Below are 72,089 nucleotides of genomic sequence, written 5' to 3' on the forward strand. Positions count from 1 at the left end.
TTTGCTTTAATGACACAAACCCAAGATACATGAATTATATTTGGAAATATAGTGCAGAATGTTCACCAGAGGACTCTGAAGGTCTTTCCAAAACTGTTGGATCACCTTTTTTTTTTATGTGACATTCACATTCATACACTTAATGGTTTGGTGTGCCACTAATCAGAAATACCTAAAAAATTAAAAGTTATTTTAACATTCCACATCACTACTCACTCGGCTGTGTGCTAATATTTAATTGTTGAGCAATTATCTCTAATTTCTTTACCTTGGAAAAGGAGGTGTGATTTGGATCTCCTCACAGCAATTTAATCCATTTTTTTTCTTCCTCTTGTTATCTCTTAGGATTTAATGGGTATTAAAAATAGCTACAGAAACTGTCTGCCATCAGAAGCTGCCGACAGAGCTGTAAGGATTCACCTGATCTCATGACCACTGCAGTCTTTTCAGCGTGTATATTACTGTTGGTATTCTTACTATGGACAGTGTGTGAGATTGTGGTGGGGGCAACTCAGGAGGAGCAATGTGTGTACTTAGACCGTGCACAGCATCTTGACACTGTGGGTCTTTTTAAAGATGGAGATGTGATTATTGGAGCACTCATCAATTTTTACATGCTGCCACCAACCCTTGACCTGAGCTTCACCGAAGAGCCATATCTGCAGCCCTGCTATGAGTGAGTTGCTGCCTGACAGTATACCTTTTTAAAAAGTTATCTGATAGGTCAGATAACTAGAATAGTGATGACTACATTTTTGACCAATGTGATTTTTGGCTTTTTATTATTTCTTTTTATAGGCAATACTGGCTTTTTTTTTTTCAGTGCATAAAAATCATATATTTTTTTTTTTTGGTTGAGAATATTGTACAAGTTGTACAGTCTGCTGATTTAGCTGTTCTGTCACAATGTCAGAGATCAAAAGTTTAAATGATCTCCTTCCCAGTTTTTGTTATGAAAGCAATTAATGTAGTTATGCAATAGTTTAAATGTGAGCCAAAGTGAAATAATTTTGGACCTTTAAAGTGTACATCAGCTAACATGAATGAAATAATGTTTTCCTGCTTTACTTCATCTGCTACATTATGTAATCATGCTATATCTGATTTGTTATGAAATTTATTAGAAAGTTAATAATTGTTATTGAGATCCTTTATATATTATCCTGTTTGACTGAAATGCAAAACAGTATCCTTATAAATAATGTTCTCTTGGTAAAAGTTTCAGGAACAAAAAACTGAGCAGTATATTGTTTAGTGAAATGTGTATAAAATGTTTATGAAAGGTATTTAACTTAATGTTAAATTAAACAGATCCTTTTAATGTATCCGTAAAGATGTATCCTTAATGACTGCGCCCCAAAAAGCATTAATGATATAGCTTAGTAATCATATATTTTTTTAGCCACATGTGAATATAATAGGGCATAATGTAAATTTACTGGTACAATTGACTTGTTTAAAGACAAAAATCCTAGGGACAAGGACTCTGTCTGGTGCACAGAGAGCTTACGGCTTATGTAAACATGCGCACATAGTGTACTGTTATTAGTTAAATTTATTTTCTTTCCTATTTCTTTTTATTAATATTTATTCCCTATATATAGTTTTATTACAATAGATTTTCTTTTTAAGGTCAGTGGCGGTCGTACAAGGCTTTTAACTGCATATCGTAGTGTGTATGACTGTGTATGTGAAAAATAAATTTTGAATTTGAAATTTACTGTAATTCCACCTGCACAGGCTCTGTCATATGCTCTGTAAAGACTTAGAGATCAGTTTGATCTTGTGCTGATGATTTTTACTTTCTAAAAATCTTAAGCAAATATAGAAGAAAGCATAATTAGTTTTGTATGTATAAAGTAATCTATACGCAAAGAGCCTAACAAACTTTTTTTAAAATCCAACATAATCAGTTACTCTTTATATATGGATAGATAGATAGATGGGTAGACAGACAGACGGATAGATAGATAGATAGATAGATAGATAGATAGATAAACACTATCAAGGACCTGTTTTGTGTATTTTTTTACATTGTGTTTAACATTCAGTATTGCATACATTTTTGACTTGTGCATCATATACAGTACCATATAAAGTTTGAACACATTTTTACATTATTTAATAGTTTTTTACTGTTAAGTGAATTTGCAAAACTCATCAAGCACCATGATGAAACTGGTTCTCATGAAGACCTTTCACGGTAAAAAAAGAATCAAGTAAACTATTATCTCTCTCTCCTTGTCCCAGATTTCAGGAGAGTCCTGTGCAGTGGGCTCAGGCTGTTGTCTTTGCTGTGGATGAGATTAACAGAAACCCTTCTTTGCTGCCAGGGGTTCGACTGGGCTACCGTATCATGGACAGCTGCTCACGCTATCCTCATAGCCTGAGATCCGTCATGTCTTTGATTAGTGGAGGGAACGGTACCTGTAAAACCACCCAACCTACCAAAATTATCATTGGAGAAGCAACTTCCACACAGAGTATGATTCTTTCCAGAGTTTTGAGCTCGCTACATGTACCAATGGTGAGTGTCATGTTGAGAAAAGTGATAAAATAGACAGTGAGTTATTGTATTCAGAGATAAATTAGTTTTTCTTTTTTTTTTTAGTATTATGGGGCTCACAGGTGGGTTCATTAGACCACAATTTTCCAATTTTCGAATGTGGACATATGTGGAAATATCAAGACACAAGAAGATCATGTTTGTTAATGTGTGTTATTGAGTTACTATGGGTATTTGACTGTGGTTATTTCTAAATCAACTGGTTCACTTTAAAAATACTTAGTATTTGAGTAACTGCATCTTTTCATGAAGTAATCCTGTACTGAGGAGTCTGTGTAACAGTTTAAGGGATGGGCAAAGTTTGCTTTAGAATGTTGAATCTAAAAAGGAGTTAAGGTAAAAAAAAAAAAAAAAAAAGGCAGGAGACTAGAAAGTGAGCAGAAATCATTAATAAGTTACTGTTGATCTCCTACAGTATGTGTAAGTTAATAATCTGTTATATCTGGCATAATCTGTTCATCCCTCAGATCAGCTACCTGGCTACGTGTGTATGCCTCAGTAACAAACGAGAGTATCCTAATTTCTTTCGGACCATCCCCAGTGATGTGTATCAGGCTCGCACCATGGCCCAGATGGCCAAACGGTTCGGCTGGACCTGGGTTGGTGCTGTAGTGGAGGACAATGACTATGGGCTCCAGGCAGTACAGGCATTTAGGGAGGAAACAAAAGGTACCAGCATCTGCCTAGCTTTTGTCAGCACTATCTTCCGTGAGAGACTGGAAAAAGATGTGGATCGTGCTGTGACAGTGATGCAGAGCTCATCTGCTCGTGTAATCATGGTATTTGCTTGGTATGTAGATGTGGAAGTGTTCCTCATTGAACTGGTTCGCAGAAATGTCACAGATCGCCAGTTTCTTGCCAGTGAGATTTGGAGTACCAGCGGCCTTCTCTTGAGCAACCCTGCACTGAAAAACATTGCCCAAGGCACACTGGGAGTGGCTGTTAGGAGTGCACTTATTCCTGGGCTTGAAAAACACCTGCGAGAACTTCATCCAAGTCGGTATCCTCAAGACATGGTCCTTAGAGTTTTATGGGAGAAGACATTTGGCTGCAGCCCAGTGCAGAACAACACAATAGCCTCCCAGAGTAGCTTACCACCATGCAGTGGGAAGGAGACTCTAGAGGGAGTAGACAATGGCATTACAGATGTTACCAATTTAAGAGCCACTTATAATGTGTATCTGGCTGTTTATGCAGCTGCATATGCACTGCACTCTCTGCTGCGTTGTACTGCACCTAACAGTTCTGACCTGACCATGGCCCCAAACTGCTCATCTCCAGATATTATCACTGCAAAAAAGGTAATGGTGTTATTTTAAAAATATATATCCTATGCATCATTCTAAATTTAAATAACATTTTAATTATGATACTTACAGTAATTTATAATGCTTTGATCCATAAACTTGAAAATAATCTTCAACTAAGTCATGTAATGACAAAGGGTATTACTTTTTTGTACTGTAACAGTTCTCTCCAAACCCTTTCATTTATTAAACCACAACTGGGGATGGAAAATTTTAAACTGTTATTTCAAATAGTGAACAGTAAATAAGCGAAATTAATCAACTTGTGATGGATCTGATTTGGCGTTAATGAATTAAATTCATGTTTGCAAATTATAATTGAAATAATACATTTAGTGCATATTATTTTTACAGTACTATTGATGCCATGAACATAAACATTATTTGCTTATTGAATGATTCCCATATGCTCAAAAAAATTTTTAAAGGTCCTATAACTGAAGAAACTCAAAGCATGTTGAATTTTAAATGTTAGGTTTTTGGCTATCCAAAATGTCATAGTACTTGCTGCACCTCTCTCCTGTCATCCTAGCTCTTAGAGCACCTTAAACTGGTAAATTTCACAACTCAGCTTGGAGAGAAGTTTTATTTTCAAGATGGAGAGACTCCAGCTGTCTATGACATAGTGAATTGGCAAAGAGGTCCTGGTGGAGCCTTGAAATATGTCCTTATTGGCCGATTGGAGGACACTAACCTCATCATTAATGAATCTGCAATCAGCTGGCCAGGAAACTCAAGAAAGGTATTTATGATTCACATATAGAGTAGTGTGAAAAAAGTATTAAAACCCCCCTCCATAAATTCTTATTCAATAATGTTGATAAAAGTTTTACAGCCATAAGCTGCAAAGTGTCTAAAGACATAATTGGAAAAAAAAGAAGAATTAGTTGTTTAAAAGAATAATTAGTTTATGTAACAACCTCAGCCGTAACCTAATTTTTCCAGTATACTAATCACCAACCTGATCATCCGTCACCATATGCTTCTACCATTGTTTCTTACTGGTTCATGCCTTAGGTTAGATGTGGTTTTTTTAATGCTTGAATGATCCATATGTCACTGTGTGGTTTGACAGACAGCAAACATTCCTCAGAAACTGCTCAGGTAGGGGGACTGGACTGAAAATAAAAGACATGAAAAACATGCCAAAATTAAAAGCTAAGAAAGCCAAGACAAGACAAAATTAACAATACATGAAAGCCTGAATATGTAATAGCAAAATATGATAAAAAAATGAGGGGTTCACAATTTTTGTACACTTTATCCAGTACTGTAAATATTGCCAATATAACTAATGCAAATAGTCATAAAAAAAAATAAAAATTTAGATTCCTGTTGGATAAGGCAGGTAGAGCTTTTATTCAGTTTTTACACACAAAGACTATGTATAAAAAAGCTATGTATAAAAAAGCATTATAAAGCTGATAATTTATTAATTAGACAAAAATAGCAGCGATCAATTGGAATTAAATTGCTATTTTTTTGATAATTGTAGGTGCCTGTGTCTGTGTGCACCGCAGAATGCCCCCAGGGGACACGCAAAGCTATGAAGAAAGGCCTTCCAGTCTGCTGCTTTGACTGCCTGCCCTGCGCTGATGGAGAATTTAGCAATGTCACAGGTTATTAAATGTCCTTTCAGTTAACACTTTCAGCCAAGGCCATGAAAACAATTACTCTTTACATCATGAATAGAGGATCACATGTCAAATGGCATCTGTATACTATTCTATTAAAGGCCATCCTGTACCTGTCACGCAGGGGTGATATTCGGATGTACCGATCCTGTGCAGGTGTTGTTACACATGGTCTTCCACTGTCCTTCCTGTCTCACTGTAGCGCTGTCTTAGGCGTCTCACGGTGCGGACATGGCGATTTATGGCCTAATGCACGTTCACGCAGATGAGCAGGGACCCTGGGCATCTTTCTTGGGGTGTTTTTCACAGTCGGTAGACAAGTCTCTTTAGTGTCCTGCATTTTTAGAACTGTGACCTTAAATGCCTACTTTCTGTAAGCAATTAAGGTCTTAACGACCATTCCACAGGTGCATGTTAATTAATTGATTATGGTTAATTGAACATGCATGGAAAACATTGTTTAAACCCTTTACAATGAAGATCTGTAAAGTTATTTGGATTTTTACATTATAGTTGAAATACACAGTCCTGAAAAAGAGACGTTTCTTTTTTTGCTGAGTATATATATATATATATATATATATATATATATATATATATATATATATATATATATATATATATATATATATATATATTCAAGGATTCAAGGATGCTTTATTGTCATACCAGCACACTTCAATGTTATGGTACGAAATTAGGACCCAGGTCCCGTTTAAGCCACAGAGATAGCATAGTAGTATAAATATGAGGGTGTAAATATGTATATACATGAATATAAATAAGAGCAGTCAGAGATATATTATGCAGGAATTTAGACATAAACTATACATAGTGTATTGCACACATTGTACATTCGACTTATAGGGATATATATGTATTGCACCATAGAGTTATATATTACACCAAAAATATAGAGATATGTTTTAATAAAATACTATCCAAAGTTAGCAGTTTGTGATTGCCTCAGGCTATTAGACTGCTGAAAGAGTCTAAAAAAAACAGTTTTTGAGCCTGGTGGTCTCACACTGAAGGTTCTCAGCCTTCTAAATGAGGGAAGAGGTTAAAATAGAGCATGTGCAGGGTGAGTGGAGTCCTTAATAATGCGGAGGGCTCATCTTCTGCATCTTGCAGTGTACAGTTCGGTGATAGAGGGGAGCCTGCTTCCCACTGTCCTCTGTGCAGCCTTAACTACTTTCTGCAGGGCTTTCCTCTCAGCTACAGTGCTATTGCCATGCCACACAGTGATGTAGGAGCTGATGATGCTTTCTACCTCGATAGAAACTCTTCAGAACCAGGCCAAGAGAGAAAAGCTTTAGAATTAATGTCTGTGGAGAGATGATGTTAAAGGCAGAGGAAAAGTCCAGGAAAAGCAGGCGGACGTAGGAATTCTTATTCTTGAGGTGTGTAAGGGCTGTGTGGATCACTGATGAGATGGCGTCACAACATTAAACTCCCGCTGCAGATAGAATGGCCGACACTTTGTTGTCATGAACTCTATTGACTCGGAGCAGTGACTTTTAACCAAACTACTGCTTGTACACAAACCTTCATTCACATACACACAGAGTCAACCTCCTCTTTTTTTCCCCGACCGGTGGTCGCGGTCCGCATGGAAAAGCCGAAAGCCATCAATTTGAAATACTGAGGCAGAGAACAGCGCAATTCCTCATCTCAAAGTGAGCATTAATCCTCAAACGTAGCAGGTCCATTATATTATCCAGAGAGCAGACGTTGGCCAAGTAGAGAGTTGGAACTCTCTTCTGTCTGCGAGCACGTTTCCTATTGCCCGCTGTCCCCCGCGCTCTGCTACGCCACTCCGATGTTCTCAGGAGCCGATGTCTTCTGAGTTCAAATTTTAGTCTCGAGAAGCCGCTGCATCAGCGTGCGCCGCCATCACTAAAAATATATGTATGTGTGTGTGTGTGTGTGATGTCATCCTATTAAATAACATTATATAGTAACTTTAGTATTCTAAAAACCACAGTATTTTTTAGGGTTAAGCTAGGAACCAAACTGAATGTTTATTTTATTTTATTTGGCTTGTAATCTCTTTTACAGGCTCACTAGAATGTTATCATTGCCCCCCAGAATTCTGGTCCAACAGTCACAGAACTGCATGTGTACCACGTGAGGTCGAGTACCTCTCCTTTAATGAGACAATGGGCATCACCTTGACGACTGTTGCTGTGTGCGGTGCCATGATAACAGCAGCTGTGGGTGTGGTTTTTGTGTACTACAGACAGACTCCTATCGTCAAAGCCAATAACTCAGAGCTGAGCTTCCTGCTCCTGGTGTCACTCAAACTCTGCTTTCTGTGTTCACTGGTGTTTGTGGGTCAGCCCTCATTATGGTCATGCAGACTACAGCAAGCAGCGTTCGGGATCAGTTTTGTTCTCTGCATCTCGTGCATCCTGGTGAAAACCATTGTGGTTCTGGTGGCATTCCGTTCAGCTAGACCTGGATCTGCAGCCCTTATGAAGTGGTTTGGCCCAGGGCAACAAAGAGGAAGTGTTCTGTTCTTTACCTGTATACAAGTGATTATTTGTGCTGTATGGTTGTCCCTCAGTCCCCCCTTTCCTCACCGCAACTTAAGCATTCAAGGGTCAAAGATCATCTTAGAGTGCATGGTGGGGTCAGTGACAGGCTTCTCCCTGGTTTTGGGCTACATTGGTCTTTTAGCTGCCGTTTGCTTCCTGCTAGCATTCTTTGCCCGAAAACTTCCAGATAATTTCAATGAAGCAAAATTCATTACTTTCAGCATGCTGATCTTCTGTGCTGTGTGGATCACCTTCGTTCCAGCATACGTCAGCTCACCAGGAAAGTACAGTGTCGCTGTGGAGATATTTGCAATCCTGGCTTCCAGTTTTGGAGTCCTCATCTGTATATTTGCTCCAAAATGTTACATTATTTTACTCCGACCAGAGAAGAACACCAAGAAATTTCTCATGGCAAAAACACAATAGAGGAAAAAATCTTATTTTCTGTAGCCTTCTCACTGATAATGAAATATTGTTAAAGGATCTTTTTTATATTAGGTGACTGACAACGATAAGTGGTTCAATTAAATACAAGCAGAGTGCATATGTGGAAATTAGACTAGTAAATATTTAATAAATTGTTTACATATACGTCTATGCAAATTGTTTTCGTTGCTGTTACACGGTTATATGCAATTTATTTAATAAACTTATCCCAGTTTTGACAATTATTCAAATAAAATGAATTTGAAAGATTCATTTTATTTGAATAATTGCTTTTATTTGTATAGTGCCTTTAAAGTAGACATTGTCACAAAGCAGTTTCACAAAAGTATATAAATTTTGCATGTTAAATTAAAATGTATTAGTGTATGTTCAGTGATTAAGTCATTGAAAAACTACACTAAGAACACATGAGGAGGAAACTTTGAGAGGAACCAGACTAAAGATGGAAACCTATCCATTTCTGGATAAAAGCAGTTATAACATTGCTATATTAACTCATGTCCTGGAGGACCATTGCCCAGCATTGTTTGTAATTCACCAACATATGTACACACGCGTTAAACCCAGTAATAAATATATTGATTGAATTAGTTGTGTTTGTGCAAAAGAATCACTTAACTCTCATTGATATTAAAATGATCAATTTTTAATGAATACAAATTTTTAAATCTTTTATTTTTTAATAAATACAATTACATTTGTACACTTATTACTTTGATAGCTAAATAATTATATGATAAAGAAAATCAGTACAGTTGAACCTTGGATAGCAAGCATAATTTTGTTTCAGAAAAGTGCTTATAATTCAAAGCAGTCATATATCAAAGTGAAACTCAGATAGTTCGTTCCACAACCCAAAAATATTAGTATACAAAATAATTAATACAAAATATAAAGTAAAAATAAAGAAAATTAACCTGCATTTACCTTTAAATAACTGGTGGCTGGTGTGAGGGAGACAAAAAGGGGAGACAGGAGAAGGAGACACACACACACACACACACACACCCGTAATCATTGCTGTTGGCTGTGAAAACTGGAAACTTTTTTTGTATGACTTTAACAAGAAAGCTCTCTAATAACACTTGCTTTGCCTCCTTTGGAGGATAAATGTAACATTGAATTGTCATGGAAACAAAAAAACACACATACAAATGGTCACAATGTTATAGTAAACAGTATACATAAGCACAGATGTTGATGTTGAAGGCATGCGCACTGAGACAGAACATGGCAGAAGATTACCCACCATCCTGCAGCAGAAGAACTATTAGTTTAGTTGTGATTTTTTGATGTTCGGCAGAAACAGCGTATACGTATGTACTACTTGTATTTCAAGACCTGGCTCATTTATCAAGTTGAAATTAATTATAAATTTTTAAAACACTCACCGTCCAAGTTACTCAAAATCCAAGGTTTCACTGTACTTTCTTTATTTAATACTATTATTATAGTGAAGCATTTATAAAGCATTTGTCAAGTATGAATCAAATATTGTTCTTTGTTACAACTGCCTTTACTTTTATTCCACTATTTGGACATCATATACTTTTTTGTGTTCTTATCTGGTCTCAGTAGGATGATGTAACACTTAGGCCCAAAGATACACAGCAGAAGGCCGTAACTTGAGGCTAGAATTGCAAAGACCTCCACCGCTACTGTGTATTTCCCAGGAGAGCTGACATATGCTGGAACAAACGTGATCCACACAGCACAAAAGATCAACATGCTAAAAGTGATAAACTTCGCTTCATTGAAATTATCTGGAAGCTTCCGGGCAAAGAAAGCAAGCATGAAGCAGACAGCAGCCAGGAAGCCAATGTAGCCCAGAACGAGTGAGAACCCCACCACTGAGCCTACTGCACATAGCAGGACCACCCGTGCTCCGCGCTCACCTCCTGCATTTTCAGTGGGAAGAGGAGGTGCCAGAACTAGCCAAAACACACAGATCCCCACCTGTATTAGCGTACAGATGAAGATACCTGCCCTCTGCTGAACAGGACCAAAGTACCGCATAATATTTGAGCCAGGTAGAGTTGCTCTAAAGGCCATGAGTACCACCACAGTTTTACTGAGCACACAAGCCAGACACACCACAAAACTGATCCCAAACAGTGTATGACGGAGCATGCAGGACCAAGGTGCTGGTCGGCCAATAAAAGCTAGTGCACATAGGAAACAGAGTTTAAGTGAGAGCAGGAGCAGGAAGCTCAGCTCAGAGTTGTTGGCACGGACCAGGGGTGTGTCTCGATGATGGAAAAAGGTGGCAAGGATGCTAATGGTAAGAGCTGCTCCAGTAGCTGAAAGCACCGAGAGGATGATGCCCATGGTATCTTGAAAGGACAGGAACTCCACCGTCATTGGGATGCACTCTGTCCGGTCAGTGTTAGACCAGAACCTCTCAGGACACTTAGTGCACTCTGTAGAGTCTGGATAAAAACATAATTGGAAGCATTAAATTGATTAATCAGAGACACCAATTATACTTTTAGGATGATTTCACAACTGGGGTGCCATTTCATTTTTAACTCATTGGAATTAAGCTTGAAAACTAAAAAATGTAACAACTCTTTTTTCCTTAACCATCTTGGACAATGTGTAATGTTTAAAGAGTTTCTTGTTGATACTGGCTTTGTTGTAGTTTTAACTGTGTAACACGACTTATTTTCTTCAATTTGTTAAGTTAAGCAACATCCATATTAACTAAATAAATAAATGAAAAATTTTTTTAATATAATTTATTTTCTGGACAGCATGCTGGTGCAATGTTTGGCACTATGGCCTCGTGCCTCTAGGGTTGATGGTTCGAGCCCTGTCTGTTCTGCGTGCATGTTCTTCCTGTGTTTCCTCCCACAGTACAGAGACATACAGATTAGGGTAGCTGGATTTTACAAATTGGCCATCAAGTATGAGTGTATGTGCTTATGTCATGTGATTGACTGGCACCCCATCCACAGTATACCCTGGCTTTTGCCCTAGGTCTGCTGGGATAGGCTCCAGGCCCCCTGTGACCCTGTACAGGATATAGCAGTATACAGAACTAAGAAGAGAGTGAGTGACAGTGAGTGAATCTAGTTTCTATTCTTAGACTGTTACTGTTGGGCATATGGCTTATTTGTAGGGGTACTCAGATAGGAGGGCTTAGTAAATGTACATTTTTGTCACATGAGTTAAATTGTTAAAATGGCCAAAAAAAAGTGCTCAAGATGGAAACGAGTGAATCGCCTATGACCTTTAGTTATTTTTTTACATTTTATCAATGGGAAATAAATGACACCCCAGCACTACACTCACCCTTTATCTTAAAAGCATTTAAAATTTGCAATGTTAACAGTGTTTTCTACTGGGTGGTAAAGTAATAATTTAAACACTAACTTGCTAATATTACTGTACTGAAACAATAAATCACTTTTAGAACTGAACAGGAATTTGTGCTGTACATTACCAGAAGCATTGCTGATCTCCCCTGATGCACATGGTATACAGTCATAACAGCAGAGAGGCTTTCCTTTCTGTACAGCCTTCCTGGTCCCTGGGGGGCAGCTCTCACTGCAAACAGACACTGGTACCTGGATAGGAGAGTTTGCATTGATTTCATAGAAACATTTCAGAACACATACTTCGAAAACTGTGAAAAAATATTATGAAACGATAGAAAGAGAGATAATGCATTAAATATATTGTCATACTGGTTCTTAAACAACAAATGCTAGTCTATATCAGCGATGGCTGGTAATGCCAAAATGTATAAAATGTGGACTTAATCCTTATTACCTTATCACCCCAGCCCCCTCCCCAGAACACTTTTTTTAGTTCCAGCTGAAAGTCTCGCTGTGGTCCACTCACTGCATCAAACTGTCCTACTTTAACAAACTTAATTTTTCCTTCAGTGCCTACATGCCAATTAATTATGTCATAAGAGGCAGATGGATCTCCGTTCTCATCAAAAGCAAACATTTCACCCACTGGTGTTGTAAACTGGACAGCCTTCAGGTAGTATAAAAGCTAAAAAGAAAATTTATAAAATAAATAATGCATGAGTAAAAACTAAAAACAAACAAACAGAACAATACAATTGCACTGCATTACCTAATACTATAATGAATGTCATGTAAAAGAACTGATTAGGGTTTAAGCACATCTAAAACAGTCAAATTTTAAAACTGATTGTTAACATATTTTCCTTACCTGCTTAGGTTTTATTGGTTTAATATCAGGACATTCTCCATTTGCAAAAGGTCCTTTCCCAGACTGACATGCCAGCATGTCCTGAATGGCATTTGCTACAGCATACACAGCCTTATAAACATTATACATAACATCAAAATAGGTCTCTCCATACTCCACTTTCTCCAAGCCTGTGCACTGTGGTTTTAGATTTCCTGATTGCATGTGCTCCCCAAAGCTACACCCAAACACATCCTCCCAAACACTCTGGACCAGTGGTGACATTAAATGTTCATTTGGGCTCAACTGAGTCAAATAGAAGCCCAAACCCTGAATATCAACTCGCCTCAGTGCAAAACCAAGAGTCCCTGCTAAAGAGATGCCACTCCAAGCAGAGTAGTGGGTAGAGGTGCTCCATGCTTCAGTAGCAATCCATTGCCTGTCAGTGGCATTCATCCTCACAACTTCTCTAAGCAAGACTTCTGTATCAGGTCCGATAGCGAAGGTTACTACCACCTGAGCCTTTGAAGTCTGGATTATCTTCACAATGCGTTCAATCCTACTGGCTGCATGTGATTTAGGGATGACCTCATGGTAGTCTACACACACACCTAAACCCTTTAGTTCCTTCAGCAGCAACTGCACACCACTTTTCCCATAAACATCATCTCCAGAGACAACCCCAACCCATGTCCAACCCATAAAGAGCAAAAGACGGGCCATGGCTTTGGCTTGGAAGGCGTCACTTGGAACTGTGCGTAGAAAGGTGGGGTATCTGGTGTGATCACTGAGGCATGCACAAGAAGCAAAGTAGCTAATCTGATAAGACAAGACCACATTAAAAAAAAAAAATTAAAGCAGATAAATAAAATCAGTCTTTACTTTGTTGTAGGACATACCAGATTATAACATATTAAACTGACTTTATATCACTGAAACAAATTTGTTAATAGTTAATAGTAGACACTGCCATTTACCATTGGGATGTCAAAAACACTTAGTGTATCAGCTACCACTATAGATGCGGAGGAGCGTGCATCACCAATAATGACAGGCACGTCTGGAGCTATAGTACACAGTTCTCCAGACACGGTCTCCTCCTGTCCTGTCATCAACGCCAGTGCAGCACTTAGCGTACTGCTCTCTGCCAAGCAGGTATCTGAAGCATGGTAGCCCAGTGTGAAGTTGGGCAACAAATATGGATTTTGGTTAATTTCTTCCACTGTGAAGATCATTGTTTGTAGCCAGTGGTAAGATCGTACTTCAACACTAAGACAGCATTAAAGAAAAAAGAAACCTTGGTACATTATTAATTGTTAGAGGACTTGAAAATATGATGAAATGAAATAATAATAATAAAAAAAAAAACTCATTAAGATTTTTGGGACACTTAAAGCATTTTGTAACACATTAAAATCTCACTATTTTAATATAAATGCCTATTATAATTTTTTTATTTTTTTTGGTTCTTACCTCTGGCAAGGGCTCTCCTCCACTCTCTGTATAAACATGTGATCAGGTTCAGGGGCTTGAACATATATTGGAAAAAGACCCCCGATAATCACATCACCTTCCTTATACAGGCTCCTGGAGATGGGCCTGGTCTGCAAAGTACAGGAGAGCCCAACAGAGTCCACCCAGATCGGCCAAATCAGAAACCCTACTGCCCATAACCACGCATCCACAGCCATCACCTGACCAGATATAGAAAGAGATGGAATTAGTTAAAGCGGGGGCTTGCATCTCCTGCAGAGACTGGTAGTGAGAAGTGTTCCTGTTTAGTAGAGGTACATTTGCCCAGAGCAAAAAGACATTTGGGGTCAATTTGGAAAGTCCTTGAGGAGCTAGAGTAATTTTCTGGTCCATTAAAACAACTAATAAGCAAATTATTATTTATTTGTCTGTGTTATATTTTCAAGGAGAAGTTGGATGTAAGTAAATCTTAGCTCAAAATATCTGAAAAAATATTAAAAAGAAATAATCACCTGCAGTATGTTCAAACTTATTGTGTAAAAAAATAATAAAATAAAAAATAAGTCCAATAATAACCACTCCTCATCTTTACCAGCAGAGAAAACAGGAACATTAAACCAAATTAAAGAAGCAGTGTGACATCATGGATAATTACTTTGTTTTTGCTGTAAGGGCTGTAAACACCTTTTCTCTGTTCTACATATTACCGCGTATTGATCATATTATCAAGGTCATCACTCCTTGAGCAGCCTCACATCAGCCCTGAATCACTGTTTAACTTATATGGTAACCACTTTGTTGTAACATAAAATTTAGCTTTGAATTGTTTGGTGATATTGTTTGATTGGTGATACAGAGTTGATCAACTTTATGGAGCAGCTCAGCAGTAACCCTAGGTATATATTAATGTACTCAGGTTTATTGTTGTCATCATCATCTTCTATATACTGCTTTGGAACCACCAACCTCAAACTAAACCTTTTTTAATGTATTTATAATGGCACTGCAAAACAAAATGATTTAGTAAATCTGTAACAAGGGCATTATGGAGAGAAAAAGAAGTTCTTGAATCCATTACTTTTAAAGCAGTGCTTGGAGTCCCTCTAGTGGTACTGAAATGAAATCAACACAGTATGCCTCATAAAATGTTATATACTATTAATTTAAAACTATTCATACACATTTTTTTTAAATCACAATTTACTTTTTAACTTAGTCAATAAACAGATACTATCCTCAACGATCTTCATAAAGATAAAGAGACTTTATTGTCATTGTAGTGATACAACAACATTTGTTTGGTAAGTCTCAGAGACCAGCAGCAATAATAAACATAAGAATAAACTAAAGAATAAATAAAAGATAAATAAAGAATAAACACAAGGTAGTTGCACTAAAATGTATAAATATAACAATATATTCAACAGAATGTATGTGAAGTGGTTCCTTTAGTGGTACCAAAACAAGGATTTCTGTAACTTTGAACCAGCCACATGGCTGACATCTGCTGGCAAAAAGGAGGTTTTGCTCTTAATCAAGATAGCACACTGTAAAAAATAAAATCCAAAATACTTAAAGAGGTGGTGCACCATGCTCATGCCCTAAAACAAATAAATGATTGTAAAATAAAATTGTCTATAATGGGCTACTTAGCTACTTCTATACTTCTTTCCATGAGCTGTACTGTAAGTAACTAGACAGCTGTCACACACTAATATTTTTTTGCATTATCTTTAGCTTTGTTCACTGCACACATTCATATAGCATTATTTTATAAACATATAACATTTACATTATCGCTGAAAAATTTGGGATCACCTGCAGATTTCTTTGTTTTCATTTAGTGATTTATTTCCAGCAATACTGGGGATTTCAAAATTATAACATATATGGAAAAAGGTAATTATGTAACAACAAAACTACCAACAGTCAGTTATTTTATGACATTTAGGTCAGCCTTTCTGGAATAGTTCTTTCAAGAACAGTATTGTCAAGTGCAATTGCTAAACCTATGATGGCCCAGAAGGGCAACGCATGTTTCCCGTATACGTGCATGATTTTCCCTTTCATGTAAATTGTTGGACTGCTTATGTTGGGTCATATGAGATGTAGTGGGTCATTTAAAAATGAACACCTGGTTGGATTATTTTGACCCAACAACTGGTTTATTATTCATTATTCTTTTGTTTCTCCAAATGGCAGCCTGCTAAATGTTTGAAATATTACTGTTTCTGTGTCACAGGTGTAGTTTTAAGAGTTTTTTAGGCAGGAATGTGTGTGTGTATACAGCTCAAAACCTTCATCAATTATTAAATATAGCGTCTATTTAGAAAAAATGCCTCAGCGATTTCGGAGCTTCAGGAAATTTCTCGGCACTCTGCGCATAACACCAGGCCAACCCATGTCAGAAAGAATTTATAAACTTTTCTAAACGTGGACTATTGTTTTTTTTTTGTTACTTATAATATTTGTTAATTTAATTTAAATGAGGTTTGGGTGCGGCATTTCGATTCGGCTCATCAGCGCTCATCCGCACGTATAAAGTCACTGTGTGTGCTTTACTGTACAATGCCAGACAACATTCAAATGCAAATTATTCACCCTCCCCAGGTGTGAATCAGCTGTTCTCACCCATACATTCAGAGGAACTGAAATGCACCTCTCCCCACTTCAAAAACCTCTTGGATCTGAGGCTTTTCTGAAGACTTTCAGTGATTAAGGCCTCTTTTTAAATTTGTGTAAATTTAATCTTTTGGATTGTAAATTCTAAAGTTGACATTGTTACCGTTTTTAATCCTCGGAATGGAAGAAATTTAGATTTTCTTCATGATAGCATAAATTGCATTGTTTTTAATCACTCTATACACAATAATATTCTTTGATATTTTTTATTAAAAAAAAATAAAAGCAGGTATGGGGCTATCTTGGTTTATTAATCCTCGTGCCTGGTTTAGGTTTAGTATTCAGTGCACACTTTGTATATCTGTTATTTTACAACTATATCATAACACTAAGAAAGACCTTTTATTTTTAAGCGACTGATGTGTCCAACTTTTTTCAGCAGAGCCTGTTTCACTGAATAATTCATGAGACTCTGTAAGACTCTTGACACTTTTAATTTAAATTAAGAAGTTTACAGCTTGTTACTGAATGATTTACTCTGACAGAGCCATAAGAACAGTGGCAGCTGGAACACCTTAAACAGATGCAGGATTATTTTTATCATCTAAATATAAATGCTTTTTTAAACATGGGCTACTGTTATTTACTTAAAATATTTGTTAATTTAATTGAAATTGGGTTTGGGCTCCGGGATGTTGAGCACTGTGATCCTCCACTTTACTTTGCTACATAGTCTAATCAGCGCTTTACTGCATGCATAAAGTTTTGTAAATTTGTTCAATGTTTAATTTGTATTTCAAAAAGTTTTGCCAGCGCTGGTACAGCGCAAGGGGGGTCATTATTTACTTTTAAAGAAAATTATGATGATCTGTCACGGCGTGCACCTGTGATGAGTGTGCGCCCAAATCTTCTAACGCTACTCGCTCACTCCGTAGGCTCCCTGAATAGGTGGCAAAGGGACAGAGCCGCCTATTCGTGTCGGCTTGCGAAAATTAACGTTAATATAATCACGGGCTTGCTCCGCATTATAAAAGCAAGGCGCGCAGTTTAGTCTGAGGTCCGGGAAGTACGTGATGTGGTGGAGAATAGGCGAGTGGCATGTGAGTGGGGCGATTTAAACAAGGACACTGGAATTCCGCCCCTTTAATCCCAGCGCTGAGGATAGCGTAAGAAAGAGCTGCGCGAGCACCCGCGGCACCTCACTCAGCCCTGCCGCCGAAAAGGAAAAGGCAGCGAAGACGTTTGCATTGAGTTTTTGCGTTTGCATCAGCAAGGACTCCCGCCGGCCATCGACAGCGGGAGAAGCGCCGTCACAAGGGAGCGTGCTGGAGCGCTGCCTCCGCGTGCTCTGTTCTGCCACTTCGCCCACCGCCACTTATCGTCAGCTGTGTGCCCACATGCCAGCATGGCACTGCCCCCGAACCTGCACATGTACAACCTTTATCTCTTTCCTTTTTTTTCCATTCTCCATCCTTCAACCCTTTTTCCCCTATTTTACCTAAATAAATGACCCTTTTTCTGTAAGACCTCGCCTCGTGTCCGTGCTTTATGGTGCCGCCCGTGCAACATGGGTCGAACCCGTTACAGATCATAACAGCCTACTGCATTTTATTCTTATAATAACGCAAAAACACAAGCGGGGTTGAATGACTGACATCTGTTGACGCAGCAGAATGTCCTGACAATGTTTTAATTGTATGGTAATTTATTTCGGTTAATAAATCTATTACAAATTAAAGAACACAAGATGACACAAAACCCTACACGTGTAGCTTTTTTAATTACACATGATAAAATCTAACGGCTCACTGTTAACATTTATTTTGCTTAAATTTGATCCTAATAAAATTTTATTTAATTAGAATTCTACATTTGTACTGTAGCTTTACTACTGTGATTATGAATTTGTTTAACTACAGTACAATGTTTTACTTGCTTTTCTCTGCTACTACGTGCAGCTCTAAAGGAGCTGCAGCTCATTAATTATGCAGAGAATTAAGCCATGAGTCGTCAGTCTGTAGTTATAAAGCCAGCAAACGCACAAACTCAAATGCTGCCGCCGATGTATGTACACCGCATGTATATAATTTTTCCCTATATGATTTTTGTCTTAAACGTGTATGAATTTTTCCTTATATGTATATGATTTTTGTCTTAAACGTGTATGATTTTTTCCTTATATGTATATAATTTTTCGCTTGTAAGTGTGATTTTTCGGTTGTAATTGTGTTTTTTCCCCACGTATGTGCGTTTTTGTCTGTTTATGTGCAACTACTTTTTTCAGTGTAAGAACTCTTTCGTTTAAATTGCAAGCTAAATGCTAAAGCCAATGCGCAAGGCACTATGAGATTTTGAGGCTGACATAGACACAGTGTACACCCAACCATGCGGTGCAGCTCCAGGATTTATGGTGAAATATACAGTGAATTATAGCGTGATAATGTTATAATTTTTTTAATTTTTTTTATTTGCAACTATACACATTCATTAAAAGGATTAGCAATCTCATTTAGGCCATTAAACACTCCGATGCAAACAATCAGCTCCATAGCATCTTTCTAATATACACCCAAATATGGATTTATAAGACAGCTAATGTCTTAGCATAATAAAACTAGCTTGTTTATTAATTCATATTTGGACACATATTCCTGATATAAACAATTAGGTCCATTGATTCTGCAAAATGCTTGTCCAAATATGGAGTTATAGGCAAGTTAATATCACTAGCTAAGTGCTAGCTTGCTGAAAGTGCTAAGATTGCAGACTATTAACTCTTGCCTAGTGATAATTAGCCCTGAGCTAATTCTAAGCTGCTCCTGTTATGGGTAATGTTACAGATGATTAATGTATTGTTGAGTGCTCCAATAAGTTGCGTTCAACAATACATTATTGGAGCATTCAACAATACATTATTTACTTATTAGTGCCATATAATGTGTACTGGCATATAATGTAGTGGCATTATCATAGCTCTTCTGTCTGGATAGTTAGCTATGTGCTTACACAATGTATGTAATAGTCAAGAAAAGTGGCTTCTATCTATTTTATCACACCGCGTTCCAAATTATTATGCAAATTGGAGGTAAGTGTCAAACATTAAAGGTTCGGTTTTTAAATTAAACTTATGGATGATATTGCGTCTCAGAGCTCTTTGGATCACAAAAATGATCCAAAAATCTCAGACACCTGTGATAATTAGTTTGCCAGATGAACCCAATTAAAGGAAAAATACTGAAGAAGATTGTTTCACATTATTAAGCAGGCCACAGGTTTCAAGCAATATGGGAAACAAAAAGGATCTCTCTTTCGTCGAAAAGCGTCAAATAGTGCAATACCTTGGACAAGTTTGAAAACATTAGATATTTCACGAAAACTTAAGCATGATCATCGTACTGTGAAGACATTTGTGGCTGATTCAGAGCACAGACAGGTTCGTGCAGATAAAGGCAGAATGAGAAATGTTTCTGCCAGACAAATTCATTGGATAAAGAGAGCAGCTGCTAAATGTCATCACAAAGCAGCAAACAGGTATTTGCTGGTGCCTCTAAAGTCCCATTCAGAGATCCTTCAGAGGCTTGCAGTTGTGCATAAACCTACTATTCGGCCACCCCTAACCAATGCTCACAAGGAGAAACAGTTGCAGTGGGCCCAGAAATACATAAAGACTAGTTTGTTTGTTTTTACTGATCAGTGTCGTGCCACCCTGTATGGTCCAGATGGATGGAGTGGTGGATGGTTGTGGATGGCCACCATGTCCCAACAAGGCTATGACATCAACAAGGAGGTGGCAGAGTCATGTTTTGGGCCGGAATTATAGGGAGAGAGCTGGTAGGCCCCTTTAGGGTCCCTGAAGGTGTAAAAATTACCTCGGCTATGTATATAAAGTTTTTGACTTGCTTCCATGGTACAAAAAGAAGAACCATGCCTTCTGTAGCAAAATCATCTTCATGCATGACATGCACCATCTCATGCTGCAAAGAATACCTCTGTGTCATTGGCTCAACCCCTCAACCCCATTGAGAACCTTTGGAGGATCCTTAAGCAAAAGATCCAGGGTAGGAGGCAGTTCACATCAAAACAGCAGCTCTGAGAGGCTATTCTGACATCCTGCAAAGAAATTCAAGCAGAAACTGTCCAAAACTCACAAGTTCAATGGATGCAAGAATTGTGAGGCTGATATCAAAGAAGGGGTCCTTTGTTAAGATGTTACATGCCCTGTTATGATATTTTTGATTTAAATAGTTTTGATTTCAGTAAATATTACCTCATAATGCTCGAAAGCCCATTTATAGTTATTTAAAACCTATTGTAAGCGGGGCCACGTGTGCGTCAGGAATGCTTACCCAGGCACACAATGCCCGCTCACTAAAACTGTGAATGTGCAGATGTGTGCAAGTATGAGTGCGTGTAAGTGTGTGTATGTGTACGAGTGTGGGGTATATGTGTGTATGTGTGTGTATATGATTGTGAGAGAAGTGTGAAGTGCTTATTAACTGTTGCCAACTTTATGCTGCCTATCTAGTCATGAGCTCAGGGGCAGCCTACTTAAGTTTCCCAGACAGGACACTAACCACAGACAGGAATAGCAACAAACCCCAATTAAAACAAAATACAAAATATTTATTAATACAAAAACATGTGTCACATGCCAGGATCAATTAACAGTGCCCATTCACTCACTGATCCACTCGCACTGATCCTGTTTTAAAAAGTAAACAAATGAAATAATAAAAAAAAACATCAATTACCTATACATGTACATTACATTATACATGTAAATACATGTACATTCTCAAATTAAACATTTTGTTCATTAAACAGTGTTTTAAGAGGACATCGCCCGTTAACGAACACAATATGTTGGAATGTGTGCACCTTAGCTGATGTTATACTGAGCCCAAACAGTTTGAAAACTTTCCAGTTTTGCTGAGGACAATTTTACAAGAGTCTGTTCCACATGTATTGCTTAGTTCAAAGTCCTCCAATGTCTCGAAACAACTGTGGTGAAGCGTTGAATGCAAGTCACTTGCTGGAATGATGCAATATATAAACATATGGGCTCAAAAAGTGTGTTCACTGCTCTTCTTGTGTCTCCATAATAGTGCTGCAATCATTAAAACTGGAACTCAGTACCTTAATCTCCAGAAGGTTGGTTGAGAGAAGTCACTGGCAGAAGTCGACGAATGGCAGGGCATTAATGAAATAGCACACTGTGACGAAAAGACGAATATTCACGTCCAAGCTTGTCTAAAGGACCCTCCTATGAAGCTTTAGCCACTCCACTCTTAAGTCACACAGGCCGTCTACGGTGTCTGTAAACTTCTCCACACGATGCACGCAGGCCTCTTTGGCCTATTCTGGCGTCTACATCAAATCAAATTCAAAATTCAAATTTTATTTGTCACATACACAGTCATACACAGTACGAAATGTAGTGAAATGCTTACACGACCACCAGTGACCTTAAAAAGAGAATTAAAGCTTATAAGTAATAAATATCAATAGAAGAAATATGATAGAAAAAAAAAAAAAAAAATTAAAATAAAATTTAACTAGAAAAAATAGAACTTAAAATAGAAACTGAAAATAGAAATATACTGTACAAATAGAACTATAATGGTGTGCAAATATGCATAGAAAAAGTGACTTTGTGCAATGGTTATTAAAGTGTCTTTGTGCAATGGTCCAGAATGTAAACGTAAACATGTAGTGTAGATGTGATGTGCAGAAGTTTAACTGCACGCCATATTCACAGCGACAACTATGCGCTACGTTGCACTTCAGTGGCAGTCTCGGCTGCTTAATTAGTCACTTTCACTTGCAGTTGCAGTTAGCAAATCGCGCGCTAAACACGTGTCATGAATGTGCACCACGCTAAAACAGAAGCTAGCAGGGTAAACTTGTTACCTCCGTGGCTAGAAAATAACCATTTAAAGTAAGCAAACTGTCAGCTCACTTGCCTTTAAAGTTTTTACTTTTTCCCCACTTACAAACGCCCCTTTCTCTCCCGTTTTCTTTTTTTTATGTCTGTGCTTATGCTTCTCTCTTTCTTCCCTGACATGCTCTCTCTTTTTCCAAAAAAAAAAAAAAAACCAAACAGCTTCAGCACAGGCTCATTCAGACTCGTTCTCTCTCTCTTAACTCTTCAACCAATCGCAGCCACCCAAATCACGAGCAGCCTGCATTCTTGTCAAAATAAAAGTCTCTAACTGGAGCCCCCGTTACACTATAAAATGTTCTAACTCTGTTGTGCATAACAATTTGGAACAGTGTGTTTTCAGTTTTTTATTTTTGAAATAAATATTATCATTAGGAGGTTTGTTAATTAAAATTTGAATTATACCCTAATGGTTGATGACTTGAAAATTATACTGACTGTAATTTGCATTAAATAATTATGAAAAATCAGAGAAAGATATTATTTGCGTAATAATTTGGAACGCAGTGTATAAAGTCATTAAATGTGCTGACTGCTATTGTGTTGACTCTAGTTCAGCACCACCCACGACAGTATACATCGGCCATGACGAACAAAGCAGACTTGGAACGGGCTCAGACAGCCTTGCTCGGCTCCCACCAACAGAGCATTTAACACATTACTTAAACACTATCCTCCATCTCCTCACAACTACAACAGCTCCTAGCTGCACCTCCCCAAACTACTTCGGCTGCTATGCGCCAAGAACCCTGTCTTCCCAATCCACAACCATATGATGGTGCACCGGGAACCTGTCGTTCCATCGTCTCTGTTACACCCCGGTCTAGGTCGGGCCGTAACAGAAGTGAAAAGAAAAAAAAAGGGGGGTGAGACCAAAAGTGCGTTTGCTTAGTGTTTATTTTACAACAAGGTGAAATAAGCAAATTCTCAAAAGGTGGCTGTAAGCTTCAGAAGCCGACAAGGGCAAAACGATAAACAAAATTCCCTCTACCTAGTACCAAAGTGAAACAACTAACCTTCACCAAAAACAAAGAAACAGAAATACAAGATTTTTCCCTTACTCCCTAACTAACCACAAACCAAGAAAAACAAAGGGCAAAGTAAATGGCGTCAACTCCTTACTAAGCCACTCAATAAAAAATTAAATACAAGTATATACAAAAGTATTTACAAATCAAACCAACAAAACAAAGAGGGCAAACACAAAAGCATAGTCAACACAAGCAAAAGGGTCATTCACGGAATAGGCGAACAAAACCAAGCAACCATCAAAAGGGGAAAGTCTAAGAGTAGTCAGAACGTAGCAAAGGGGTCATACACAGAAAAACATTCAGGATAAAGTATTGGATAAACAATAAGCAAAAACAAGGTCTGTAGCATGGTGGTCTGAAGGCCTTAAGTAGGCCTCTAAAATGACCGTAGGACCAATCATCTGGGAGGAGGCGGGACCAACAAAGGACAGGCCAATAGATTTCTGGCAATAGCAGAAGTGGGCGGCATCTGCAAAATGCAAAAACAAGGAAGAGACCCCAATCCCACCACCAGCAGAGACAGAGAAAAAGAAAGCATAACCAAACACACAAAAATAAACCCAATATCGTAACAGTCTCCCAATGCTGTCTGTTATTGGAGCTCCAGGCATTGTCCTTCCCCACGGAACACTCCAAGGTGGCGTTCGTGATCATGCTTCTCACCGACCAGGTACATGAGTGGGGAACCACCAAATCGTTTACCGAGGAGATAAGAAGGGCGCTTGATCTTAATCCTAAAACTCCAACCCGATGAGTCCACATGACAGCCAAAACACTGGACTAATGTATGAAAAAAGGGGGAACCACATAAGGCGTGGCTAAGCCCCTTAACCTTATCCCATTGAACCAATCACCTGTGAAACAGACTGACTTCGAAGGGTCAAAACCAGCAGGTAGAAGGCAGACTCTACAACAACAACAACTACTGTGACTGGCAACCTCCAACAACCTCTTCCAAGCAGCTCAGGCTTGAGCCCTCGCGGGCGCTGCGCAGCCTCTGCTGATGTCATCTGCTCTTTAAGGACTCTCAAGGAAACTTCGTGCCAGAACTCCAAAGTCCCGCATTTAAGAAACCCTCACGAGAAGTTCCAGAGCACAGCCATCGGTAACCAGGGAACCAACACCTCACTAAAGGGTTTTCCCGAAAGACGTCAAGCCACCACAGCGCGCCAACCAATCAGCAACACCATGATTCCCTTCATTGGAGGCGAACCACCGGATAAGAATGAAACTTAACGCAAGTAAACAAACAAAGCTGCATACCCTGCTAAAATTGGTGCTTGTTTCATAACTACACCGTAAGATTAAAACCAAGACTTGTAACTTTCTTTGATCAACTGTAGTAAACAGTACTCCACCATTGCCGGTTCCCAAGTGCTGGATGAGAAAGGAGGAGGGTTGGGCGCTGGGCCGGCAACCTGCCCCGTAAAAAACCTAACCGCTACGAAAACAACGGAAAATTCTCTTCAAGTTCAAAATCGCGGCGGTAGCAACGGCGATGGATCAAAGTCAAGCGACCGTCCATAGCCTGATGTGAAGCCATCTGCTCACCGCCAAAACTAAAACACGACTAGCGACATGGAACGTCCAAAATCTTTTTCAAACTGGAAAGTTGGCACAACTGGCAAACAAATTCGACCGATGCCGCTTAGATATCCTCGGTGTCAGCGAGGCCCGATGGACAGGCAGTGGAAAGATGACTATTGACAGCAAGACCTTTGTCTACTCTGAACACGCCACCGACCATGTCCGCGGGGTTGCCATTATGCTTTCACGTCAAGCAGCGTCGTCCCTACTCGGCTGGTGTCCCATTTCCGACAGAATTGTCTTTGCGCGACTACAAGGGTTACACGCGAAGTTAACGTTTATCCAAGCTTATGCTTCAACGGAAGATGCCGCCGACGCAGGTAAGGTCTCCTTCTACAATGGCCTGGACACTGAGCTTCGCCGCACCACGCGGCACGACCTTGTCATCCTCGCTGGTGATTTCAACACTCAAATCGGCCCTGAGAGGCAAACAATTGAGCACTTAAACGGCCCACATGGTTCGGCGGTGGCAACTAAGGACAACGGTATGCGCCTTACGACCTTCTGTGCAACACACGGAATGGCGATCTGCAACACCTACTTTGCGCATAAAAAGATCCACAAGGCACCATGGAAAGCTCCCGGCGCTCAAGGCGTACGCAACGAAATCGACTACATCTGTATCTCGAACGTTGGCGGTCGTCCTCCTCGATGTGCGCAGCTATAAAGCCACCGATGTTGGCACCGACCACTTCCTCCCAAAGCGGCCGGCATTGATGGGATTACACCCGAACTCCTCAAGAACGGCGAACACACCGTTGTCAATGCTCTGACGAACCTTTTCAACACATGCTGGTCGGCGGCAGCGGTACCCGAAGACTGGAAACGAGGCGTTATCGTCACCTTATTGAAGAAAGGCGATCTTTCCAAATGCGACAACTGGCGAAGTATCACCCTGCTGTCAGTGCCCGGCAAGGTACTTTCCATCGTCCTTTTAAATCGTCTGCGACGAGCAGTGGATGAGCGCCTCCGCGAGCAGCAGGCAGGCTTCCGAATTAGCTGTTCCTGCATTGAGCAAATCTTTGTCCTCCGGCAGGTGATTGAACAAATGCTAGAATACCAGCAACGTCTTATGCGAGTTGGCAACAACATGCGCGGGTCCCAGTCATCGTCAATGGCCATAGCGTGGAAAAAGTAATGGAATTCACATACGACGCATACTGAGGATCAGTTATCTGGACCATATTACAAACGAAGAGGTTTATCGTCGAGCCAACACTTCGGCAACTGTCAATGAACGCAGATTTCGCTTTGCCGGCCATGTCCTACGTCTACCTAACCTCCGGCTACCCAAAATGGCGATGCACTGTCGGCCAACCTGGGGTAAACGCAAACAAAATGCTAGATTTTGTGTTATCATTATTAGCCATGTGATAAGCAGATCTGGTAAGATTCCCTAAATTGTGACAAACGCTGGACGAGTAGTAAATAAAGTGTACATTATAAATGTTGATTCAGTTAATCAAATTAACCCAAATCTTTAAAGATTCAATATAGCTTTGACCCAGAGCTAAACACTACATATTAATGGTGAAGAATGTGACAGTCATTTATTGTCATTATTATGTAAATTCGTGGCACCCTGCTGTCCGTAATTACCCATCTCACAGCCTCGGTAACCCTACAGGCATCTGGCAACCACACAAAAGACCTCACCTTCCTAGTCATGCACCACGCCCACCCACCCCTGGTTCTTGGACGCCCTTAGCTGATCCATCACAATCCTCACATAGATAGGAATAAGAACACTGTTCAGAAGTGATGCACCTCTTGTTTAATGCCTTGTTTGAAGTCAGCTCAGTCAACTACACCTCCTACAAACAAGGACTTTCCCGACCTCTCGGCCATTCCTCTTGACGTCACGGATCTTAAACAAGTGTCCAAAAAGTCACAAGTCCTCTTGCTACCACCCCACAGACCCTATGATTGTGCAATTTACCTTCTCCCGGCCACAATGCGTCCCAAGGTAAGGCTATACTCACTGTCTGACAAGGAAGGGAATCCTTGCTGCTGGAATCATCCGCTCCTTCCTCTTATCCTGCTGAGGCTGGGTTTTTCTTCATAGTTAAGAAAGACAAGATGCTACTGCCATGTATTGATTATCGTGGTTTAAACGAAATCATCAAAAATTGGTACCCACTCCCCCTGATGTCAATGGCCTTCGATCTTCTGCAAGAGGCCAATGTTTTCACGAATCTCGACCTACGTAATGCCTATCACTTAGTCAGAATCAAGTAGGGGAACGAGTGGAAGACAGCATTCAACACCCCATTGGGGCATTACGAACAGTGTTGGGGGACGTTACTTTTTAAAGTAACTAAGTAGATTACAAAATTACTGTCTTGAAAAAGTAATCAGTTACATTACAGTGTAACTTTCTGATAAAAGTAACTAGTAAGAGTACTGTTCCACTGCAGAAAATAAAAAATCCTTTGTGATTCCTCATGCATGTAGTTTTAGTTAAGACCTTTATAATTATTCTACCATCATCACTTAGCAATGTTTGGCCCATAGCTGTTAACTACTAATACCTCTATCTTACCTACGCGGTTTCAAATCATCATGATTCACTGCGAGTTTTGGTGCTGGGATTAGGTTTCCATTTTTCCTTGTGCCGTTCCTCGCATAGTCAAACTGCATAGGTAAGATAGGGGTATAACAGCAGGAATTACAGAGGTAAGCGGGGCTTGTAGGATGATTTTTACATACACACACAAAACAACTGAACTCCCTTAAAGCCAGGTGGTCAATATTCTTCTCACGCTTCAACTTTTAACAAGCCCTCTCATGTGAGTTCACCCCGGTTACAGATGACCCCCTGGTATTTCAATTCAATTCATTTGTAAAGCGCTTTTAACAATTGTGATCGCCGCAAAGCAGCTTTAAACAATCAAAAGAATTATTTAAGTCTGTATGGAATGTGAGTGTGCATGAATCAAAATGAGCAGATTGTCCCTGGTGAGCAAGCCGCGGGCGACAGTGGCAAGGAAAAACTCCCTGAGGTAATAGGAAGAAACCTTGAGAGGAACCAGACTCAACAAGGGACCCATCCTCATTTGGGTAAAACAGAAAGCAGTAATTGAGCTGCATTTATACTGTGTGTTAGGTGCCAGTTCAGCAATAACAGATGATGTTAATTGATGTTAATATGGAGTCCAGGTAGTTATTGGAAACAATTCCAGTCTTGAACTATCGAGCAACTGCAGCTAAGTCATGTCCTCAGAGAAACAGCTGTCAACACCAGTCGAGGCCAGAACCTTCTTCATGGTAGAGTGAAACCATCCCCATACACCAGGCGCATCCCAAAGAGACACACGGGGCATCCATGCAACGAGATCTCCAACCAGAAGCGGGGCACCAGGATGGGTCAGACAGGGCTGGAGGGCAGTGGGAATCTGGATCACTGGCAGCTCAGGAATGTCATGTTTAGCTCGACAGAGAGAGGGGAGAGAGAGAGGGGGAGAGAGAACAGAAGAGGAGAGATAACAGTTAGGTATGGTCGCAGTCACATAATGTATAATGTGAATGTATATTTATTATAGAATGCAGAGACTCTGGCAGAACTAACTATAACAGAATCTAACATATACCAACTAAAAGTCACCTCACTGTCAACAAACCTGAGTGATCAATGAGAGTGGGGAAGACAGCATCTAAACATACCAGTTCACCATAATACTCTACGTCCATGAGTCCCCCAGATCTGCCCCTTTACCCAAGACAAATCTATTTATAAAAATGCTTGATTAAATAAATAGGTTTTTAGCCTGGACTTAAATACTGAGACTGTGCCTGAGTCCCGAACATTATTTGGAAGGCTATTCCATAATTTCGGGGCTTTGTAATAAAAAGCTCTGCCCCCAGCTGTAGTTTTCATAATACATGGTACTGACAAGCAGCCTGCATCCTTTGATTGAAGTAGGCATGGCGGATCGTAAGATACTAGCAGTTCGCTCAGATACTGAGGCGCAAGACCATTTAATGCTTTATATGTCAAGAGTATTATTTTAAAATCAATGCGAAATTTCATGAGGAGCCAATAAAGTAAAGATAAGGTACTGTAGGTCTGATGAGCTCGTATCTTCTGGTTTCAGTGAGGACCCTCGCTGCTGCATTCTGGACTAGCTGAAGCTTGTTTATGCATCTAGTTGAACAACCAGACAGTACGGCATTACAATAGTCCAACCTAGAGGTGATAAAAGCATGAACTAGTTTTTCTGCATCGTTTAGCAACAGTATATTTCTTACCATGGCAATATTTCTGAGGTGAAAGAATGATATCCTGGTAATATTATCTACATGAGCTTTAAATAAAAGGCTGGAATCTATAATCACGCCGAGGTCTTTTACTGTCGCACTTGATGGAACAGAAAGGCGATCTAAAGTTACAGTGTGATCTAAATACTAAATACACTGATGGCGGCGCGGCAGTAGCACGCAGCGGCCGCTCCGGAGCCAAAATGGTGCTACATGGTTTACGTTTTGTGTGTATGGTGCTACATTGTTTATGTTTATTTTACTCTGTGTATGGATATTGTCGCGACTGGTGTTTGTACATACAACCACCAGACACTTTTGTACCTAAATAACCCAGTTAACGACATCCACGATGAGCTGCGGAAAAAGCTACGTGACCTCGGCTTGCTGCGTGAACCAGGCCTTGAAGCCTCAGCGTTGCCTGATGCCAGGGGCCGGAGAAGGGGACATCGGGAAGAGGTGCGTGAGGAAGCGGAAACGCGGCAAGCGGGCTGGAGTCTGTGGTAGGTTAAAAACAAACCCTAGCCGTCCAGCTCTCCCGTCCATCATCTTATCCGTCTGCTCACTGGACAATAAACTGGAATACATCCAGCAGGCTACACAGCGTGAGGTTAAAAACCACCGTGTCTTTGTTTTCATGGAGACATGGCTCAGCGACAGAGTACTGGATGCCGCTATTCAGCTAGATGGGCTAACCTCGTTTCGCGCCAACAGAAATGCAGCTCTGTGTGGTAAGACTCACGGCGACAGCATGTGTGTTTAGATCAACTCGAAATGGTGCATGAACTCTGTGCTAGTTTCTAGTTATTGCTCATTGCTCATGGAGTTTGTGACTGTTAGATGCAGACCTTTTTATTTACCACGGAAATTCACCAGTTTTCATTATACAGACCACTTGTCAGGCGTTCAAAACCGGTTCTGAAGCAGGTGAAAATCTGGCCAGCAGAATCCATCTCTGCTCTTCAGGACTGTTCCGAGAACACTGACTGGAACATGTTGAGGGACTTCGAGGAGTACACGTCATCAGTGACCAGCTACATTGATAAGTGCACCGATGACGTCACTGTCTCCACGAGCATCATTTCACGACCCAATCAGAAACCGTGAATTACTGCAGAGGTGCGTGCACTTCTGAGGACCCGAGACTTTCCCCTTAAAGCGGGAGACAAGATGGCCCTTTAAAAGAGGAAGGGCCAAACTTTCTCGGGCCATCAGAGAGGTAAAGCGCGCACACAGCCAGGGAATCCACAATCATTTCAGGGACAGCGGCGACACACAGCGCATGTGGCAGAGCTTACAAGCCATCACCAACTACAGGACATCACCACCTGCCTGTGATGGTGACAGCTCCCTCCCTGATGCGCTGAACAACTTCGCGGTTCGACAGGCAGAATGACGTGGTGGCGAGGAAGACCACTCCTCCTCCGAACGGCCATGTGCTGTGTCTTACTACCTGATGTGAGCAAAACTCAGAAAAGTCAACCCACATAAAGCTGCTGGTTCAGACAACATCCCAGGCAGAGTGCTCAAAGAATGTGCAGAACAGCTGGCAGATGTTCTTACTGACATCTTCAACATCTCTCTGAGCAGCGCCATCGTTCCCACGTGCTTCAAGGCTGCCATCATCGTTCCCGTGCCCAAGAAGTCTTCTGTGTCCTGTCTCAATGACTACCGTCCCGTTGCACTTACACCCACAATCATGAGGTGCTTCGAGTGGCTCGTCGTAAGACACATCAAGACCCTGCTGCCCTCCTAACTGGACCCACTGCAATTTGTCTACCGTCCTAACCGCTCAATGAACAACGCCATCTCCACTACACTCCATCTTGCCCTCACACACTTGGACAATAAGGGCACATACGTTTGAATGCTGTACGTAGATTTCAGCTCAGCGTTCAACACCATCATCCCCCAACAACTGATCGGGAAGCTGAACCTTTTGGGCCTGAACACCTCCCTCTGCAACTAGATTCTGGACTTTCTGACCGGAAGGCCTCAGTCAGTACAGATCGGGAACTGCACCTCCAGCACCACCACACTGAGCACTGGGGCCCCACAGGGCTGTGTGCTCAGTCCTCTGCTGTTCACACTGCTGACTCACGACTGTGTAGCAACACACAATTCAAATCACATCATCAAGTTCGCTGATGACACGACCGTGGTGGGTCTCATTATCAAGAACGACAAGTCAGCGTACAGAGATAAAGTGCAGAGGCTAACGGACTGGTGTAAAGACAACAACCTGTCTCTGAATGTTGACAAGACAAAGGAGATGATTGTTGACTTTAGGAGGACATGAGGCGACTATTCTCCGCTGAGCATCAACGGCTCCTCTGTGGAGATCGTCAAAAGCACCAAATTCCTGGGCGTCCACCTGAAGAAGGACCTCAGCTGGTCCCTTAACACCAGCTCCCTGCACAAGAAAGCCCAACAGCGTCTCTTTCACCACCGATCCTGCCCACCTTCTATAGAGGAACTATCAAGAGCATCCTAAGCAGCTGCATCACTGTCTGGTTTGGGAATTGTGCTATATTGGACCCAAGACGCTACAGCGTATAGTGAGGACAGCAGAGAAGATTATCGGGGTCTCTCTCCCCTCTATTGAAGACATCTACACCACACGCTGCATCTGCAAAGCAACCAGCATTGTGGCTGATCGGACACACCCCTCTCACACACACTTCACACTCCTGCCATCTGGAAAAAGGAACTGAAGCATTCGAGCACACACATCCACACTGTGCAACAGCTTTTTTTTTCCACAAGCCATCCGTCTTCTCAACAAAAAGGGACTGGACTGAAACACACACACACGCGCACACACAAACATTATCACTCAGCTTAACTCAACTACCTCAAAGTAGCTGATCAACACAAGCGCAAACAGACTGACCTACACTACCAAACTATTGTACACACCAACATGTAAATGCTCTTTTTCTTTGCACAATATTCATTACTGGATTACTTTTTGCACTAACATAATTCTTGCTGCTACTTTAAGGAACGTTTACTGGTTTTGCACTACCTCAGCTCATCACCTCGACACCACAAAGTATTATGTCATGTTGTGTTTGTCACACTGTCACTTTGTTGTTCTTGTTTGCACATGTGCACGTGCACTTTATGTTGTCTGTTGTCTGTAAAAAAAAAAAAAAAAAAGTATAGTCTTTCTCTCTGAGTTAGCTAGTTAGTTTTTGTTAATTTATGTTTTTAAAATTGATGTCAGGTCAATCTGTCTTGTTTCAGCTAGCCAGCTAACTCTTAGTTAGCTAGTTTTATCTCTTCTGTTAATTTATGTTGTAAATTTACGTTGTATGTAGCACCTTGGTCCTGGAGGAACGTTGTTTCGTTTTACTGTGTACTAACTGTATATGGTTAAAGTGACAATAAAGCCTACTTGAACTTGAACTAAAATTTTACTTCTAGCTGAATGCGGTCCTATGACTAGAACTTCTGTGTTCAGGATTAAGCAGAAGGAAGTTAATAAGCATCCAATCTCTTATGTCCTGCACACATTGCTCAACTTTAGTACGCTGGTTTTTCTCATCTGGTTTTGCTGAAACATATAACTGTGTGTTGTCAGCATAACAATAAAAACTAATACCAAGTTTACAGATTATGTTGCCCAGAGGAAGCATGTATAGGGAAAAAAGCAGTGGGCTTAAAACTGAACCTTGTGGAACATCAAGCTCCACTAGAGAGCATGCAGAATCACCATTTAAGTCTACATTCTGATAACGATTGGTCAAATAGGATCTGAGCCAGGAGAGGGCTGTACCCTTAATTCCTACTACATTTTCTAATCTGTGAAGAATACCATAATCAATGGTGTCAAATATTGCACTGACGTCGAGTAATTCAAGCATAGTTACACAATCCTGATCAGAGGCCAATAGGAGGTCATTTACTACTTTAACGATTGCTGGTTCTTTGATGTGATGAGGCCTGACATCCTGACTGATGCAGTTTACTGTATGTATGCTATTTCTATGTAGATATGAGCATAGCTGCTTTGCTAATATATTTACGAGAATCTTAAGTATCAACCATTTTGCCGCCCCACTGTCTCATTGGAGCAGGGCTTCGACTCTTTGAACTGAATCATTTTTTTTTTATTTAAACAGGCTCTTTGAACTGAATCATATGATTCACGAACTTCGCCAAATGAGCCAAGTTAATGTTTATTGCAATTTTAACCTATATTGTTTAACACTGTTCAATTTTGAGAGAAATTTGTTTATTCAGTTTTGAGAAAAGTGTGTTTTTTCAGGTTTGAGAGAAATGTGTTTATCTTAAAAGATGGATATTCATGTTCTGCATGTTAAGTCAAACTGAATATCAACCTACAGTTTCTTTTGCAAATTTGAGTTGTTTAATGCAATATTTTGTTTAAAGGTTTATTATTGGACTCACAGGACTATCTGAGTCCAAGGACCACCCATCAAGACTGCTCACTTCGTCCCTCTGTCTAAGCTTCCCTCAGCCAAGGAGATGGCTGAGTTGCTCCTCTGACATGTCTTTTGAGAGCCAATCAAGACCTTGAGACAGTCATCCATTGTATGACCTTCCATGATCCACACTTCTGGAGTCAAATGTTGCCATAGAACGAATATGTACACAACTCAATACCTACAGCTTCCATGGGACTCTTGCCTTTCCAGTGTAGTCCAAGTTATCCAACATCCTTTTTTTTCCATCCCAAGAGAAGGAAGTCATAGTCTCCTCAGGCCAGGCCTTTATTCAACGCTGCAAGAGGACCTGGCTGCAGGCTAGGACCAAGCTCTGTCACTCGGTAGTGCTCTTCAAACATAAAGCAGATTGCCAATGCTTCGTGAATGCTGTCCTGATCTTTTGAATATTGCTAATTAACTGTTTAATTGTGACTTTAAATTAACAAACCACAAAAAGGAATTTTAAATCATCTTCTATAAATTTTAATACGAGTTAGAAATCCACTGGGTTGTTACTCAATCGCCGGTAGAATCATTCCCTCTCTTCAGGAGCCGTTCCTATCTTCTGAGACAATTGGCCCATACAGAAAACCATCCCCAAGCATGGCACATGCGGGTTACCCTTGTGTGCTACAGTATGACCTCGGATTATGGTTATCGAACCTCCCTGCCCCTTAGACCCTGATTCTCATCATCTCCCGCAAACTGTATGTGATTTATGCTTGTGAGTACATCAGTGTTCGGGAACCCCAAGCTCAGGCTTTCACTTTCTGCTGGATTTTCACTCCAAACAGCACATGTGATCGCACACTTTCTGACTTATTCGGATACACATGCTCTGTTGGAGATCCTTCTTATTGCTCCACTTCCAGGGTTGTGGAGTCTCTTCACATCATCAGCCTTCCTCCTCTCCAGTCACAAGGGATTCCCCCATTTATCTAGGCCACTCATTCACTCTTACGTCCCCAGGTCTAGGGTCCCAGGGCGTAATAAATAATAAAGTCTTAAACGACAACCAACTTTGTCTTTTTCTTCTTTTTTTTTTTTCCACACACACACACACACACACGAAGCTCTAGGCTTCAGGGTTGGGCCAAGGCCAAAACAATAAACAAAAACCCTGCCCTATCTCCTCCCAGAAACTAACTAAACTACAAAGAAACTAAACCAAAAACACAGGGCTAAACTATCTCCCTAACTAAACATTCAAAAACAGGAGAAAACAGGTCTAACAAAAATGGCACCCAACCCCTACTGCTTCCATAAAAGAAATGTATTTACTAACAAAATACTATTTACAATACTTAACAATTAACATAAACACAAGAGAACAACACACACCACACACGCTCACAAACACAGGCGCGACCCAACAATTCTATTTTCCTAACACAAGCACAAGCCAACATTCCAAACACCACCGCGCGCCCTTCCGGCTTTCGTCTGCGACCTTAAAAAGACGCGCAGGTCCAAAGACGGTCAATCCTGGCGCACGTCACGCACGTCCAATCAGGGCAGGGCCACCTGCAAGAAAGGGAGAGAGAGAGAGAGAGAGAGAGAAAGAAAGAGAGTGCGTGCACGCCGCCACAAGCATCCGTGCCTCTACACCTACATGCCACACACACACATGTAACACTCACACAGCATCTCTCCGCTGCTCCTGCTACTTGCTATTACTCCTGTGTGTGATAAAACTTTCAAAAAAAACACTTATTGGGTTCACCATTATTCAGCACTGCCTGTGACAGTTTTGATGATTGAGATTGGACCACACTTCTTTAGGACCTTCAATGGCTAATTTACATGTGAAAATTATTCCACATGCTTTCAGAACCACTCCACACAATTTTAGCAGGATGTCATGGCAATGGCATCCTGGATTATGTGCTATTAGGGACGAAAAATAATCCATTAAAGAGATTTTCCTGGTGACATTTTATTGCCACATAACATTGCTGAGCCAAAACATGACCAATTGAAGCAACCCCAGAAGCTTGTTTAGTGGCCACTATGCATAATGGGTGCATGGCTTTATGCGCTTCCCTTCTTACCCTGATGCACTCATCATTCTAAAATAGGCTCAATCTTGTCATGATTCGGGTGGTTCTGGCTGTTGCCGTGGCCACAAACAGATAGGCATAGGCGCAAAGGGGGGTATTTAAACAAAAGAGTCATTATTCATGACAAAAAAAAAAAAATAAATAAATAAATAAAACATGAACACTGAAGAAACAAAACCAACAAAGGAACAAACTTAACTATAAACAGAGGCTCTAGGACATGACACGACTGAGAGTCTATGACGAAACACGGTTTCTAGGCACAATGCATAGGCTCTATAGCAAACAATAAGCTCTATGATGCAACATACAATGCATAAGCTTTATGACAAAACATACAGTGCAAAGGTTCTATGGCGAAACACAGTCTCTATAACCAAACATACTAGCTAGGCATGTAGCTGACATGGGACAAGACAAGCACAGAGGCATAGAGGGACCAGAGGACTAGAGACACAGACTGGGGCTAGGTACATGGCAATCAGCTAAGCACTGCTATTAGCTAAACATGCTAACTAGCTAACCATTGCTATTAGCTACACATTTACTTAGCTAAACATGCTAACTAGTTAACCATAGCTAGTAGCTACACATTTACATTTAGGCATTTGGCAGACGCTTTTATCCAGAGCGACTTACATTTTTATCTCATTACACATCTGAGCAGTTGAGGGTTAAGGGCCTTGCTCAAGGGCCCAACAGTGGCAACTTGGTGGTTGTGGGGTTTGAACCTGGGATCTTCCGAACCGTAGTCCAATGCCTTAACCACTGAGCTACCCCTGGCCCACATGGCAATTAGCTACACGTTCACTTAGCTAAACATGTACTTAGCCCCATAGACACTGTATTTAGCTATAAGTAAGAATAGCTAGGATAACACAAATGGGGGAACACACTCAACAATACTTACCTAAATTCTAACACAAGACACATTTCACAACACCAAATCAACACCACACACACACACTGAAACTCAACAGACATAACCATTACCACTCTTAAGCCTCTTTTACCAAAACAATGAACAGAACGTAAATTCACATCCAAATGAAAATACAAAACAAAAAGCAATGAAAAACAAAACAATGCACCCACTTACATGACAGTGATTATAAAACAACAATGTTCGACCCAGTGTCCCAGACTAACCAGCTATTTATAGAAGACTTAATGACCTGCCTCGGATCAGGTGAGCTCCCACATCACCTGACCGAGGTGCCTTCTGGGAAACTGAGTCTGCAAACCAAAACTACAAACAAAAAAGTTCTCTCTAGTGGCGAACCCTTACAAATCTGGACTCATCAGACCCCATGACCTTTTTTCATTTATCCAAAGTTCAGTGCTGTGCTCTTTAGAAAATTAAATGCTTTTTACCTAATAGATAACCTACTGCTAGCCTCTGATTAGGGTTGTGTCTCTTTGCCCTTGGTCCTTGACCAGAGGGGAGCTTTTGATTTAACTGTGGGAAGAAATCAAGATGACCATTAAGCCACTGTGCTGCCCACACTACACACCACCAACAAATATTTTTGAGCAAATAAAAGATATTGGATGTGCAAGTACATATTCTTAGAAATAAAATTATCCTCAGAAAGAATGTTTGTAATAATGTCTTCCATTAGAGTCAGTTTTACTTTTTAAATGTAAATACTGAATTATTATTTTTTATTGGAAATTGTACATCTATTTTTACTTTAAAAATTAAAACCTTTTTATTTTTTATCCTCTAATAACCTCTATGTGACCTCTGTGTCTGCCATTGCACTCACTTTGGGAAACACTGATCCACACAGACAGTAAAAAAAAGCTAGACAGGGGAAGACAGGGGGAAAAGCCTCTAGTAGGATAAATTAGGACAAGATGCAGAAAGCTATGTCAGTGTTTGCTCAGTCTGTACCAGACTCATACTCTGTCAGTTACTCAGACTTTTTGCACCTTCTCACTGTGAAAAAAAATAATAATAATAACCTGATTATACATGTCCAAACCTTAATACCATATTTTATAGGCCTGCCTGACCACAGCCCAAAAAAAATCCTTTTAGTGGATGCTTTTTAGTGGCGTATTCTGGTTCTGGTTTTATTGCCTACTAGAGGTCAATGTCTCTGCACTAGTCCAATGACATTATGACCTGAGTGCTACTGTATTTTTGTTAGTAATGCATAATGGCAAAGGCCTTCTAGTTTCATTTATTATGCACTGCCAAAATAAATGTATAAGTGCTTATTATTTGTTAATAATATTTTTTACTTATACTTCCTATTCACAGCAGGGAAATAACATTACATAATATTACAAAATACACATATTTTTTGGACAGGGTCAAATTGCATTCTACCAAAAACAAAAATCTGATCTCTTAATCTTCATGGGTACAGATATTTTTATTGAGGATAAAAATTTGTCTTAAAATGTGTGGTATATTGTATGTGGTTTATGCTTTATTTTATTGCACAGATTATGCAAAGAAAATCTAAAGATATGTTAAAACGCTTGATTATGTCACTATAGTTGCACTACTCTCTAACCATAGGTGAATATTACTGTAAAGTTAAATGATACCACTTGCAAATACAAATTATACCAGTTTATTTACTAAGGTTATTAATATTATATTTTTTATACAAAAATATTTTTACATCTTTCTAATGATCAATTTTGTAACCTTTTTTGATTTATTCATGCTATTTACATGGGTTACATACTTTAAATAAGTAATATTATTAATGAATATCTAGATAGCAAATTCATTTAGCAGGGGCCTTACCCATAATTAGCTTTTTAGTGTTCTTCTCTGGTTTCAGTATGATTATATAACACTTTGGAAGAAATATGCAGAAAAGTAAACCAAAGCTTGATGCTAGAATAGCAAATATTTCTACAGCTACAGTTAATTTTCCAGGAGAGCTGACATAAGCAGGAATAAAGGTGATCCAAACAGCAGAGAATGTGAGAATGCTGAATGTGATGAATTTGGCTTCATTAAAATTGTCAGGCAGCTTCCGGGCCAGAAAAGCCAAAATAAAACACAAAACAGCCAAGAGTCCTATATAACCCAGTACAGCCCAAAAACCTACAGCAGAGCCTACATTACATTCTAATACCATCTTTTCCTTGTAATAGCTCATATTATTGTATGGAAAAGGAGGAGAAATTATTAACCACAGTACACAAATAATGACCTGTATAAGAGTGAAGACAAGTACACTGAGTCTCTGCTGTAGAGGCCCAAACCATTTCATGACATTACTTCCTGGAAGTGTAGCTCTGAAAGCCATTAACACCACTACTGTCTTTCCCAGAACACAGGAAATGCAGAGAACAAAGGTGACCCCAAACACTGTGTGTCGCAGCATACAGGACAACTCAGAGGGCTGACCAATAAAAGTAAGGGAACAGAGAAAACACAGAGTCAGTGCAAAGAGCAGCAGGAAGCTCAGTTCAGAATTATTTGCTCTAACAATTGGAGTGTCCTTGTGTATAAAGAAAACAACACCAATGCATATGGTGAATGATACTCCTAACAAAGAAAACAATACAAGTATAATTCCTATTATTTCCTGAAATGACAGGAATTCGACAAGTTTTAAGACACAGGTATCTTTCTTTTCATTAGACCACAGCTCCGGAGGGCACTTGATACATGTTATAGAGTCTAAAGAAAGAGAAAATGAATATCAATTTATGAAAAGACAATATTATTGTGGTTATTACTGATAAAACTATAAAACATTTTAATTCTTTCTTGGACTTGTCTGCATTAATGATGCAGACTATAATTTCATTATACCTGTTATATTACTGATTTCGCCCTCTGCACATGGTATGCAGTCAAAACAGCAGATTGGTTTTCCTTTCTGAACAGCCTTTCTGGTGCCAGGGAGACAACTTGGATTACACATTGAAACCGGCACCTAAAAACCATTTTTGTTGTATATAATGATATCATTAATTAGTTTTTATTATATGTCTAAAATGTATTTTTCTCATTACATGTTAATATAGCTATAGTTTACCTGTGATATATTGAGGGCCCAGGCTATATTGATGTTGTTAAATGACAGCTGAAGATGTCTTTGCTGAGAAGGATCATAGAAGCCCACCTTAACAAATACTGTTTTACCATCTTTACCTTGTTGCCAGTTCAGCACATCATACCTAGCTGGTGGGTCTCCATTCTCATCAAAAAATACATCCTCATCTGTTGTGGTAAAACGGATTTTCTTCAACTCATTTACTATCTAAACAAATCATTGGAGACACTTCAGTTAAGAATACAAAGATATAGTTTTCACCAGGATATTTTGTAACAATTACCTGCCATGGTTTCTGGTTTTCTGCTATGTTTGTACACACATTAGCAGCTGCTTGTCCATTGTCCCCCTTGGAACATTCATAACTGTTATGCAGGGCATAAGCCACAGCATACACAGCTTTATAAATATTATTTGCAAGTCGTGAGTCTGAGATGTCTGTATAAATGTTTTGAACATGAGTAAGACTTTCTTTGCTTGTGCACATTTGTTTAATCTCAACAGTTGTTTTGGTTGGTAGCTGACATTCGAATATTGTCTCCCACACCTCTTTGTAGATAGCTACATGAGGATCTGGATTAAGTTTAATCAGAAATTCTCCCAGACCATTAAGTTTACCTTTTGGAATAGCAAAACCCAAAGATCCTTTTAGAATATGTTGCCATTCAGGATTGGCCGTATTCAAATCAGAGATCCAGGACTCACTTCCAACCCACTGAAAACCAGTCATGTTCTGTAAAGCCATTTCCTTTACAAGAAACCCAAAGTCTGAGTATGAAACAAAAGCTACAATCACTTTGGAGGTCGAAGCCTTAATAATCTCAACTATTTTTAGAATTTTTTCTCTTGTATCTGTCTTAAAAAATGACTTCGAATACTCAACACAGATTCCCTCTTTTTTGGCTGCACTGATGAATTCACTTATGCCATTGTTTCCATAGTCATTATCGCTGCATATGGCCCCTACCCATGTCCAGCCAAAATATTTGACCAACTTTGCTAAAGCTCTGCTCTGGAAATAATCACTAGGAACAGTTCTGAAGAAAGATGGGTGTTTTTTTCTGTCACTTAAGCATGCACATGATGCAAAGTGGCTGATCTGAAATAAATTTATCTACATTAAAAAACTGTAGAAATTACCACTTGATATGTACTGTGTTCATTTATATAAAAATTTATTTAATTTTTTTGTTTTTTGTTTTTAAAAGACGTAAATAACATGGCATGCTAATCTATTAACTTTAGAGTAATTAATGTTTATACTTTGATATCAGAAGGCATAAGATTTACCACAGGTATGTGCAAAGGTCCTACTGTAGCAGATATGGCAATAGTGGGGGTAGATGATGATTGTCCTATGATTGCTTGAACTGTTTCAGGTTTTGAGCAGGACACTGACGTTGTATTTATTTGGCCACTGACTAAGGACAAAGAAGCTCTAGTGCTCATTTCAACAGATCCACAAGTATCATATATTTTATAACCCAAATTGATGCCTGGAAGAATATCAGTTCTGTTGTTGATTTCCTCAATGGCAAAGACCATTGTTTGTGCACTTTGAAATTCTCTGAGATTCAAACTGTTGAAAAATTATTCAAGTCATAAAGACTTTTGTGCATTTTATTATGTATAAATGTTTGTTGATTAAATTTTTTTTATTTAACCTAATTTATGCTACAATTCCCATATTGCCCCTTACCTTGTGCATTTTCCTTGATGAGGCTTTGATGTAAATGTTTGTGCTGGCTGGTCCCATTTGTTGTGGATGGAAAATATTCCACCAATCAGCACATCCCCATCTACGCTGAGTTGAGGAGGACTGGATAGTCCTTGTACATTGCATGAAGGATCAGCTGCTGTCAGCTGAGTGAATAGAAACCATGCATGCAAGAAACTCATCCTCATCCCTCCAAAAAATAACCCTGTCCTCTGGGTGTTTATATAATCTTTAGGTTTCAAATTGACTAGACATTAATGTATGTATGATTTTTACTCATGCATATGCATTACCCTATTATTTTGCATTCTGCATAACACCCAGTGCAATGCCACTGTCATATCAATAGAATTTCTGTACAATTATAGTATAAAACTGACCAATAACCTCTGGATAGCAGTGGTCCTATGTTCATGATTTTTTTTAGTTGGTGAATGGAGTAGTGGATGTCTGCCAAATTATGATTACACAGACATCAAAAAAGGATCAGTGATTGTACTTAGTGTCAATCTATTTGACTCAGCTGGTCAGCTAATTACTGTAGGTGTGCTAGTTAGTTAGCCTTTTGTTAATTTATTTCATTAATTCATGTTGTTAACTTAATTTTGTCTTTTTTTAAGGTACTTAGTTTTTTGTAAATTCAGTGTTAATCTGTTTTTTTTTTCAGATAGTTCACTAATTAGGTGTCTTAGTAAGCTTTTGTAAATATATTGTGGCGTGGGCGGGGCGGCGGCTGACGACCAGCATGCCTTGCGGGGATGTCGGTGTGTTCACCATGTTGGGGAAGGGTGTTTGGGTTAGTGGCTTTGGCCCTGTTTGTGTGCACAATGCTTATGCATTTGTATGACCCCGTGTATAAAATAAAGTACTCCCAGCCATTGCATTGGGCAGCAAGTAAGCTCACTTGTCTCTCCAACATCATTTCCGGCGATAAAACGCTACAATATCTTGTTTGTATGGAGCACCAGTAGGAACACTGTTTTGTTTCTCTGTTTACTGAACTGTATATGGTTGAAATGACAATAAAAACCTACTTAATTAATGTATACTGTTGGTTGATCCAGAGTCTGGTCCAGGAAAACAGGATTCTAGGCTGAAATATGTTAAAATGCATGCCATTAATTACGAAAGCACCCACACACACACTCCCAACAAACCCAATAACTGTGAAGCAGGCCCGGATTGGCTAATTGGGAGGACCGGGAGAATTCCTGGTGGGCTGGTCTGTTTTTTGGCCCGCGAGGGCCGGTCTCACAAGCTACCTGCACTCACAGCAGTTGCACTTTTTTTTTTTTTTTACCATAGTCTGACTTTTTTTATTTATTATTTTACCACAGCTCTACTCTTTTTGTTTAGGTCCTCGCAGCCCTATAAGCAGAATGCAGCCTGCAGGTTAATGATGACATAATTATCATTCAACTCCATCGACAGCTCAATCAGTTGTTAAGAGATACGCGAGAGATGAAAAATGGATAATAAAAAGCGCAAAAGTGGTGCTGAAAAGGTCAGAATTTAAAAAAAAGAAAGCTCTAGAAACTGATGTGGCCAAATGTACTAAGCTGAGTAAATTTTTCATTAAAACCAGTGGCAGGGAGAGTACAACAACACATGAAGACGATGAAACGAGCGGGTGTTCAATCAAAAAATGCTACCCATCGAGTTGTGCTACATACTGTATCTGCACATGCGCAGTCCCACAAGTTTGCACTCTGTTTCCGTGCCCATAAATCCATGCTACCTTGGTGCTGAGACTTCAGTTGACAGTGAGTGTAAACCGTTTTCCTTTGCTTACTTTGACCGAAACATTTGAGTTTCTGCATAATTTGTCATAAATGAGCCTTAACGTTGAGGAAAATAAAAACTTAGAGCAGAAAACTATTGTGGAAAAGCTTTATTACTCAAATTTAAACACCTTCATTTACATCTCTTTGTATACTTGAAGCTCTTCTAATAACATTGAACATCCATAGTGTAGTTTTTTAATAATTTCGTCAGCATTTATTAATTTACAAAAACCTTAGTAACAATAAGTGCGAATTAACTCCTAACCAACCTCTGCGCCATTACCCTGGTGAAAAGGTTTACTGTACGAAAGTAAAAATCGATAGACTCTGCTATCGATATGTGCTATGGTAGCATTTTTCGACAAGGCAGCAAAAATCAACAGAACATTGGAGCAGTGCAAACCACTGTTCATTTTTATGTATCAAACTTTTTCTTGTACTGTAGCTCTTCAGCAGCAGGCCGGTCTAAGGCTTAAAACTCCAGGGCTGAAAAGGAGTCCCACTCTGGCCCTGCTGTGAAGCAATAATTTATTGCTTTTATAAAGTCTGATTTAGGTGCATATCAATAAAAAAACAACAGCCAGGTTGCAGAATTTGTCTATTGCTAGCTTTCTAGAACATTATGTTAAAAGATCTATGTAAAAAAAGAGTCTCTTATCTTGCATAGGTACAAGGATTTATGTTGATAACAGGACTTTGATAGAGAACTTAAAATGTAAAGTAAGTAGTGAGCGATTTGTGATATATTTTACCAATTAATAAATAACATGGCCCACGAAGGGGCTCTTTATGGCTTAAGCTGGGGATAAATACAAGTGAAATAGAAATAAAGTTTTGGGGGAAACTGTCGCAAAATAATTTTAAAAAGAAGAATATTGCAGTGCTTCTCGAATTATCCACTTACAATGTGTACTGCAAAGTAAACAATAGCAGTTTATTCACAGCAGTTATTAAAATGATATATCTTTATGTTAGTCCATTTAAAAGTTTTAATTTTACTTAGTTCTTATCTAGATAGCTGAATTTAACTCCCAGGTGCTTTAGCCATTATTTGTTTTTTAGTATTCTTGTCTGGTGTTAATATAATGATATAGCACTTTGGAACAAATATGCAAAAAAGTAAACCAAAGCTTGATGCTAGAATGGCAAATATCTCCACCGCCACAGTAAATTTTCCAGGAGAGCTGACATAAGCAGGAATAAAGGTAATCCAAACTGCACAGAATATGAGCATGCTGAATGTGATGAATTTGGCTTCGTTAAAATTATCAGGCAGCTTCCGGGCCAGAAAAGCCAAAATAAAACACAAAACAGCCAAGACTCCTATATAACCCAGCACAGCCCAGAATCCTACAGCAGAGCCTACATTACATTCTAATATGATCTTTTCTTTGTAGTAGCTCATATTATTGTATGGAAAAGGAGGAGATATTATTAACCACAGTACACAAATGATGACCTGTACAAGAGTGAAGACAAGTACACTGAGTCTCTGCTGTAGAGGACCAAACCATTTCATGACATTACTACCTGGAAGTGTAGCCCTGAAGGCCATTAACACCACTACTGTTTTTCCCAGAACACAGGAGATACAGAGGACGAAGGTGATCCCAAATGCTGTGTGACGTAGCATACAGGACCATTCAGACGGCTGACCAATAAATGTAAGTGAACAGTGGAAGCACATGGTCAGAGAAAAGAGAAGCAAGAAGCTCAGCTCAGAATTATTTGCTCTAACAATTGGTGTCTCCTTGTGTTTAAAGAAAACAACAGCAATGCATATTGTGAAGAATACTCCTACCAAAGAAAATGTTACAAAAATGATCCCCATTATTTCCTCAAAAGAAAGGAATTCCACCAGCTTTAAGACACAGGAATCTCTCTTTTCATTAGACCACAGCTCCGGAGGGCACTTGATACAAGTTATAGAGTCTAATGAAAAAAAAAAAAAATCATGGTTCATTACAGCTTGTGTGTGTTTGTTAATGAATGTAGTAAAAATCTATGTCTTAGGGTTATTTATTTATTATACCTGTTATATTACTGATTTCTCCCTCTGCACATGGTATGCAGTCAAAACAGCAGATTGGTTTGCCTTTCTGAACAGCCTTCCTGTAGCCTTGGGGACAACTTGCACTACACACTGAGACTGGCACCTTGAAAAAAAAATATTGTATATATTTTCATTAATAAATTAAATCTTTATTTGCTAAATTAACTGTTAACATATACATTGTTTACCTGTGGTTTACTGTGGGCCCAGACTATACTGATGTTGTTAAATGACAGCTGAAGGTGTCTTTGCTGAGAAGCATCATAGAAGCCCACTTTGACAAATACCATTTTACCATCTTTGTCTTGTTGCCAATTTAACACATCATACCTAGCTGCTGGGTCTCCATTCTCATCAAAAAATACATCCTCATTTGTTGTAGTGGTGAAACTGAGCTTTTTTAAATTATTGACTACCTGAATAAAGCATTGCAAACTCTTCAGTTATAAATATAAACATAGTTTTCGTCAGGCTATTTTGTTATAGTTACCTGCCATGGTTTCTGGTTATCTGTTAGTTTTGTACACACATTAGCAGCTGCTTGTCCACTGTCCACCTTGGAACATCCATAACTGGTGTGCAGGGCATAAGCCACAGCATACACAGCTTTATAAACATTATTTGCAATTCGTAGATCTGAAACATCTGTATAAATGTTTTGAACTCGAGTAAGACTTTCATTGCCCTTGCACAATTGTTTTATCTCAAAAGAGTTTTGAATTGAAAGCTTACACTGAAATATTGTCTCCCACACCTCTTTGTAAATAGTTATATCAGAAGCTGGATTCAGTTTAGAAAGAAATTCTTCTAGACCATTTATTTTAGCCGTAGGGATAGCAAAACCCAGAGATCCTTTCAAAATATAATTCCATTCAGCATTGGCAGTATCCAAATCAGAAATCCAGGACTCACATCCAATCCACTGAAAGCCAGTCATGTTCTGCAAGGCTATTTCCTTTACAAGAAACCCAATGTCAGTATTTGAAACAAATCCTACAATCACTTTGGAGGTCGATGCCTTGATATTTTCAACTATTTTCAGAATTTTTTCTCTGGGGTCTGTTTTAGAAAATGCCATAGAATACTCAACACAGATTCCTTCTCTTTTGGCTGCACTAATAAATTCACTTAGGCCATTGTTCCCATAGTCATTATCACTGCATAGGGCACCAACCCAGGTCCATCCAAAATATTTGACCAGCTTTGCTAAAGCTCTGCTTTGGAAATAATCACTAGGAATAGTTCTGAAGAAAGATGGGTGTTTTTTTCTGTCACTCAGGCATGCACATGTTGAAAAGTGACTGACCTGTAATGAATGTATTTAGTTTAACTATATAATTATGAATAATAACATTATGTATGCTTCCCTTTTATTTCACGAGAATGAATTGCAAAATCAATTGCAAAAATAACATTCTTTGCAAATGTATTAATTTCAGTTTAATGTCTTTTACTAATTTTAATTGTAGACATAACATTTACCACAGGTATGTGCAAAGGACCCACTGTTGTAGATATAGCAATAGTAAGGGTAGATGATGTTTGCCCTATAATTGCTTGTACAGTTTCAGGTTTTGAGCAGGAAACTGAAGTTGTATTATCTACATGGCCATTGACTAAGGACAAGGACGCTCTTGTGGTCTTTTCAACTGATCCACATGTATCATAGATTTTATAACCCAAATTGATGCCAGGAAGAATATCAGTTCTGTTGTTGATTTCCTCAATGGCAAATACCATTGTTTGTGCATTTTGAAATTCTCTGAGGTTCAATCTGAAGTAAAAAAAAAAAAAATCACAACATACACCAGAATTAGTTTTGCAAAAATTATGATGCAAGTAATTTAGGAATATATTTTTCATATAATTTGGCTTACATAGCACTTTCTAATACTCTTACCTTATGCATTTTTCTTGTGTGGGTCCTGAAATAAATGTGTGTGCCTGCTGGTCCCATTTGCTGTGAATTGAAAAGATCCCTCCAATCAGTACATCCCCATTTTTGCTGAGTTGAGGAGGATTGTACAGCCCTTGTATGCTGCAGGGAGGATTGGCTGCTGTTACCTGCGTGAATAGAAGCCATGTATGCAAAAAACTCATTCTCATCTCTTCAACACCACCTAAACCTAGAGGGTTTTTTTTATAATCCACTTAAGCTCCCACGATAATTATTTTTTAAGGAGTGGTTTTTAGTGGGGTGGATTACATCATTAATTTTCATTTTGTATTACACCTGCTAAAACGTCACTGTCATATAACTGTACTTTCTGTTTTAAGATTGCTGTTGAGATAATGAAGTAAGAGATGGCTGGCAAATTGTGCAAATGTCACGCGCTGTATAGCAGCAGAAAGTGAAAGGGAGCACCCAAGAGCAGAGAAAATGATAATGTGCACTTACAGCCTTTTTTTTAGCAAGCGGAGAAGCTCCAGATGATTCCGAGGACGAAAGCCTGTAGTCCAAACGTGCAATAGATCCACACATGCAGTAATCCAAAACGCTAGTCATTCTCATGGTCAATGAACAACGCGGAAGTCAAAAGCCGGTAATACACACATGCAGTTAATCCAAAACGCTAAGGCAAAACAATGTCGATAACAAAACGAGGTCGACAGCATGGTAAGCCATCAGCAAAAACAAACGCGGGAATATTGGCATGGATGGCACAATAATCTGGCAGAGAGCAAAACTTTTCGAGTGACTAAAATAGAAAAAATGATGAGAGCAAACAAGCAACAGGTGTGCTCAGAGCGTTAACTAAGAACAGCGAAAGGTAAGACTTGGACTGGAGCATGGACGGGAAGGAGCCAGGCATATCTATCGTGTAGACGTTGTTTGACGCATTGTTACAGTACCCCCTCTTCTATTGACGCCACCAGGCGTTTTAGACAGTGCCTTGGGGTGGAGTCTGTAAAATTCAGGGATGAATCCAGGATGAATCTGGCAGGCATCCAACTTCTCTCTTTGGGGCCATAACCCTCCCAGTCCACAAGATATTGCAGGCCTTGTTCTCAGCAACAGGATTTAAGGAGCCTGCAGACCGTAAAAGCTTTTCCCCCATTGATGAGGCCAGGGGGTAGGGGAGGCCGAAATGAAGGTGACAGAGGACAAGCGACCAGCCCTCTGATTTGAGAGACATGAAATGTAGGGTTGATACGACGCATAGATAATGGTAGAGAAAGTCTTACAGAACACAGGGTGATGACTCGGGCAATGGTGAAATGGGCCGATATACCTAGGGGATCGTTTTTGAGGAGTGGTCTTGATAGTGGAAAGCATTACCCTCTGGCCAACACGGTACCTGGAAGCTGCAGAACGATGGTGATTGGCTTTTTATTGAAAAGTGCTCACTGCGCGCAGCACCTGGGAGCGAGCACGCTGCCAGTTTCTCTTGCAGCGGAGGACAAAGGCTTGGGGGCCCGGAATTGAAACTTACTCCTTCCGACTCAGGAACAATGGTGGCTGGTATCCTAGACAGCACTGGAAGGGGGACCTGCCTGTAGAGGAGGTGGGGAGAGAGTTGTGGGCCTATTCCACCAAGGGTAGCATTCTGCTCCATGAAGAAGGGTCATGTGATGTCATACACCTAAGGTATTTCTCAAGTTCCTGATTAATCCGTTCATACTGTCCATTGCTTTGAGGGTGAAAACCGGAGGAAATACTTGGTGTGGCACCATAAAGTTTACAAAAGTTCTTCCAGAACTGTGCAGAGATCTGAGGACCCTGGTCAGACAATATGCCCACTGGGAGGCCATGAAGTTGGAAGACATGAAGTTTTAAAAGTTCTGCTGTTTGCTTGGTAGACGGGAGCTTGGGCAGAAGGATAAAGTGTGCAGACTTGGAGAAAACGATTGACCACTGGTAAGATACAGGTATTTCTTTCTGAAGCGGGGAGTCCAGTGACAAAATCGAGCGAAATGTGTGACCAAGGCCAGCATGGAGTTGAAAAGGGGCCTCAAAAGCCCCTCAGGGGGGCAATTGATGGTTGGTCACTAAAAGCGTTGATGTACAGCATAAGGGATAAAGTTCGAGTGGCCCCTGGGTGACATGCCAGTCTGGAGCTGTGACCCCATTCTAGCACCAAGGAGCGTGTGGTGGCAGGGATGAAGAGTCTATCCTGTGGAACATTGCTGGGACTAGGTTCTTGCTCAAGGGCTCGTAGTACATGGTTCTCCACCTCAAGATGAGCTGTGGCCACAATGCAGTGGTGTGAGAGAATAGTTTCCGGAGATGAAGAGTTTGGGGAGGGAGAAAACTGGCGGGAGAGGGCGTCAGGCTTGGCAATCTTGGACCCTGGTCGGTAAGAGAGCGTAAAGTTAAATCTTGAAAAAAAGGGACCAAGAAGCCTGACTTGCATTGACTCTTTTGGCTGACCTCAAATACTCAAGGTTTCTATGATCTGTCCAGAACAAAAATGGGTGTTCTGATCTCTCCAACCAATGCAGCCATTTCTCCAGGACAAGCTTAACAGCCACCAATTCACGGTCTTCAATGCCATAGTTGTGTTTAGTCGGCGAGATGCAACAAGGCGCTTGAGATCCGAAAAAGCTTTGTCATCCCGTAGGTTCCACTGAAAAGGGATTTTTGTCGAGGTGAGGGTAGTGAGAGGTCCTGCTACAGTGTTATAATTTCTAATTAATCGCCGGTAAAAGTTGGTGAACCCCAGGAAAAGGAGTTCCTGTCTTGAGGAGGGTACTGGCCATTCTGTGACTGCCTTGAGTTTGGCTGGGTCCATTTGGATGTCTGAAGGAGAAATTACAAACCCCAGAAAAGATGTGGAATCGCGGCAAAATAAAAAATTTTCCGGCTTGACGTAAAGTTTGTTCTCCAAGAGTCTTTGCAGCACCTGACGTACATGAACCTTGTGTTCTCTAAGGGAGCGAGAGAAAATGGGAATGTCGTCAAGATAAACAAAAACAAAGGCATTTAGAAAGTCTCTTAAGACATCATTAACTAGTGTCTGAAAGATGGCCAGCGCATTGGTTAATCCAAATGGGACCACGAGGTACTCATAATTCGGAAAAAAAATCACTAGGAATAGTTCTGAAGAAAGATGGGTGTTTTTTTCTGTCACTCAGGCATGCACATGTTGAAAAGTGACTGACCTGTAATTAATGTATTTAGTTTAACTATATAATTATGAATAATAACATTATGTATGCTTCCCTTTTATTTCATGAGAATGAATGTAAATTGCAAAAATAACATTCTGTGCAAATGTATTAATTTCAATTCAATGTAATTTATTAATTTTAATTGTAAACATAACATTTACCACAGGTATGTGCAAAGGACCCACTGTTGTAGATATAGCAATAGTAAGGGTAGATGATGTTTGTTAAGCCACTTTTCAACTGATCCACATGTATCATAGAGTTTATAACCTAAATTGATGCCAGGAAGAATCAGTTCTGTTTCTGATTTCCTTAATTGCAAATACCATTGTTGAGGTTCAAACTGAGGTTAAAAAAAAAAAAAAAAATCACAACATACATCAGAATTAGTTTTGCAAATATTATGATGCAAGTAATTTAGGAATATATTTTTCATATAATTTGGCTTACATAGCACGTTCTAATACTCTAACCTTATTAATGTGTGTGCCTGCTGGTCCCATTTGCTGTGAATTGAAAAGATCCCTCCAATCAGTATATCCCCATTTTTGCTGAGTTGAGGAGGATTGTACAGCCCTTGTATGCTGCAGGGAGGATTGGCTGCTCTTACCTGCATGAATAGAAACCATGTATGCAAAAAACTCATTCTCATCTCTCCAAAACCACCTAAACCTAAAGGTTTTTTTTATAATCCATTTTAGCTCCCACGATAATTATATTTTAAGAAGTGTTTTTAGTGAGGTGGATTACATCATTAATTTTCATTTTGTATAATACCTGCTAAAACGTCACATTACTGTAATTTTTGTACTAAGATTGCTGTTGAGTTAATGAAGTAAGAGATGGCTGGCAAATTGTGCAAATGTCACACGCCGAGTATAATGGCAGAAAGTGAAAGGGAGGACCCAAGAGCAGAGAAAATTATAATGTGCACTTACAGCCCTTGTTAGGAAGCAGAGAAGCTCCAGATGGTTCCGAGGGCGAAAGCCTGTAGTCCAAACGTGCAATAGATCCACACATGCAGTAATCCAAAACAAATTTCAAATTTTGGGACATGTTAGGCAGAAAGTAAAAAGGCCAAACCGAGATGTGTAGACAGATGGGTCAGATCAGTTCCCTGGTGGTACCTATAGATGCCCAAGACTCATTGACATGCATGGCAGTGAATAGGGCCAGTCAGGGCCAGTATTTACTAAGTGTCTCAGAGTAGGAAAGCACTTCTAAGTGGCCAAAAACTGTCAGAGTGACACAATTTTGGTCCTACTTTTAAAAATAGAGTTAAGAGTGAATTATCAACATTCTTAATATGAGAAATCACTTATATTTCCACCAAAATGTAGTAACAATGAATGACAGAGAGCTCATAAAAAATATGTTTGTCAAAAAATGGAATACGTTTTGTAACACATAGTGTGCGATATATAATCGGTAAAATGGAAAATTTTATGCTTCAAGAGATGAATTCTACTTTCAGTTTTTTAGTAACAGCAAAAATGCAGCTTTGAAACAGTGATTGAATTGGGTTTGTCACAGTTGACAATGTCATAATTAATAAATTAAACTTTGCTTTTACAGCACCACAGATCACACGCAGATTAATACATTTTCCAACCATGAAGAATGAAATCAACAAAACCTTTTTTAACTTGAAAAACTGAAACCAATTTGAAACCAACAGCTTTTTACACTAGAGTTGTGAGCATCATCCATGGCACACACATTAAAGTAATCATCCTGATCAATAGTTTAGTTTTTGGCTAATAGCAACCAAAAACACACAGCATAACTACTTAAATGGCTATGAATGCAATATAATAATCGATTTATTTTATACATATACTATTATTTAAAAAAGAAATTATATATAGATAAATATTATATATTTAGCAGCTTTTAAAAAGGCATCTTTGCTTCTATCTGGTGAGTAGAGAGTACTGTGTATTTACTCACACGTTTCTCCTGTCTCCCTAAACTTTGTGTTCTCGAAACTTGTGTTCACCAAGAAGAAAGCTGCCCGCTGCCTGTCTTTGCACGCGGTACACTGTCTCTGTCCTCTCCGAACCACCTGCTCAATGCCAATTTGTCTCATTTGTCGCTCCGCACAGACGCATGCAGCATTGATGTCTGAGCTTCAACCCACAAAACCGCAACCTCCACTGAGATCACTCACGAGCCCTAACTCCCACTGAGTTTAGCTTCGATATGTCACAAGTAGACCTATGATACTTAGATTAAGCAATTTTCCTCTGGGATTAATAAAGTTCTTTGAATCTTGAATCTAGATTGTACACTTAGGTCAATAGAGGTAACAGAACAAGTGGTAATAGACTATGTGCTCCGAGCTCTCCCAAAATAGGAGCAAGAAGCCGTAGGAATGAGATAGCCAGCAAGCATGCGATAAATGGTGAGTATGCTAACATGCACATTAAACACACATTTGTTGGGGTAAGAAAAAAGGAGTTCATGGAAAAATAAGCACATAGACCCTACTCTGCACTTCGGAAATGCTAAAGTGAACATGAGACGGTGGCCACCTGCCCTAGTAAAAAAAAAGTATACTAAGTATATTTAATCCTAGCATGCCGAAGCATACTTAAATGTACTTGCAGCCAGACTAATGACTAGTTTACTTGAAGTTTGCTATTTTGGAACAACTAATTTTGTACTAAGTGTATTTAAGTTGTAATTACATTGTACAAAAGTACAATTTTAAGTGTATTAAGTATACTTTTGTGTGCTAAAGTGGAACAACTTTAAGTATACTTAGTACACTTAAAGTATATGCATGTGTGTGTACTAATGTACATACCTGACAGAAATTAATACAATTTAAGTATATATTTAATATATTATAAGTACATTACAGCTATTTTTACTGTGTTACAAATACATAATTAATATACTGTGAGTATATATTTTTATTACAGCAGTAGCTGTTATACTTCTTGTCAATTACAAATACTAAAAAAGTACACTGTGAGGTTAATACAAATATACTTTAGTGTATCATACAGTACATAAAACCTTCTATATTACAAATGTATTACCAGTACACTAAAGGTGTTTAGGATAATTTACAAATGCTGAATGTATTTTCTACACTATAACATGTTTTTGAAACACATTACATTAGTACAGTAATTATGAGGGAGATTTTATTCAAGTTCAACAGAATTAATTTGCACAAGGTTACAAAAAAATGTCCTATAGTTTATTTGTATTTAACAAACTAAAATTTTAAACTATTAAACAGTTTAACTATTTAAACTGTAGTCTGAACACAGACAGACATTAGTATTAGAGCATACAGGTACAGTATTAGTTTAAACCTGGTGTGTTGATTCTGTTACACAGAGACTGAAAACAGGCCGAGAGCTACGGAGCCACTAAACCACAAGCAAAGTACATAAGATTTAGCAACAACACATTAGACAATACATTCTATAGTTTATGTACTTAATTTCAAACTACACAACAAAAACCGTTAAATTTACCTTATGCCGATGAAAATAAAAAAAATTAACGACTCGAACTAACGCACGCGATGTTGCAGCTTCCAGCCGTTAATTCAAACTAGAAGTGGAGGACTGGGGAGCCAATCAGAGAGCGGACTTTCCGAATCTGCCCGCCTACAATCTCTGGTTGGCTCTGAATACAATCCCTGAATACTAGTCTATAGTTGGGTGGAATAGATACAAAGATACAGTATGTGTCACTTTATTCTGTGAGCACACAGAAGAGTGAGAGAGTGCAAACATAAATTATCTTGAACAGGAAAAAATGATTTTCAGCGCACAAAAACGAGTTTAACATCGCGCGCGCACGAGAGAGAGAGATTTAGCGTGCAGAAACGAGTCTAAAAGCACGAGAGAGAAGTGCACTAAATATAAGTACATTTAAATTTAACTGATAATATACTGAGACTATCGAATATTAAAAATTGTTTTCTAGTGTATACTTTCTGTACATTTGTACAATGATTATTTCGAGCATATTTTTTTAAAAATATACCAAAAATACATTGAAAAACAAGTTTAAATAAGTATACTTTGAAAATTAGACCAAACTTTCATTTAAAGTATATTTTCCAATAATATATTTTTGAAAAGTGTACTATAATACAATTATTTTTAAGTATATTAAAAAATTAATTCCAAAATTTGGTAAAAGCATGATGTTAGTATACTTTTTGTATATTAACTGATGGTACAATTTTTTGTTAGTATATTTGCAATGTACTATCGAGGATTTCAATATATTTGTAATACACTAAAGTGTATTTTTTTTTCACTGGGGTGGGGATAAACAGCAGGAGAAAATCAAAGATGGCTTTCACTGGCCGGGGCTCAACACAGACGTGCACTTCTTTTGCCAGCACTGTCCCAAGCTCTTTAGCTAAGTAGCCTCACCGATAAGGTACGGCATTCATGTTGAAATGAATGTGTGATGTGTGCAGGCTATTTCAGATTAGGCAGATTTGCAGGTCAGTGTACCATCCCCAGACAGACAGCTCAGTGGAACGCTTCAACCAAACACTCAAGCGGATACTCCGGAGAGTGGTGGATGAAAGAGGTTGCAACTGGGACCAAATGATCTCACATGTCCTGCTTGCGGTCCATAAAACGCTGCATGCCTCCACCGGCTTCATGCCCTTTGAGCTGCTCTTCAGCCACCAGCCTTGTGGTCTGTTTGAGATTGCTAAGGAAACCTGGCAGGAGCACCCTTCACCATTCTGGTGGTTCATAGAATATGTTTGAAATCTGCAAAGTAACATGGAACCGCTCCTCTCAAGTGCCCCTTGCAAATTCCTGGCCTGCTGCCAAGAACCCTTTTATCAACGGGAAACGAGTCAGGCCGATAAATTATTGACTTCAACACCCGGGTAAGTGCAAATGTACTGAGCTCTATCATATTTACTTGCTTAAACGGAGGATAGAACCAATACCTCGCTACTCAGCTAGGCTATTGGCTATTGGCAAGTGGCAAGTGGCCCTTATACCCAGGTGTAAGGGTATAAGGGCCACCACTTCCTATCCCAATACCAAGACCACCTTTTTCACAGACCACAGCCATTGGTAATATCGGGTCTTGCCCGATGGTCTCCACAGTGCACCAGCTACTTTCCAGCAGCTGATGGACATCGTCCTCAAGAACTATTGCCCCTATGCTGCTGCCTACATGGACAACGTAGTGATCCACTCAAGCAGCTGGGAGGATTATCTGCACAGGTGTTGAGAGAGCTGCGAATAGCGGGTCTTACAGCTAACCCCTGGATGTGCCATCTGGGGCTGACCGAGGCACAATACCTGGGGTACCAGATCAGATGCAACGTGTTAAAGCCGCAGAAGCAGAAAGTGGAGGCCATCCGATCGTACCCATGCCCGATGACGAAGAAACAGGTACATGCCTTTATGGGGCTAGCTACCTATTACTGTTGATTTGTGCCTTTTTTCTGCTCTTTGGCAGCACCCCTCTCCAACGTCCTGAGAAAAGAACTTTTGGAAAAGGTCTGCTGGTCACATTGGGAAACCAGGCATTTAACAGTTTAAAAGCCCCCCTCACCAAATTCCCCTAACTGATTGCACACCTCCAAAGCTAATAACCCCTGCATAACACATAACTCTCCAAACAGGATTTCTTATTTTCTGTGGTTCATAGGTCTGGTGCACAACATGAAAGCACAGATACCCTCTCAACATCATGCGCTACACTCACCAGCAGGGGTGAGCTCAAAGCTGAGGGGGGTTGCTTTATGGAGGGCCACTCAGTGCAGTCACTAATATTTTAAGGGCCGTGCTCAAAGGCTCAACAGTGGATAGAATCTTTGAGAATCTTTGAGATCAACCTTTCAACCTCTAAAATTAGGAAACCAGTAACCTACAGCCTTACCCGCTTGAGCCAGCACTTACTTCATCTAATTCCTCAGATCTCAATCCATCCAGGCTGCTGTTAAATGTACTGGACAAACAAGTATGATCTATGACGCCTCCACCTTGCAACTTAAAAAGACTTAAAAGATCTGCTGCTAACATCTTAGTGACAGATACCATAGCACAACCTCAAATATCTTGTGGACTCCATGTCTCAATGAAGTAAAGCTGTTTTAGCAGCACAAGGAACAGTGATGAACAAGATGGTGACATGGCGGTAGCATGCAGCGGCCTCTGTGGATCCAAAATGGGTTGAGTTGTAGCCTGTTTGGACATCAAAGCAACCGGTGTTCATATGTACCACTGCCAGTCTGTCTATTATCGCTGGAGATTTTAACCCTGCAAATTTTACTAAATTCTAAATTTTATTAGTATCAGTATGTGTAGGAGATGGGAAAACACACAGAATTCTGTTTACACAAACATCCCTGGCATACAGACCACTTGTCAGACAATTAAAACTGGTTCTGAAGGAGGTGACAACCTAGCCAACTAGAACCATCTCACCTCTTCAGGACTGATTTGAGAACACTGACTTGGAGGAATACACAACATCAGTGACCAGCTATCTGAACAAGTACAAGTTGTTTACAAGAACATCATTTCATACCTCAACCAGAAACCATGGCCTACTGCAAAGGTGCATGCACTTCTAAAGTTTCAAGACACCACCTTCAGACTAGCAAACAAGGTGGCCCAAAGAATAGCAAGGGTCAGCCTGTCCCAGGCCATCACACGAGTGAAGCATGTTCATCCCCAGAGAATCCACAACTACTTCAGAGACAGTGGTGACACATGACATGTGGCAGGGCATGCAGATGTCGCCATTAAGACTGCGCGTGTTTTTCCGCGAGTTGCCGCAATTTAGCACGCGGCGCACTGCAACTTGCCGGAGGCAACATTCTGGAATTTAAAATAGATGTTTTGTGCTTCACTGAACATCCGCCAGATGGCGCATGGAAGGACTTTATAAATGTTGAAGCAAACATGAATTTTATTTTGTTTTACAACAGATATTTCATAATGAACGTGTTCATATGTGCTTCATGTTATTTTCATAATGATAAAATGAGATGCCCAAATTTGTGCTTTAAAAGTTTTTTATATAGTTTTTGTAATGTCTTAACAGGGACAAAATAATGAAAGACATGGCAATGCCTCAGTTTAAATGGTATAGAAATTAATTTAATTTCCTGATAGTACGCTATCTGATAGTGTTAACTATGCGAATGTCCTGATTCGTGAATATGCCAACATATCTTATTTAAAACGTTAAATATTGGCAGGGGGAATTGGCAGAATTAAGGGGTTTGAAACTATCTAACAAGACCGAGCAGACGTCTCTGCCTAAAATGTATTTCGCCAGCAATACAGTATGTGTATACAGTATGTGTTTGTATGTGAATATATTATATAAGTATGTGTTTGTGCGCGCGTCTCATATGTCACATTCATATTAAATGCAATTCATGATAAGTGTATGTTGTTAAAGTATTTGTGGATATGTATGTACAGTAACGACGCAGCTCACGCGAGGGGCAGAGCCACGCATAAACTGTTCAGAATGGGCCAGGTCGTGATACCGCGATACTCCGTGTGATCATTCAGTTGCACCGGTAAAAGGTGTCAGGACCAAAGACAAAGCCCGCTGAAGAAGACACAGGCAAAGCCCAAGCCTCTGTCTGTCTAAGACACCGGCTTAGTTGTATTGGTTGGTTTGACTTTGGACGTTCGATATTCGAACTCAGAAATACTGCAACACTCCGTGTGATCATTCAGTCGCACCGGTAAAAGGTGTCAGGGCCAAAGACCAAGCCCGCTGAAGAAGACACAGGCAAAGCCCAAGCCTCTGTCTGTCTAAGACACCGGCTTAGTTGTATTGGTTGGTTTGACTTTGGACGTTGGATATTCGAACTCCTAACCTTAATGCAACCATGGGGGCATGGGGGCGCAATCCAGTGTCCCCAAGTCTGGAATGTAGAGGGTGGTGGACTTTGCAAAGAGGATGAAAATGGCAGTAGTAACATAGTAGTAGGAACATAGGGTGACATACAAGAGTGGAGGCAGAAGCACTCAGGTAGACTACATCTTGTGTCGACATTGTAATCTGAAAGAGATCAGTGACTGCAAAGTGTTGGTAGGGGAGAGTATAGCTGGACAACACAGAATGGTGGTGTGTAAAATAACCCTGGTGGTGAGGAAGGTGAAGAGGACAAAGGCAGAGAAGAGGACAAAGTGGTGGAAGCTGAGAAAGGAAGAATGTTGTGTAGTCTTTGGGAAGGGGTTAAGACAGGCTATGGGTGGTCAGGAGGTGCTTTCAGTTGACTGGACAACTACAGCCAATATCAGGGAGACAGGTAGGAGAGTACTTGGTGTATCATCAGCTACAGATCTGGCCTTTAAAAACGCACGTTTTCGGAAAAGGGATCCCACGACTTGCCGCGAGTGCGCGCAGCAAGCTGTGAAAATGCCCTTCAATACCTGTAGGGGGCAGTCGTGTTTCAGTCTAAAGTATTGTGTGTCTACTGAAGCCGAAAAATGTTATGTCTCTTAGGCGCCCATTGACGGCAAGCGACAGAGCTCATAAACGTGTCAAGCTCAAACTGTTATGTATTTATTCATCATTTTCATTCAGAATTATTATTATTAGTAGTAGTAGTTCTCCGAATTTATTATTATTATTATTGTAACGCACCCGCGCGTGTGCAAAAGGACTACAAAGATGTATGACGTTAGCCTATAACAGTATTTATGCGCTTTAAACGCAGACGGGTACTGGAGGCTCGGTGGTAGGTGATTCGCCCGCCATGCGGGAGACCCGGGTTCGATTCCCAGCCAGTGCTCAATATGCTGGTGCTATTCGCTAAAATGCCATAGATATAGCCATTACATTATCAACTTATGCTTCAGTACTAAATGCATGTTTGCAATTGAGAATTTTTTTTTTGCTTAAGCTATGAAACACATTAGCACTCACCTCACAGTTGCTATAATTTAATGATTATCATAAGCAAAAAGTGTAAAACAAAGGATTCACATTTATTACATTTTCACCCAGAGCGGGATTCGAACCAGGGTCTGGACGATTTTATAGGATATACAGATATTATACGGATATTATTTAAGCAACGCCACACCACGTGTAAAGCGGCAAAAATGCTTCAATTTCATTGGCTGTCACTGAGTGTCAGCTATTCACGACTGGCCCCCGCGGAACGCAGAATCCCCGGGCTTCGACTGCGCTTTCTCTATTCGTTATTACAGGGGCGGACTGGGACCAAAAAGTGGCCCTGGACTTCCTGGCCCACAGCAGCCCACACCATAATACATTGGCTCATTAATGTAGAGATACATTTTTAACACCAGTTACTAGTATAAAAATATAACACAATACAGAAATCAATGCTATTTAAACATGTTATTTGAAGTATCACTGAACATATATTGGGTCAAAGAAACAAACAAAAAAAGAACATCAAGACAAACAACATAAAAATCTATAAAGACAATATTTTTTATTTTATTCTTTAATTATTATGGTAGTCAATATTAACACGAAATAATGCTGAGAAACATTATTTCAATTAATATTGACCACCATCATAATTACTAGCACAAGTTAATGCTGGTACTAATTTTATTCTGTTTGATTGCCATTCTTTTTCCTTGGCTCTGGTAGATGAGGGGAGACGTGTTGGTCATCATCAGCATGCATTATGATGTGGGATGTGGTGCGCTGCTGGGTCCAGCCTCACTGTCCCTAACCTGTTATAGGCAGAATCTGTTCATTTGAAGCATTTCACAGCATTTACCTTTAAAGCGTTTTCTTATTTTTGCGTAACCTTTTCTTTTTCCTCCTTTTCATTCATGGAAATTATTATTAATTTGCTCAGAAAATTTGCTGTATCGAGAAAGGATCAACATCTAAAAATTGCCCACGTGTGTGGACAAAGAATACAAAAGTGTATAATCTTTAATAAAGTTAATCTATTACAATGTTGTTTTCAATGCTGAAGCAAATATGATTTAGTTTTAGTCTATTCATTGAATACAACGCGACAGCGCGCTCCGAGGTGAAGCGCACCCACTGTTACTGTAATCCCCCATCTCACCTTTACAACAGGTGTGAAGTCACCAAACCGGTTTCGCTGCTGGGGGAATTCACAGAATTGGGGGTTTTAAAACAAATTAACAAGACCGAGCAGACTTCAGACAGGGGGTTTGGTTGGTTAGAAGTGGCGCTGACGGGGGGGCGGGAGGGAGTCTCGCCCGCGGAGCAATTCAGTGTAGAACCGCCACTGCCTATTTTCCACCACATCACGTACTTCCCTGATCTCCATCTCCGCGCTTTGCTTTTATAATGTGGAGCAAGCCCGAGATTATATTAACGTAGCATTCATCATTAAAAGTTATTCATATCAGTGTATAGTAAGTGTGATTTGAAAAGTGCTATAACTCCACCTGCTACAGTTTCAGCCCAGTGGAACAATCTGACTACACGTGAAGTGCCATGAAAAAGTATTTGCCCCTTCCTATTTTTTTTCTTTGCATATTTGTCACACTTGTATAGGTGGAATTTTACCTAAACACTTTAGGTGAGAACGTATAGGTTAATATGTATAGGTGAGAACAGCTGATTCACACTTGGGAAGAGTGAATAATTTGCATTTGAATGTTGTCTGGCATTGTAAGCACACGCAGTGACACTAAAAGAACAATAGGATTAATAGGAATAGGAGGCACTAAAGAGGAGGATTTTAATTTAGACTATAAAAAAATTAACCTGCGTCTATTTTTAGGCGTGCCAGTTGCCACTTTTTAGTCTTATAATGCCCACATGACATGCTGGTACAGAGCTGGACATAGCTCATTCATGCCAATATTCCCGGGTTTGCACCCTGCGCTATAAAATACGAGTACGACGGCCATCCGCGGACAGCAGCTCCTGCCTCCGTCCGCTCGCGCTTGCTATTCTTTGAAGTCTCTGGGGCGCGTTCCAATTGCCCCGTTTGCATGCCGCACTTCCGCGTTGTGTGCGCGCGTCTCATTCACACCGCGTAGTAAAATCCACTGTAAACCAACAAACCCCGAGTATTTTATAGCGCGGATAAACCCGGGATCATTAGCAAGAAGAGCTCTTCTTCACTATTCGTGCCTAATTCTGCAGCCCCGCTTCTTCGCATATCTGAAGGAGAGGCCGCCTAACTAGTGAGCGAGAAGCGATATTGATTTGGGCGCACGCCGTGACAGGCTGAAAAAAAACTATTGTCCTCAAAAATGTAACAGATGAGGACTCTGATTAATGTGCAAAAACTATATAATAAAACTATATAAGACTACATGCCTTTATAAGACTCAACTTTTATTTAAGCGCACTCACAATAATGAAAAAACGTGATTTTATAAATGTTTGAAAGCAAATAAGGTGCGCTGCTCTGTATTGTTTTTGGTGAACTTAAGCGCGTCAGAAAATGAACGCAAACGCAGAGTCAGTCTGCTTGCTGTTTTCCCGACTTGTTCATAATCATTAGTCTACTTCTGCCGGTGCGCTCTGGAAAACTCCATGCATGCGGCTGAGCGCTGATTAAAACTATGGAGTAAATTAAAGAGAAGAATCACGATGCCGAATCAAAGTCCTGAGCCCAAACCTCATTTAAATTAAATTAACAAATACTATAAGTAAAAATAAAACAATAGCCCACGTTTAGAAACCGTTTATAAATTCTTTTCGACATGAGTTGGCCCGGTGTTATGCGCAGAGCGCCGGGAGATTTCCTGAAGCTCCGAAATCACTGGGCATTTTTATTAAATAGATGCTATCTTTAATAACTGATGGAGGTTTTGAGCTGTATACACACACATTTTTGAGGGGTTTAAAACGAATTAGTCCGAGCAGACCTACATGAAAGGTGAGAAGTGAGTAACTGAGCGCGCTGTCGCGTTGTATATACTGTACAACACGCGTTTATCAACCTTTTGATAAAAACGCTGCCTTTTGTAAAGTGAAAGTACTTTACAAAAGACAAACTGCTTTATTTTAGTCATGAATTCACAATCACATCACATTCCAGCTATTATTTCCAGCCGTGGTTAAATAATGTATGAAATAATTATTAAATGCTGGACACAAACAGCAAATATGATGATTATTATAAAAAGCCCGAAAAAGTTTGTGGTCATAAGATAATATTTACTTAATAATATAATATATATATATAGTTCATTCATGTCTTCTGATGATGTCGACACTTTTTTTACGTTTTAAATAATATATGTTGGCATATTCACAAATCAGGACATTCGCATAGTTAAGACTATCAGATAGCCTACTATCAGGAAATAAAAAAATTAATTTCAACACCATGTAAACCGAGACATTGCCATGTCTTTCACTGTTTTGTCCTTGTTAAAACATTACAAAAAATATATAAGAAACTTATTAAGAATTTTAAAGCACGAATTTGGGCATCTCATTTCATCATTATGAAAATAATATGAAGCACATATACACACATTCATCATGAAAGATCTGTTGTAAAGCAAAATAAAATTCATGTTTGCTTCAGCATTGGGAACAATATTGTTTTAGACTAAGTAATTATACACAATTCTTCGTTGTACAGTACTTGGTCCGGCGTTTAAATAAAGTCCTTCCATGCGCCATCTGGCGGATATTCAGTGAAGCACAACACATTTATTTAAATTCCCGAATGTTGCTTACGGCAAGTTGCGGCGCCCCGCGCGCTAAATTGAGGCATCCCGCGGGAAAACACGCGCAGTCTTAATGACCACATCTGTAAGGGAAAAGTGGACAAGGAGACTTGGTGGTGGAATGAGGATGTCCAGGAGTGTATACAGGGAAAGAGGCTAGCTAAGAAGAAGTGGGACACTGAGAGGACTGAAGAGAGTAGACAGGAGTACAGAGAGATGTAGCGTAAGGTGAAGGTAGAAGTGGCAAAGGCCAAACAAAGAGCATATGAGGACTTGTATGCTAGGCTGGACAGTAAGGAGGGAGAGGTGGATCTGTACAGGTTGGCGAGGCAGAGAGATAGAGATGGAAAGGATGTGCAGCAGATTAGAGTGATTAAAGATAGAGATGGAAATGTACTGACAGATGCCAGGAGGGTGATGGAAAGATGGAAGGATTACTTTGAGGAAAACGAAAGAGAACAAAGATTAGAAGAGGAGACTGTTGTGGAACAGGAAGTAGCAAATATTAGTAAAAGTGAGGTGAGAAGGGCGTTAAGGAGGATGAAGAGTGAAAAGGCTGTTGGTCCTGATGACATTCCTGTGGAGGTATGGAAGTGCTTAGGAGAGGTGGCAGTAGATTTTTTGACTAGTTTGTTTAACAAGATCTTGGAGAGGTAGAGGATTCGAGAGAAATGGAGAACAAGTGTATTGGTTCTGATTTTTAAGAACGGGAAGATCTGCAAAGCAGATTCTCTGCAAAGCAGAGGTGCTTTTGAGCAGCAATATGGTTTTATGCCTAGAAAGAGTACATCAGATGCAATATTGAAGTAAAATGCAGAATTATTAAATATTAATTATTAATAAAAATGAAAAAGTGATAATATTGACAAAAAAAAGTTGTGCCCTCTGCAGGGCAGATAGACACACATTTTAGAATAGATTTTGAGTCAATAGGTCACATGACCTGGAAGGTATTGAAGTAAAATGCAGAATTATTAAATATTAATTATTAATAAATATTCAAAGTAATAATATTGGCAAAAAAAAGGTTGTGCCATCTGCAGGACAGGTAGACACACATTTTAGAATAGATTTTGAGGCAGTAGGTCACATGACCTGGAAATTATTGAAGTAAAATGCAGAATTATTAAATATTAATTATTAATTAAAATGAAAAGTGATAATATTGACAAAAAAAATGTTGGATAAGTGGACACACATTTTAGAATAGATTTTAAAGCAATTATTCATTTATTTATTTTAAATATCAATGTTTATAATATTAATATTATCCGTATTTCTGGCGGCAGACGGTCCCTAACTCGCGCATTAGGCGACATGCTTCCGCCGGACTCTGTTAGCGAATCCCCGCTACAAATCAGCGAATCTCCGCTACAAATCTGGTCGCCGGAGCTGAAATATCCAACGTCAAACCAACTTCACTGCGGTGGATTACCGCATCAGTTTAGCGCGCGCTCTCGGGTTAAAACGCACAAAGCACAAACTCTCTCTTCCTATAAATCCTCGGTAAAGGCATAAGCCCCGAGAACATCTTTAGTTTTTTGTTTTAGTTTCCAGAATCCCATCAGTCTCGCGTAGACGGCGGAGCTCTGGTTATTCTTATGTGTGTGTCCGCGCACGCGTCTCATATACAATGTATGTGCTTCATATTATTTTTATTAGGATGAAATGAGATGCCCAAATTTGTGCTTTGAAATTCATAGTAAGTTTCTTATATAGTTTTTGTAATGTCTTAACAGGAACAAATTGATAAAAGATGCGGCAATGCCTCGGTTTAAATGGTCTTAAATTAATTTAATTTCCTGATAGTAGGCTACCGTATAATCTGATAGTGTTAACTATGCAAATGTCCTGATTCGTGAATATGCCAACATATCTTTTTTAAAGCGTAAAAATGTGTCGCCATCATCAGAAGACATGAATGAACTATATATACTCAGCAAAAAAAGAAACGTCCTCTGACTTTCAACTGTTTTTACTTTCAGTAAACTTAATTTGTAAATATTTGTATGAACACTAAAAGAGTCAACACCATAAGACATAAACTAAAAATGTTTCACAGTGTGGCCCTGAATGAAGGGAGGGGTAAAATCTAAAGTATCAGTCAGTATCTGGTGTGGCCACCAGCTGCTTGAAGTACTGCAGTGCATCTCCTCCTCAATGACAATGGAATGTCGCAGAACGTGCGAGTTGACGCCGTTGCACCGGTCACTAACCATTAAAATGTTGGATTTGAATTAAAAATGCCACTTATATTCGTGTTTAATTACATTCCTAAATCATCGTGTTCACCCATGGGTTTACTGCATAAACACCAGAACAAAAGGTCTAGGGACAAAACGGAGAAGTTTCTCTTTTCGTTTTTTTTTTGCATTGAGTTTAATCATGCAGCACTTTTAGTATTCAAAGCAAAAGCAACCCAACAGTGTGATTTAAGTACATGAAATAACACAAAATTTTGACCCAGCATAAACAACCCAACAATGTGTTTACAGAAACCCAGCATTATTTTAAGTGTACTACTACAGTACTAACAAATGAAGTGCAGTCGAAGCCCAGGGGTTTTTGCGTGCTGTCGTGTTCAGAGAGTAGTACATATTTTTGTGGTAATTTTTTTCATTTCATGTCTGTTGTTTTATCGATAAATCTGCTCATATCTGCGCACGCGTTTATCAGCCTTTTGATCAAAAAGCCACACGCGCAACGTTCACATTGTACAAGACAGTGTTTATTGTTTAGTGTATATTTAAAGCGCATAAACACAATAAAACAATTGTTTTAGGCTAACATATCATACATCATTGTAGTCTTTTTTGCACACACGCGCAGATGCGTTACAATAAAAATAAGAATAATAACAATAATAACTTCGGAGCACTACTACTAATAATTATAATACTGAATGAAGAAAGCGCAGTCGAATAAGTATCATCATTAAAGGAGAGAAGAAAATTAAGAATAAATACATATAAGTATTTACAGTTTGAGCTCAACATGTTTATGCGCTCTGTCGCTTGCTGTCAATGGGCGCCTAAGAGAGAGAACATATTTTTGGCTTCAGTAGACACAAAATACTTCAGACTGAAACACGACTGCCCCCTACAGGTAATGAAAAGCATTTTCACAGCTTGTCATGCGCAGCCGCGCAAAGTCACAGGATTTCTTTTTTCGAAACGTGCGTTTTTAATGGCGACATTTGTACAAGCCAACTACAGGACCTCATCACCTGCCTGTGGCAGTTACAACTCCCTTCTAGATGTGCCAAACAGCTTCTACGCTTGGTTTGAAGCTCAGAAACCCCATCTACAGTATTGAGATGAAATATTGATTTTGACCAAATACTTATTTTCCACCATATTTTGCAAATAAATTCTATAAAAATCCTACTTATTTCGTCTTTCTAGTTGAGGTATACCCATGATAAAAACTTTTCTAACTGGCAGACCACAGACTAACCCTAACCCTAACCTAAACCCTAACCAGGGTTAGTGCGCTGGGTTGAAATGGCATCTTTCAGGAAAGCCCTCGGCAGCATGTTGGTTACCTGGTTACTGATGACGGCGCTGTGGGACTTCTTCTGAGGGACTTTTCATTGGACGGAGATGGCGTTCGGGCGGCATCGGAGTTCAAGCCTGAAGTTTCTTTGCGTGTCGAGGCGAGCAGAGTCTTCGATCGCTGGGTGGTGTAGGTCAGAAGTCAAGGTTCAAGCGTCAAGTTAAGAGCGGAGAAAGAGAGGTGCCCGCTTGCTTTCTTCAGATGGTGTAACGTTCAAAACGTGCCGAGGCGGCTCGGACCTTAGGATTTTAATCTCACAGCGTGGGTCTGTCCCACAGCCATTTGTTCCAATCAAAGATGGTTGTGGGCGCTGTCACGCCCCACATGGTTCCTCTTTTTTATGCATACATTACCCTAGGGTTAGCCCTATGTGTAGGGGGCAGTCAGCAATTGGTAGGTGGGTGTAAAACTTCCCTATTTAAGGGATTTGTGCTGATCTCCACCGTTTTAAGTGAAGGTATGAGATGCTTCTCTCTTGTGCAAGGAAGTTGTTTTACAGATCTGCACCATCTGATTTGGAGAAGAGTAATTATTACTTTCCTTATACGCTGGTGTCATGACCTGTCTGTTCCTTTTCCAATGGCTTGCTGATTTGCGACACTTGTCCAGCTGTGTTACACCACACCAGATATAACGGTAGCAGAAGGGCACCATTTTACTGGAAGGTGACAGATTTATGGCTCCATTTGTGGTGGGCTGTTAGTCCCTACACAGCCTACCTGAAGGATATTAGGAATCTGGAGAACTGGTGCCAGAGGAACAACCTCCTCCTGAACATTAGCAAGACAAAGAAGCTGATAGTGGACTTTAGTACTGCAGCAACTATCAGTGGAGAGAGTGGACATACCTCTGTACCTCTGTCGATACATCACGCAGGACCTGTCATGGTCCTGTCACATCAACACCATGGTTAAAAAGGCCCGGCAGCATCTCTACCACCTCAGACACTTGAGAGACTTTAGACTTGCCTCTAAGTTGCTAAGGAACTTCTACTCCAGCACCATAGAGAGCATCCTGGTGGGAAACATTACAACCTAGTTTGGGAACAGCACCATGCAGGACAGACGAGCTTAAAAAACCCTTTAAAACCACACGTATCATATTTGATACACGAGTTTCTAAGACATATATTGACTTAATTAGAGCAATACTTTCTTTGAAAACCTATTGTATCTAATTTGATACATGTATTCTGCCACCTTGTGGACTTTCACTGTACTGCAGGTAGTAGAGGGGTGATTTTCTAGCTTTTCAAAATGGTGGTTGCGATTTCATCACACCAGACGCATTCCAATTTTTAAATGTGTCAGGCTTTATAGGTTAACAGAGGGTTGTGCAGGTAAGCGCATTACCCGCACCAAGCTCCCAGACCATCACTCGATCTACAACAAGTGATGTTGGATCAAGGCCAGGAAGATCGTGAAAGGGCTCAGCCACCTCAAAATGGACTGTTCTCTCTGTTGCAGTCAGGAAAGAGCTTCCACTCCATGAAGTCAGTGCAGGCTATAAGGAATCTCAATCACAACACCACATAGGACTTAACACTCTAAGCTGCTTTCTGACTACCCAACACATCGCACACAGAACTTAGCACTTTGAACTGTGACACACACATTAAACACGTTTACACATTACATTTGGCACATTTGCACATTTTGCACAACACAGAACTGTGAACTGTTACCTGCATCCTTTATAACTGAACACGGTTCTATATTAAATTTCAACTCTTCTATATTCCATTTATATATAAATTTTATATATATAATTTATTTTTTATAGCTCTATTTTTATTCTACTATTTTTATTTTCACTATTTTATTACTTGAACATAATGTAAATGTAAAAGTCCTTTACAAAAAGCAAACGTTTATTTCCATATTTCTTTATATTTCTAATTTGTAAAATTTTCTTATTTCTCTTATTTCTATTATTTTATACTGAAAATTTCTTTTTAAAGTTGTAGGTCATCAGCAGTCATATAAGCATTTCACTTCATATCATACTGTGCATGACTGTGTATGTGAAGAATAAAATGAGAATTTCTAAGCAAATTTGTCCAGAGCACCAAATTTATTGGTGTCCACATGGTGGAGAATCTTGGTCCCTCAACATCAGTTCTTTAAACAAAAAAGGCCAGCAGCATCTCTTTTTCCTGAAAAGACTGAAGAAGGCCCAGCTTCCAGTCTCACCATTTTCTATAGAGGGATTATTAAGAGAGCAGAACTTTGCATTACTGCCAGGTTTGGAAAATGTGCCATCTCAGAACGTAAGATTCTACAGATAGTCAGGACGGGTGAGAAGATCATCAGGGTCTGTCTTCTCTCTATCATAAACATCTACACCACACATTGCATCCACAAAGCCTTCAGCATTGTGGCTGATTGTACACAACCCCTACATACCCACTTGCCATCTGGTATCGAAGCATTCAGGCCTAGACTAATAAACATACACTCAGATGAACACCATCTATCAATTTAGCACACCAACCTATATTATTGTGTTTTTTTTTTGCACAATATTTCACTGCAGCTATAAACAGAACAATAGTCTTTAAGACACGACACAAAAGAATTCTTCAGAATGGGAATGAGTTTGGTGACCTTGATGCACATCAGAGCGATGACTGCTCAGAGAGATGTTGCACATGCCGGCAAGAACAGCTGCCAGCTGTTCAACAAATTCTCTGAGCACTCTGCCAGGGATATTGTCTGGTCCAGCGGCTTTATGTGGGGTTGACTCTGCACAGGGCTTTCCTCACATCAGCTGTGGTGAGACACAGGGCCTGGTTGTTGGGAGGAAGAGTGGTCTTCCTCCCGTTATGTCGTTCTGCGGTTCAAATTGAGTGTAGAAGCTTTTCAGCACATCTGGAAGGGAGCCGTCCCTGTCACAGGAAGGTGATGATGTCCTGTAGTTGGTGAAGGCTTGTATGCCCTGCCACATGCCAAGTGTCACCGGTGTCTCTGAAGTGGTGATGTATTCTCCAGTCATGTAAATGCAAATTACTAATAATTATAACAACAATCCGCTGGAGCCTCCTAAACCATGTCCTACTTCATTATCACTACTTCTGTACTACGTTTACATCTTGAGTGTTTCATTTTAGATTACCCAAATACCTAAGGACCAAATAGATCTTCAGTTGATGCTTAAAAATTGCAGGTCATTCAGCTCTACAGATACAGTATCTAGAGGAAGGTGCCAGAACAGAAAATAGTCTAGATACATGTAATCCTCAATTATTATTTTTTAGTTCTTTTTACCATTATCTATACCCAAACACACAGAAAACAAAACAACCATAAAGTAATATTTTATTAGCTATTCATTATTATTATTATTAGTAGTAGTAGTAGTAGTAGTACAAATCATGTATATATGACTTATGATCAGTCAGGTTGCAGAATTTGTCAAAGATACAATTGTAAGGGTTAACCCCTGGAGGGCGATAAACGCCCAGACTTGTTTTGTGTTTTTGTTGTTTTATTTAAGCTAAAAAACTACATATCCCAGGATGCACCTCGGTCAGGTGATGGGAACTCTCACCTGAGCCGAGGCGACTAATTAGTGATATTTAGTATAAATAGTTAATTTAAGTTGAGCCCTTTGTGTAGCATTGTTATTTTGATGATGGTTGTTTCTAGGTTTGCAGTAGGATGATATATTAAAGTTCTCAGAGGGCTCTGGGAAAAGAGCTTTGTTTTTTTTTTTTGGTTGTACTTAATATATCAATGAAAGATTAAAAAGGGATTTACACGTCTGAGCCTCTGCAATTATGCCACATACTGTACACGCCAGCAGCCACAACGTGACAGAAATAATGCATTTTGCTAGTTTTTCAGACAATCAGTAAAACAACAGGTTTGAACAGAACAAGTTAACAGAACAGGGTTAAAAAACAATCATTTTCCTGCATAGGCACAGGGATTTTTGTTGATAACGTAACTTTGATGGGACACTTACGTAGAAGTATGGTGAGATTTGAGAAATTTTCTGTTACACAGATTAAGAAACAAAATGACCCAATCAGGGGCCTGTTATCGTAAATGTAAATAGTACTGCAAAGTCAGACTAATGATACCAGCTCATTTAAAACACTCAAACAACTTATGTTAATTCACTTGAAAGTGTTTTATTTACCTTAGTTCTTATCTACTATAGATAGCTAAATTCATTTCCCAGGTGCTTTAGCCATTATTTGTTTTTTAGTATTCTTGTCTGGTTTCAGTATAATGATATAGCACTTTGGAACAAATATGCAAAAAAGTAATCCAAAGCTTGATGCTAGAATAGCAAATATCTCCACCGCTACAATGATTTTTCCAGGAGAGCTGAAATAAGCAGGAATAAAGGTGATCCAAACTGCACAGAATATGAGCATGCTGAATGTGATGAATTTGGCTTCATTGAAATTGTCAGGCAGCTTCCGGGCCAGAAAAGCCAATATAAAACACAAAACAGCCAAGAGTCCTATATAACCAAGCACAGCCCAGAATCCTACAGCAGAGCCTACATTACATTCTAATATGATCTTTTCCTTGTAGTAGCTCATATTATTGTATGGAAAAGGAGGAGATATTATTAACCACAGTACACAAATGATGAACTGTACAAGAGTGAAGACAAGTACACTGAGTCTCTGCTGTAGAGGACCAAACCATTTCATGACATTACTGCCTGGAAGTGTAGCTCTGAAGGCCATTAACACCACTACTGTTTTCCCCAGAACACAGGAGATACAGAGGACGAAGGTGATCCCAAATGCTGTGTGGCGCAGCATACAGGACCATTCAGACGGCTGACCAATAAATGTAAGTGAACAGAGGAAGCACATGGTCAGAGAAAAGAGCAGCAAGAAGCTCAGCTCAGAATTATTTGCTCTAACAATTGGTGTCTCCTTGTGTTTAAAGAAAACAACAGCAATGCAGATTGTGAAGAATACTCCTACTAAAGAAAACGTTACAAAAATGATTCCCATGATTTCATCAAAAGAAAGGAATTCCACCAGCTTTAAGGTACAGGAATCTTTCTTTTCATTAGACCACAGCTCCGGAGGGCACTTGATACAAGTTATAGAGTCTAATGAAAAGAAAAATGAGAATTA

General features: G+C 39.6%; 5 protein-coding genes across 5 annotated transcripts in view; 1 reads left to right on the plus strand and 4 right to left on the minus strand.

Annotated features, from left to right (window-relative positions):
- The first annotated feature begins 428 nt into the window (after nucleotides 1–428).
- Nucleotides 429–8,473, plus strand: LOC128527912 (extracellular calcium-sensing receptor-like). The gene is made up of 6 exons (XM_053500569.1): nucleotides 429–676; nucleotides 2,251–2,527; nucleotides 3,034–3,867; nucleotides 4,406–4,615; nucleotides 5,369–5,492; nucleotides 7,569–8,473. Exons 1-6 carry the CDS (start codon nucleotides 429–431, stop codon nucleotides 8,471–8,473), a joined length of 2,598 nt encoding a protein of 865 aa, XP_053356544.1.
- A 1,551-nt stretch (nucleotides 8,474–10,024) lies between these two features.
- LOC128527913 (extracellular calcium-sensing receptor-like) lies at nucleotides 10,025–14,370 on the minus strand. Its single transcript, XM_053500570.1, has 6 exons — nucleotides 14,135–14,370; nucleotides 13,639–13,930; nucleotides 12,683–13,480; nucleotides 12,269–12,499; nucleotides 11,940–12,063; nucleotides 10,025–10,923 (listed from the first exon to the last, which is right to left on the minus strand). Exons 1-6 carry the CDS (start codon nucleotides 14,350–14,352, stop codon nucleotides 10,025–10,027), a joined length of 2,562 nt encoding a protein of 853 aa, XP_053356545.1. The 5' UTR covers nucleotides 14,353–14,370.
- Nucleotides 14,371–38,833: 24,463 nt separating this feature from the next.
- On the minus strand, nucleotides 38,834–41,956 carry LOC128528145 (extracellular calcium-sensing receptor-like). The gene is made up of 6 exons (XM_053500899.1): nucleotides 41,820–41,956; nucleotides 41,411–41,699; nucleotides 40,404–41,219; nucleotides 40,103–40,327; nucleotides 39,877–40,000; nucleotides 38,834–39,741 (listed from the first exon to the last, which is right to left on the minus strand). Exons 2-6 carry the CDS (start codon nucleotides 41,663–41,665, stop codon nucleotides 38,834–38,836), a joined length of 2,328 nt encoding a protein of 775 aa, XP_053356874.1. The 5' UTR covers nucleotides 41,666–41,699; nucleotides 41,820–41,956.
- Nucleotides 41,957–44,645: 2,689 nt separating this feature from the next.
- Nucleotides 44,646–47,441, minus strand: LOC128528146 (extracellular calcium-sensing receptor-like). Its single transcript, XM_053500900.1, has 6 exons — nucleotides 47,157–47,441; nucleotides 46,224–46,980; nucleotides 46,165–46,184; nucleotides 45,863–46,090; nucleotides 45,654–45,777; nucleotides 44,646–45,553 (listed from the first exon to the last, which is right to left on the minus strand). Exons 1-6 carry the CDS (start codon nucleotides 47,412–47,414, stop codon nucleotides 44,646–44,648), a joined length of 2,295 nt encoding a protein of 764 aa, XP_053356875.1. The 5' UTR covers nucleotides 47,415–47,441.
- Nucleotides 47,442–71,156: 23,715 nt separating this feature from the next.
- The window catches only part of LOC128528147 (extracellular calcium-sensing receptor-like), a 2,784-nt gene continuing 1,851 nt past the window's right edge, over nucleotides 71,157–72,089 (minus strand). The window contains exon 5 of the mRNA XM_053500901.1: nucleotides 71,157–72,064. Within this exon, the coding sequence (XP_053356876.1) occupies nucleotides 71,157–72,064 (908 nt within the window). The remainder of the gene's footprint in view (nucleotides 72,065–72,089) is intronic.

Source organism: Clarias gariepinus, chromosome 7 (assembly GCF_024256425.1).
Source record: "Clarias gariepinus isolate MV-2021 ecotype Netherlands chromosome 7, CGAR_prim_01v2, whole genome shotgun sequence".
Taxonomy (NCBI): Eukaryota; Metazoa; Chordata; class Actinopteri; order Siluriformes; family Clariidae; genus Clarias; species Clarias gariepinus.

What these genes read in the sequence shown, in the direction of transcription:
- LOC128527912 (XM_053500569.1), top strand. Translation starts at nt 429, where the DNA reads ATGACCACTGCAGTCTTTTCAGCGTGTATATTACTGTTGGTATTCTTA. An exon ending in GCTCGCTACATGTACCAATG is followed by an intron (nt 2,528 to 3,033) that starts GTGAGTGTCATG and finishes TTCATCCCTCAG; the next exon opens with ATCAGCTACCTGGCTACGTG. An exon ending in AGAATTTAGCAATGTCACAG is followed by an intron (nt 5,493 to 7,568) that starts GTTATTAAATGT and finishes TCTCTTTTACAG; the next exon opens with GCTCACTAGAATGTTATCAT.
- LOC128527913 (XM_053500570.1), bottom strand. Translation starts at nt 14,352, where the DNA reads ATGGCTGTGGATGCGTGGTTATGGGCAGTAGGGTTTCTGATTTGGCCG. An exon ending in GAGGGGGCTGGGGTGATAAG is followed by an intron (nt 12,064 to 12,268) that starts GTAATAAGGATT and finishes TCTCCTATCCAG; the next exon opens with GTACCAGTGTCTGTTTGCAG. An exon ending in GGAGATCAGCAATGCTTCTG is followed by an intron (nt 10,924 to 11,939) that starts GTAATGTACAGC and finishes GTTTTTATCCAG; the next exon opens with ACTCTACAGAGTGCACTAAG.
- LOC128528145 (XM_053500899.1), bottom strand. Translation starts at nt 41,665, where the DNA reads ATGGTCTTTGCCATTGAGGAAATCAACAACAGAACTGATATTCTTCCA. An exon ending in AAAACCAGAAACCATGGCAG is followed by an intron (nt 40,328 to 40,403) that starts GTAATTGTTACA and finishes TGATTTGTTTAG; the next exon opens with ATAGTAAATGAGTTGAAGAA. An exon ending in CGAAATCAGTAATATAACAG is followed by an intron (nt 39,742 to 39,876) that starts GTATAATGAAAT and finishes CTCTTTCTTTAG; the next exon opens with ACTCTATAACATGTATCAAG.
- LOC128528146 (XM_053500900.1), bottom strand. Translation starts at nt 47,414, where the DNA reads ATGGTATTTGCCATTGAGGAAATCAACAACAGAACTGATATTCTTCCT. An exon ending in ATAACCAGAAACCATGGCAG is followed by an intron (nt 46,091 to 46,164) that starts GTAACTATAACA and finishes TGCTTTATTCAG; the next exon opens with GTAGTCAATAATTTAAAAAA. An exon ending in GGGCCCACAGTAAACCACAG is followed by an intron (nt 45,778 to 45,862) that starts GTAAACAATGTA and finishes TTTTTTTTCAAG; the next exon opens with GTGCCAGTCTCAGTGTGTAG.